We start from the raw sequence: 72,089 nt of genomic DNA on the forward strand, positions 1-72,089 counted from the left end.
CTGGAGGGTGGCTGTCTGAGGTGCTGGCATGGGGATGAGTGAGGAGTGTGCCTTCTGACTCTAGGGAAGAGTAGGGATCCTGAGACAAGAGGCAGGGGGGAATATGTGGGTGAGGAGGGGAAAAAAAAGTGACCATGAGGTCTTCCTGCCCTGCCAGGCTTCCACACCTCCCTGATACATTGCTTTCATCCAGTCAGAGCTCTTCAGGCTTCACTGACCCTTGCTTACTGATCATTCTCTTTCTCCAGGAGGCTGAAATCTCCTCTGGCTCCTCCCAGTCCTGCTCACTCACCTCTGAGGTCACGAGAGATCCCTTTTCATCTACTCAGACCCATCCCTCCTCTCCCCACCTCCCCTGCTCCATCTCCACCACCACCCTACAGTCCTCATGCAGAGCCTCCCCAGTCCCTCCCACAGAACTTTATTGGCAAAGGTAATTACTCCAGTATTTCAGTCTTAAAAAACTTCACTGCTACCCTGCTTTTCCACTGCAGTCTCACAGAAGACATCCATAATAATGACATCCTGTAAAGTTTTTTATAAGACAAGTGTTTTTTCTGTGTCCTGCCTTCAATATTCTTCTATCCAATACCAGGCTTCTAAGTTAAAATGCAATGTTTTACTCAGGGATCAGCATGAATAGGGTTAACTATAATCTTGTAATAGCCAGAAGTTCTTTGAAATTACTCACCCTATTTTGATAAAAGTCGTGATTAACAAAGGGCCCAAAGAAAAGAAATTTGATTTCTAATTCCTAATTTTAGAAATTAATCTATTCAGTTTTTTAATACCTACCTTATTCTTGTAAAAGTTAACTTTCCTTTGATTAATTGTAGTTTTTGAGGCAGTGAAGAGGTTTGGCACATGTTCAGGTGCCATCTGATACCCAAGTCAAGATACAGCATTGCACGTGTAAATGAACTGACACGGAATAAATAACAAGTGAATAAGTCAGTGGGAATTGAAATAAGAGAGAAAAATAGAAAATATACAGAAATAAAGCAGAAAGTAGAACTTTATTGCTGCTTTCCATTGTAGTAGCCTTGCTAGAAATGCATAAATAGATTTCATTTATAAACTCTTAAATCCCCTACTACAGATTAGAAAAAGTAACAATGTAAAATTCATGGTATTTGTGACTGGCCTTTATCAACAGAGCAAACAGCCACAAGTTCTAATAGAGCTTCTGCTGCTGGTTTGACACCTCCATAAGAGGCTCATTCTAGAGATTCAAACTGCACAATAAAAGCGTCACAGAAGCTTAAACATCTCTTAACAAAAAGTGATCATTATATATTCTCATCTTATTGGTCTCCCAGCTATTCACATTCAGGCTTTGAAGTGTCTGCCTTTATTTCAGCCCCACCATTCCTTTCTTACTCTTCTGAAGTTGCATACAAGTTGCTCAGGAGATCAGCACCAGCATCTCTGTGACTGATATGTAAATCAAAAACAAGTGGGAAAATTGTAACAAGCCTTGAGGGAGACAGAGTGCTTCTTTATGGTACTTGCTTGATGCTCAAATTATTTCTGGTCTTCAAGCTATTTCTTAGGCTATCAATTAGGAAGGAATGAATAACTGAGGTTATTAGCATTGAAGTAATTCAGAATGCTATTCCAGCTCTCATTTAAACTGGCGGTTACTGAAACTTGTTAGTGGAAAAACAGAGCTCTCCTCCTCTCAGTCTGTTTCTATTGAATTATCAGACAACACTACTAGGGTGAAATGAGTGTCATGTCAAAGAGGTGTCTTGTAAAAATTAAAGAGCTTGATGTGTAAAGAGCTCTAGATGTCAGCTGAATATCCCCTAAATGTGTCCTCAGACATGCTGAGCTTGGTTTGTGGGTGAGCACAAGCAAGAGCTCTGTTGCAGAGAGTGCCATACACCTTATTTATGCTCACCTACAAAGAGTTCTCCCAGATGCTGAGATTAATTTACTCTGGCTAACAAAGTAGCCAAGGCAAAAGTTTTGTTGGGGAAATAATGAAGTGGAAAAAAAATCAATAATGATTACACTAATGAACAGTTATATAAAATCCATTCATTAAAAAGCAGGAAATGAAAGGGATTATCACTCTGCAAGAATTTTACACATGGGAAAGGTAATACAGTGGATAGTGGATATTAGATCACAAACAATGCTCTAGTTCAGAGGGAAATCAAAGAAATAAAATTTTCCTCCTAAATATGTGCCTACAGCAGAACAAATATTGACTTGGGGCTTAATAAAAGAGGTTTTACTAGTGCCTTTTCTTCCCTAAAAAACTGCCAAAAAAATAAGGGCTGACAGTTTTCCCACCCAGCCCTTAACGTGAAAAAATTCCAGATGTTCTGTACATATTGCCAAAAGTACAAGGGAAGGTCTAAGTGGGAGTCCAAGCCAGTGCTAAGCAGCAATGAGGAAAATAATAAAATATTTTTATTTGAACCATTTAAAGAAGTCAAGCTACAGTCCCAGGTTTATATTTATATATATAAATAAGTTTAATATAAGTTACTTAAAACCAGGAAAATACCTTATTAAAGGAACAAAAAAATGTGGAAGAAAGATAAAAATTGAAAATTCCTTGGTTCACAAGTGTCTGATATTTTTTTATCCCAATTTTTTTTCTTCTTCTGTAGAAAGAACCAAACTAATGGAAACCTAACCCCGAACTGAAAAAAATAAAAAGGTAATTTGAATCTGCCATGAGTTCAGTGTCTGACTGAAATTCAAACAAAAAGAAATTAAAAAGCTTGGTCTATTTAGAAGGACTATTTCCAACCACAGAACCTCTCTGTCAGGTACACATTCACCTCAATAGTAGCCAAGCACCATGTACATAACTTACTAATTTAATGCAACCACAGTACAAAAAATTGGAAGCAGTTAAATGCATAAAGTTGAAATTGAATATTTGTTTTCCCCATATTTTCCTGGGTTTGCAATGTAGTTACCCATTACTGCAGACCAACCTGACTTTCCTGTGGTCGCAGGTTCACCATTACTTCCATGCTTTCAGTCAGTAATTACAGCAAATCCCTATAAACTTTCAAATCATCATTATTACATTCATGAAAAGTATTTGAAAGCAAAAATATGTCAACAGCACCGTTGTGTTGAGATTACTTTTCTAAACCAGCTTTGAAGTTGGTTCCTGTCTGAAGCCCTGTGTCTAATTAAGTTAGATCATTAAAAAGCAAATTATCTTGACATTTTACTGTAATAGCCTAACTTTGCTTTAGCCAAACATGAAACACTGAATTTCCAGGGTATGAACTTCCCCCACCAGTGTATGTTTTGGGAACACTGGGCTGAAAAATGAAAGGGAAAGAAACTGTTGAATCAGTACCAGAGTAATAGCCTCTTACTGAATGAATCAATGCTTTCTTAGATGCAAGGAGGGAAGAAAAATCTTGCCCTAATCAATATTCTGACATTTTTAAGCCTATAAATTATTCATGGATTAATCTGAGTCTCCTTCTTATTCAGACAATAAACTTAACAATCCTGTCTTCAGAATGCTCATGCTTTGTGAACTCAGTTGTGCAAAAGCCTAAGCCATATAAGAGAATACATTTGGTTTGATGGAAGAAAACACTGCACATGCAATTTTACTAAAATACTAGAGCTATTTGCATGCTAACTCCTCATAGCCTGGAAAACATTTATGTGTCTTTTCCTGTGGGTCCAATTAGAAATAACACAGAAGAGAGAGTTGAGGGGAATCCAACGAGTAAGAAATTGTGCTTCAAAGGGAGTTTGAAGGAAGTAACATCTTTTGCCAAATGGAAAAAATGAAGATGGGCATTTGGCCAGGTGACATCTTAAGCATGAGAGATTATCCCAATATGAGTCTGGGAGGCTGTGGGTGCCCCAGGGGAATGAGCAGGGTCTCTCCTTCCCGCTCATCTCATAGGGGCCACAAGATATTTGGCCAGTTGGATACCACCAAGGAAAAGAGGGAATCTTGTGTTCTTAGGGGAGAAAGTGCAGCTTGCCCTTGCACAGCATGCCTGTTTTTGTTTTTAACTTTGCAATCCACAGATTAGGAAGTATTTTAGAAACCCTGTTCATTGGAAGAAGAATTGATGTATCGGGAAGGCTGAGAGAACAGAGAGTGGTTTTATATCAGCACTGTTGGCCGGAGAAGGAAAACAATAAGATTATAGAATAAAGGCTTGTGGTTTGTATTATACATCTGAGACTTGGAGACAAAGTAGAGGCTGTTATCCATACATTTGTGAGACCTCTCTTTCTAGACAGCTAGATCATGCTTTTTTCTCTTGGGCTATTTGAGCTAGGGTTTTGAAACATGCTCCATCTAGGGTTTTTTGTGGGGAGACATAAGAACTATCCCATGTAGTATGATCCATATTAACTTTACAAATAATCAAATACTTTCTGAATTAATTTTAACTAATGAAAGGAAGAATATTTCTAGGGGTTTTCAGCCAGTATACATGTATGAGGAAAGAGGATATCTAAGAGATCAAAATTTTGCAAAAACTCTAGCTTCTCCTGGAAGCATGGGTTTTCACCAAAGCAGCCTGAAAGCTATAAGCAATATGTTCTGTACTTTTAGAACAGATTTTTTTAATTGAAATATAGTATAACAGGAATAAAATAGAAATAAGAGTATATATCAGGAAACAAGTGAAGAATAATATTTACCTATTTGTATACCAACACAGGAAGGTCTAGCGTACCAGATGAAATGTTAAATGTCAATACTATAAAAATATAGACATACATTTAGTACAAGTGCTGAGGCCCCTCAAATCAAGGATATTGTATGAAATCCTGCTATTACAATGCATGGGCAAGTGGAGTCAGGAAATCTTTCTGGGATGTGTTTCCTCAGAGAGGCAGTGAGACAGCACAGTGTTCTGAGACAAGAGGCAACAGGCTCTGTGATTCCAGTGTGCTGCTCTGTGGGAAATGAAAAAACTGTGCTTTAAAATGAAGAAATAAATTAAAGACCAAGGAATTTTATCCCCTTAGCCAAGCTGCCAAAAATATTTATTCATCTAAAAATCTCAAGAGCATAAAACAATTCTTACTACGTTAATGTTTATACTGGGAACTTTCCATTAGTAAATATATGACAGGGAATACACATATCCATCCATCTGCTTAGTGGCTGCCTCAGAAGCTGCTACATGTCAATTATTAATCCTCCTGGGGATAGAAAACCATTTTTCTTCTGGAGGCCTACTTTTGTGTTTATTTTTTTTTTCTTTTTTCCCTGCTATTAAAAATAATCTTTTTTCCTACATATTTCTCACAGATATTGACTGATATATTTTCTTCTCAGTAATGTGTTCCCTTTTCACACATCTTTATCATTTCCTAATAGAATTATCAGGATGAATAAAATAAATCTTTTTCAACTTATTCAAGTTCTTTCAAGACTCTTTGCCTTTGTTGCAAAGATGGCTGTTCCACCAATAATTGTTGAGACATTTAAACAGCTGTGCTGTTTCTATTTTTATTGATGAGGTAGTGATCTTTCTCATTTCTGGCATAGCAACAGACAGGAATGCAAAAAAGCTATTTATAAAATAAAAATCAGAAGTGTCTAATTTAGATTTAAAAAAAGAAGACAAAGCAGTGATAGGTGATCATGGTTGCTGGTACTGTTACTTAAAAGCTAATCAAGCAAGTGATGTTTAACATCAAAGGGAAATTAACTTCAATGAAGAGGGGTTATATATTGATGCTAGCCACATTAGGAAATTGTTGATTTTGGCTGGAATCAAGAAAGGTCACTTTGTTGTTTTGTTGCCTCGTGATACTGCTTTTTACAGGATGGTTTCTGCCGGGATTGTCTTCATTACTAAAGCCACTGTCATGGCATGGGAGAGCAGGTACACAGCATCAAAGTAAATCTTTGCAATAAACACAGGTACTAATTAAACCTACTCATCAGAACCTTCTTTGAGGAAAAGCTAATTTAATAATGCCAATCACTGAATATGACTCATTATGAGCAACTAACCTTTGCAAAAAAGCGCAGAAACAGACGAAAGTATGAGCTTTGGAAAGTACAGTTACAAAACAATTTGCTTAAGTTATTTCAGAAGAAATGAGGAAAATATCAATAATAAGATTACAAATTTTCATTTCAGGTTAGCTGTTGAGTCATTTTCATAGGTTAGATAGATAGCATCATATGAAAGGCAGCCTGGACCAACCTTTGCCTATTCTGTGTGTCAGTGCCTGACTCTTGGCACAATTCCATTATCTACAAGTACTCAGATAGCCAAGTGGAGGAGAATCCTGCCATGCTGGGCAGTGCCAGGCAAAGGCTCCTGCAGCTGGAGGCAGTGTCTGTCTCAGAGGCACCCAGCTCTCAATAGATCCTAGCTTGCTAACAACACAAAACTCAGACCCGAGGGGCCTGGGAGCATCCACAAGGAGTTCCTGTTCCCACCCTGCCCCAGCCTGGGGGGTCCTGGCTGCAGCTGAGTCTCTGTTTTAGAACACAGAGAGGGAACATCCTTGCTGAATCCTAAACACAGAGAAACTAATGAACTGGCAAAGGTTGAAGTGTCTTACTTTATGCTATGGTTTAAAAGTTCTTCATGTGTAACATACCTCATTAAAGAAATGTATAAATGGCAGTCTGTTGCTGCTTTCTTATTTAAAGGCAATCAGCACATTTTATTTAAGTAGACAGAATAGATATATTTTATAGACATATTTCTTTCAGTAGTATGAGGTATTTTTAATTCTATTATAGTGTACTTTTGTCCTTTCCAGATGCTAGATTTCTGCTGAAGAAAAGGAAAACTATGCATATGTCTTGGCTTATCAAAAATCACAATTATTTCAAAGTTATTTGAATATTAACAAATTCTTGTTTTTAGGGAAAATATAAATTTGAAGTACCAGAAAATTCCACAAAATAGAACATGTTATGTAACCATTGTGTTATATCATATTTCCAGTGGTTTAAATATTCTCACAAAACTTATGCAACTTCTGGTCTGTATTTCTTTCAGGTTCAAAACCCAGAGAACCTCTGAATATAATCCAGTTAAAACCACAAGGCTCACCTGCTTCCATGTCAAAAATAAAGAAAGAGAATGCAAGTGCATGTCAGTTTCAAAGCACAATCACAAATCAGTTCCTTTGTTATCAGTTTCCATTGAAAGCTTGGCAAAGGGTTGAGAATCTCTCCAGATACAATCTGCATGTCGAGTCTCAAATGGAAATCAAAGCCTTAGAGATTTTGCCAAGGTTTGCAGTGGCTGCATGCACATTACTTTGGTGGCTGCTTGCATCTGACAGCTTCCTGAATCAAAGGAACCCCTGCCTCTCACCCTCTCCCACTGCTCTCTCTGGAGGTGGGGAAACTGCTGTTTCTGCTTTCGCTCCTGCTTTTCTTTTCAATATTTCATTTCAGTGAGCAGGCACAGCAAAACAGGGATCCTAATGCTGATTAAAATTTTTCCCAAGTTATGAAGTTTTGGATCTGTCTTTGTCCTTCCAAATGCTCTGATACATCAGCTAAGTGTTTGCTTAAAAGTAAATGCATCGGAATACATCATGCTCTGAGTGCTTGTGCTGAAAGCAGCTCACTGCCTCGTGCACAGCGCCTGCAGCTCCTCATCTCTCATGAGGAAAACCAAGATAACAGTGTTTGTGAACCTGTTCAAATACCTTTATGCCTTTACTACAATTTGTGTGTTTATTAAAAGATAATTCCGTTTTATGACTTAGAACTTCAAAGCTGTTTTACAGTTCTCAGTTTGAAAGATCTACCAAGCAGAAAACCTGAGGAAATAACTGGGAAAGTTTTATGCAGCCTGGTGGTTAAGTGCCTGAAAAACTTGGATTTTTTTCACAATGAAAAGCTGTTTTTCTGTCTATAGCTTTTCAAGAGTCTGTCTGTCTACCTGGTGGAGAGCTGTAGAATGGTGCTTTCATTATATAACACTGAAAAAGCCTTCTAGTCTAAAGTAAATTGATTTCCTGCTGTATCTATCTAAAAGTTATTCAGAGAGGTATTTGATAGGCACCTTTTGATGCTGTATGCCTCACATAATTCATCTTTGACTCTAGCATATTTCAATTCCATGTCTAGAAATTAAATAAGCAGAACACTGTCCTGTCCTGCTAGGAGTAGAGCTTTTATTCACCATTGCAAACTCAAAAGAACAAATTTGCAAAATAAAAGCCATTGTGAAAAGTTTTATGTTGCATAACATGTTTTGTCTCCAGCTAGTGAAAGTAAGTTGTTTATAAACAACTTAGGAGGAAGTGGTGTGATGAAGAAAAGCAAGGGCTGTGGATGTGAAGTGGAATTTAAATCCCTACTTACCATTAACATCACAAGGGAAGTGTTCTCATTGTTCATTCCCAGGTCCATCACTTAAGATCTATCATCCCAGATACGATATAAAATTGTGGAATGCCAAATTTGAGACAGAATTAGCTGTTTCCTAAAATATCCCTTGCTATGCTGGCACTTGGATCCTGTATTGTGCTGCAGAATAGATCAAAGTGCTTCAGCATGCAGCAAGGTAAAGCAGGTCAGGAACTGTGGTTGGAGCATACAGGCATATCCAAGCTTCCACTTCTGAAAAGTTAAGGTGTACAGTAACATCTGACTTAGTCACCAACTGAGGAAGCTTTTTTTTTTTCTTTTGCTTTTTTTTTTCTTTATTTTGTGGATTTTTTTAAGCCTGTGGAATAAATTTTGAGTTTATGTTTTGAGCCCTGGAAAATTATGCTTAATCTATATAGTTCTGAAGACACATTGTTTAAATTTACAAACTTTGTCTTCATGTGAGCTAATGTCACTCCAGAAAATAGCATTTTTCTCCTCTGCTGCTTTCTATTATTTATGTCTTTAGACCAGCTTAACCTAGCTGTGGATAAATATTAGTTAATGACAGCAGATTAATTATTATCACCCACTTGTAGGTACAATAGAAGCATGGAATAACCAGAAGAAAAATATCCTTTCTCTGTGACTCCCACCTGAAATCCTGCTTCTTCTACTGTCAACAGTACTCTCTCCTTGAAGCTCCTGGACTACTGCTGCTCAGAGTGAGATATTCCAACAAATCACTTCCATTACTCATTTCTCCAAAGTAATCACCATGTTGTCAGGAACTGAAGCAGTCTAATTATTTATTGTGATAAATCAACAGGATTGCTCAATGTAAGAAAGGCAGGAGAAAGGGCCAGCATTAAATCACCCCCACCTGTGGAAGTGAGGTCCCTGTTTCTGTAGCTTATCTTTTGGAGAATCTCAGAGCAGAAATATCCCTCAACCTGCTTCTACCTTTCAGTAGAAAGACCATTCAGCATGAATTTGTGTCTGCAGATCATGTATAAATTATTTCATATTTACTGTTTAATAGTGATCCTGCCCCAAGCAAATGAATGATGCAGCAATAAGAGAATAATATTTTTTTTAATTCACATCTATTTTTCTAGAAAGTGTGAGGCCAGAAGTGTTCTTCTCCTCATAATATTTCTTCTAAGTCAACTCTTCTCAGAGTGACAGCTCTACAGTTCAGTTTCTGCTGCTGTGAATGCAGTTTATTTTATCTGTGGGAAGCTCTAGGCATTTACATGAGGAGTTACCTGACCTGACTTTCAATCTCCTGCAAGTAACTATTGCACATTAAATCAAGAGCCTGAGACTCCCCCAAAATTCTCAGACCTGGTGAGCTTTAACAGAATTTCTGTTCGCCATCACAGGATGGCCATGCCATCTAAACATAAGTAATGAAAAGCAAAATTTTGTAGGAGGGACAGTCTCAGGAGCCTTACTTGCCTGATATTTTCATGTTGTGACTGCATAAAGCAGTGAGAAGAATAAAAGATCGGGAACCAAGGCAAGACACTTTGACCAGGCACGAAAAAAACTCCTTCTCCAAACTTCTTTCTTCTGAAACTAAGCTCCTAGACCACAGTGTTTCTTCCCCTCTCTGCAGCTGCCCTCAGCATGATGTGCCCTGTCACACTGTGGCTCTTCCCTGCCAGCAGGATTTCAAGGGGCATCACAGCCCAGAGGCCTGGATGTGCAGAGGATGGTGAGTCACATTTTTACAGCACCTGTGAATATTTGGGCTCAACCACCACCTCTGCTTTTAACACAAGGAGTGCTTCACAAAAGCTTCCAGCAGACAAAGCTCTCAGCAGAGAGCAGCCAGCCAGCACTGACACCTGGCCACAGCACTGTGGCTGCCCAGGGCTGGCACCCTGGGAGCAGCCCTGCACGCTGTGCTGGACAGACCTGGCCTGTCCCATTCCACACAGAGCACCCCGCGCCATTCCTTCTAAGAGCAGGTGTTTGTGCATGCTATGGAAAAACATTGCAAGAGAACACCTGAAAAGCTGCTTTTCTGTGCAGTGCTGCTGTCTTTCAGCAGGACATTTTAGTCTTTCAAAACCTCTCCCCTTGAAGTGCAGGGGAGGAAGTTCAAGTACTGTTGTTTGAGGAGAAGAGCATGGGAGAGTGCAGAGCCCCAGTATGACACTCACTCCTGCTTACAGTGGGCACGGTTTCCCTTTCTACATCAGGACTATCAAGTGAAAGGAAAGATGTTCAACTGGTACAAGACAGAAGGGCAGCATCCCATTTCTGTCCATCTGCAACTCTCCTCCAGATTTCCAAACGGCAGAGGACAAGACTAGGCTGAAGAGCTCTCCAGATCCATCTAGTATAGAAATTAGATTGATTTTCCTTTGAGGGCAGAAACTCAGACTGTGTTTGCACATAGCCTCCAGTGAATTATTCTTTATTAATTCTGTCTTGAAAAGTTTGAAGTTCTCTGTAATGGTGCCACTGAAAACTGACCTCTCCCATTTAGCCAATTTCTCTGACAAGCTCATTAAACTGATGCTAAAGCACTAAAGCCTAACATATGATCTTCATGCAACACTGTGGAGAGAGAAGGGCACAGTCTTATTGGACAGGGTGACTACTAGAGAAATTCAAGTAATGAAAGCTATCAAATTAAATGTACTTCTGGCTTGGAAGGAAAAGATTTAGGAGTGAGGGAAAGTCAGGAGAGAGAAACATTACTAAATATAATTAAGCAGAAAAATAAAATATTGATGGCTGTGCCTGTACTGTTTGTTTACCTTACTGACCAAAAACCAAAGAATGCTAACAATGGAAGTAAATATAATAATGACTATAAGTGAGAACTGTCTCAGCTTCAAATATAAGGAGGAAAAAATTATAGCAATTTCAAACTGCTTAAGGGAGATCAGCACAAGTACAATTTCTTTTAAAATGTGTTACTGCTGATGACAACAAGAGAGAAACCTAAATGAGTCCATTCACAAATCAATGCACAGAGCTGCAGGAATTCACTTTTATGGATAGCAGCAAGGGCTGTTTCTTATTTACTGGTGTTTATTCTCAGATTTCCTAGCAGTATTGCCTTCCTGCAGATAACAGAATATTTGGGGACTGGTGTCAGAGTGATGGTGATACCCTGAATTCTGGGATGAGCTGAGCACTGGACCCCTCTGGCTGCCTTCCCAGCTACAATGGCTCCACCAAAAGCATGGCCTGACATGATGGGATGGGATGGGATGGGATGGGATGGGATGGGATGGGATGGGATGGGATGGGATGGGATGGGATGGGATGGTGGTTATCCCTCAGAGGATTCAGATGGCTGTGTGCAGACTGCCATGGAAAGTGACATTAAAGTCTTCTTGTGAGTTGGCAGGGAGATTGGAATAGCTATTAGCTACTGGTCTTAGTGATACTGGTAGGTGCCCTAGAAAACACAGCATAATTTCAGTACCACATGTGTAGGTGAATGAAAATTAGCTGGCAAAACTAAAGCTGCCTCACAGGTGACAAACAAACAAGTGTGGAAGGATCCTATGCAAGATGGTGTCCCACAACCAGAAATGAATGGGATCACAATGTCAGAAGTGTTTTGTCATTGGCAAAAGCTAGTGCCTGCAAATAAAAATTCTTCCCCTTCTTTCTCATGTGTCACCCCACAGTCAGGGTCTACCTGGCAAATGCCAAGATGGGAGAAATGAATCAGGAAGAATGTTGTTTGGCAGTGGATCAAGAAATAAAAGGAAGCCTCTGACACCTGCAAAAATTCTTTGATTGACCGTATCTAATTATACACTCCTAGACAGGGAAGTCCTTTTGAATTAGAAGTAACAATTTTAGATTATATAGTCTTGTGGGGATCATAGAAAACAACTGAAAAGGTTTAAAAAAATCTGTAGGATTTTAGTGCAAGGCATTACAATGCTTCATTATACATTATATTCTGATGGATAAACAAATTAAAAGCTTGGGCACTGCAAGAACCAGAGGCCAAAATAATGTGACTGTACATCTCCAGTACAAAATACAGTGAGGACTGAAATTCTTCCATATGGCACTTCTTCCAAAATATTAGCCCCAGGGAAAATAGGATGGTTTGCACTGATGGATTTTGTGGTGGGACTGTAACAGCTGTGTGCCAAGGAAAGCCACAACATTGATTACTGAAGAAACACCTCTGTCTTCAGCATCATAAACCCTTTCCTGAATTGGAAGGCAAGCAGAGCTTCAGCCTGACTCCTTCAACCTGACTGAGGGATCAGCTGGCATGGAGGATGGTAACCAACATCCCCGGAACTGAACACATGGAATAACAACCTAACAGTAGTGCATGGCTAATTCAAAAGTTTAGTTCACTGGTAAGAAGGGTGGGACACAACTCAGACCATTGTTTGGATGTTTATTCTTTTTTCCACATGCTTCATTAAATGGTCCTTGAGCAAGGCATGGAATGTTGGGAGAAATAGGTTAAATATAGAAGACAGAAAAGAAAGTTTTTAAGTCACTCCAGTGGCCTTGAAGCTGGGAATAACTCTTGATAAGCCTATGTGAACAGCAGGCCAGGGATTCTCCGGCACAGACCAAGTTTAACAGTGCCCGTGTCTCTGCTTTTGTACTTCTGCCCAGGTGTTGCATCAGGGATTCTCTAGTTAGCAAGGTAATTGAAATAAATTTACTCTTTGTGTTTTATCCATGAGTTTGTGCTTGTCCCAGATGCCTGCCTGTCCAATGCACACAAGCCTTGTCTTTTACGTTTTCAAGATGGCATGAAATTGTTTGCTGCGATTTTTCCGTGTCTACTCTCTGTCATCTCTTGGTGCAATCAAACCCACCTAATAACCAAGTTACATCATTTTAAGGTGGAGTAGAAAGCAAGCAATTAATGTTAAACCACTGTCTACAACATGAGATCTTCCACATCTTTAATTTTAGTGGATTTATTTTTTTATTTAAAACATGCACTCTGACAAGTAAAACAATTTGCTCGATATCCTTTATAATGTATAAGATTTCCCAGTAATTTCTTTCCTGCCATGTTCCAACCCCTTGTAACACGAGAAAATAGAAATATATTTGCAGATGCGTGCTCAAAGTGGGCAGTGCACAGTTCAAACAAGGGATTCAGAAGAGGCACTGAAATATATGTGAAGACAGAATAGGTACTTCACTATAAGTTCAACTCAGCATATGTCAACCATCCCCACTGCTGTTCTGCCAGTTGTGCTTTGCTGGAGTGAACACTGAAGTCATTTGCTGTTTGGATCTCCCTGAAGTCAACCTGAATTCCTCCCCTGACTTCGTGAGACTCAGGTTTTTACCTCCTATATATGATGAAGTCACAGGATCATGCAGCATGGTAGGGATTTCACCTGCCATGATTTCACCTACAATTCTACAGATTTGTCCAGCAATAAAAGAAAAGGCCTTCTGACAGTTAATTATGATATGGCATGAGGAAGAGTGACAGAGCACTCAGTATATTCAGATGGAAAGAATGCTAATGGCTCAGAAAAATGAAAGGTCAAAAATCTTTATTCAAATAGGAACTGTCATTCCATTAGTTAGTCTTGAAATTTTATATTTGTTTAGCACATGCTTTTTATCTCATAGCTTTAATAAAGCATAATGTTGTATTAGTGCTCCTGCAGTGGCATATGCATGTGCCACTGTTGAAGTAATCTCAGCAAATAAATGCTCAAAGCAGCTTTCCAATACAGCTTCATGACTTATTCATGATTCATGCTGTTTGCAAATGAGACCACAAATACACACCAAAGGAACTTTCTTCTGAATCACTACCAGTGGTGCCTAATAACTTAGACACAAAGCTGCCTATAAACATATGTTTGACATCATAACTGCTTTTGTACCAAACTATTTCTAGGTGAGTCAGATAATGAGCAGTAGCAAAATACTTGCCCCAAGCTTTACATTTTGCTACTGTGTTTACATTACTTTACATTTTTGCTCCTGGGGATATATTGGCCATGTTTTTGGTCTAAGGATCTGTTTCTTCAGAGTCATACTGTAACTGTGGTGTTTTTATGGGAAAGATATTCTTCAAGTTTACATCCTTCTTCCAAATTCCCATCTAAATTACTTACAGAATAAAGTCTGACCGTGCTTGGGCTTCTTTAATAAATGAAACATATTTTTTTTACATTTATCTGTCAAATACAGAAGTACAAATGTAATGGAAAGCAATGCTAAAGATTTGCTGTCAACTGCTTCTGTATAAACCAAGGCATTTCTATTATGGTGACAACTGAGAATTTCTTCTTACAACAACTTTTTAGAAAGTCATCTTTCTTCAACCATATGTCCATAACTGCAGTCTTTCAGGCAGCATCTGTGTTTCAACTGCATTAAAAGATAAGCTTCATAAAGAAAGCAAAGACTAGATAAGGATTATTCTTTTAAAGAACCTAGTAATTCCTTACATATGAAATGGCAAAACTCCTCCTTTGTATAAATTACTCCTTAGCTTCCAGTTCTAGGTTGCAAATAACAGTGAGTATTGACTTTCCAAACTACCCCAGAAGGCAAGAGGAATGCAAGTTCTTGTTAATAGAGCCTTTGGGGTGGATTAGAGTGAAGTGACACTGAATGATCAGTGTTTATAAATACATATGTGTGTGTGTGTGTGTGTATTTTTATATCTAAATATATATAAATATAAATGGACTTTCTTTAGAACAGTTTTGTTGCAATGGAAAGCAGGTATGTAGCCATTTTGGTTATTATTACCTGTAGTAATACAGCAAAATAAAAGCATACAAATAACGCTTGAGAAAATGTATAAGTAACAGAAGGAAAAAGAAAGAAAGCAGAAGAGTAGAAAGTTCATAACTTGAACTCCTTGGGCTCATTACACCTGGAGACATGGAAGCCATGGAAGTTCAGTTGGGCTTTAGCAACATAAGGAGAGATACGCATCTCGTGAGGATTCTTGGCCATCTTGGCATAGAGAGAGGCATGAAAAGACATGATTAAGAAAATTTGAGACACTAATTAACAAATTTTTCAGAGATGGAAGGCCACACTGCTTAAATTTACCTCAAGATGAGCCATTGGCCCTCCAAGTGCCAAGAGAACATCTTTATACCTTATTCTTTTGGGACAGTTAGAGTAAATGCTTTTCCTGTTATTTTTATTGTGCTTGTTTACTTTGAGCAAATAATTGGAGATTCATTCAGTCAGAGGCTTGAACATAACTCTCTGGTCAACAAACTCAACATTTTCCTTGCACATTTCAAATCTGGCTCAGTGCATATCCAGTCACTAGCAGAAAGTTAACCATCTCCAGCAGAAAAGATTGTCATTATCTCCTCTTAGTACAACAGTTCCCAGTGATTACAGAATTTTGCTCATTTCTAAGGAAACTGCATCTAGCTCCTTATTTTAAATAAAACAAGATGAAGTTATAAACTATGATTTTTCACCTCCTGAGTCATATAACCACTGAGTCATAGTAAAAAACACAGTACCTGCATGAAGGCCTGGCCTCTGATATCTTTTGTGTGAATCTCAGCATAGCCTGAGAACATCTGTCTACCCTGACCACTAGAAGTGAGATAGATCTAAGGTGCTTGAACTAAATAACTCAAATATACAGTTTTGATCTGTCTGCTTTTCAAAGCATACATCCAGTACCTGCTGCTGAAGAGAAACTCTCTGTTCTTGAAAAAAGTTAGTATGGAATGATCTACCCAGCCCTCATCACCCAATAAATGTCATCATCAGGGACAGGCTGGAATAAAGGATAATGATGAAAATGTTGGTTTAAAGTCTATGGGAAAAGAATTTATTATTTGTAGATAATATGGCAGAAACAGATGTGAACCATCATAAACACACAACTTGAATTTTTTACATCTTATACTTGTTATTAAATGAAAACCAGTCTTTTAGGCCAAGGCATGGAAAAAATCTCAGTTTGAACAACTTTAGCATAATCGGGTTATTGTTTTTCAACATTCTCAAGCATTTTCAGTGTTTACTTTCTGCTGTTCCTATTTTACTTGGCTCTCTATGTTCTTGTTCCCTCTCTAGTTGAGAGGTCAGTGCAATTTATTATTATGATTATTTATCCTTCCACCAAAATAAATCCATGCCTTATGTAAAACCTGCCACTCTAGGCTTATATACTGAGTGACTTGGGGTACAGAAGTGATTCATTTTAAAGTACTAGCATGTGATAAAGTCATCCCAAAAAAGGAATACTTATTAATGTTTAGGAACAGGAAAGGAGGACACCTTCCCAGCATCACATGAATTTACTTAGATTGAAGGAACTCACTTCACCTCTGTCTCTGTGAAATATAATTTCCTCTGTCAACACTGTGACTGCTTTGGTGCTGCAGATCAACACTGGATAAGCTTTATCTTGCACAAGAGCCTCCAACAGTAACAGCTCAGCAGCATGAATCCAGTTATACGCAGAAATGTAGTGCAGTTGTAATAGAACATAAAAAAAGCAGTTTCTTGACAGGCATTTCAGTATATGCCAAGTTAGAGATCAAATATACATAAACTGTTTCTTTTGGTAAAGTCAGGGTTTTGCTGTCAGAAACTGTAACTCTGCTGAGTTGCTTGTTACAGTTTATGGGCTGATTTTCTGCACAAATCCCGATGCATCTTTTAACAGAAATTTAATTAATTCAGCATGACAGAAACAAAGGGCAAATTTTTTTTTTTTTTTTTTGCAATTAAATCAACAGGAGAAAATATTCAGAATATAAATATTCATAATATAGATATTTTAAATGACATTTTAAATAACAGCCTTTTGGATTTTGATGTCATTACAGGGTTATCTTTAGAAATAGAGAGCAAGGTGGTGCTGCACAGAGCTGCCCTGGCAACACAGCACATGGCTGATTCCTGTCAGCAGCTGAACACCTTTCAGTGCATAAAGTGGGATTGCTGGTCAGGGAAATGGAGACTAAACAGGAATGTGATTGAAAGAGACACAAAAGATGAGATTTTTTTTCTCATTCTACTCTTTCTAAATGAGTAATAAAAAGTGTACATAGCAAAAATTAGTAACCTAAAGCAGGAAATTGAGAGAGAACAATTACTTATTTTATTCCTAAGATTTTTCTTCCTTGGTAAAGCATTTGTTTCACAATCCCTGCAACACAACCTTCTGGAGTATCAGTTCAATATACTCAAGGAAGAATTATATTATATCTGATGGTATAAAACAGTTCTGCAAGGAAATACATGCATTCCAAATAATCAGCTGGTCCTGTGCAGTGGAGAGGCTCATGTTTTCATGAGTTTGCATAAAATCTGTTTTTCTCCTTATTATTGTGCAAATATCTATGGTTCTGTCAATCTATGACTGGTTCAAATATCAAATAGGGACTTCAGTGGCTCTTAAGGGCATGTCTTGTCTTTCACACCCAAATTAGACTGATGGAACTGCAGTCATTACTTGCAAGATGAATTGTTTTTCTGTCAATCAGAAACATCTCTTAGGTTCATTTCAATAGAAAATTATATTAAAATAGGTCAGTGAAAATAAGACATTTTAAAAACAATTTACAGTCATGGTTGAAAAATAATGAAAATACTGAAACTCATGACAGAAGTTATCTATTGAAGGCTATGCAAGAAAAGTCACACAAATTGGCATCAATCAATCACCCCATTTTTCCTTTTCCTCCACAATTAAAACACATTCAGTTTAAACATTTCCCTCCTTTAGGGTGTATGAAGTAAGATGAGGTAAAGATCAATATCCCAAAACTCTCCACGATGAAAAAATGTTTTTGTAACTCTGGGATTTACATCACCTAAGAAGAAATAGAGGTGTGTCTGCTAATGTTGCATAGAGCTAACCATGATAATGGCCTCCAGCAACTTACAGAGCAAGAGGAAAGACACCAAACTCTAGCCCTAATGCCAGAGTTTGAGTGCATGGTGACTGAAAGGTGCAAGAATCATGTTCATGCTCTCATAAGTAGCTGGTGGTGAGGGGCAGGCTTGGCTCAATACATGGGCTATATTTAAATTTATTCTGATGTACCTGTGTTAGCTTTAGGAGGTAAATGCAATTTTAATTTGAAAGATACTTCACGTAACTTGTAACTTGGCTCTTTCCTGTACACTAAGTCAAAGAAGATCTTTTTAGAAACAGGAAATACATAGTAGATGGTGGCTCCATGAGCAGTTACATTATTATTGAATAATTTTATTAAGGGTCAGGAACATTAGCCCTTGCAAAAAGTAAGGATTGGCCACATCTAATTCATCACCTCAAAAACAATCAAGGAAATTATGTTAGCAATTAAAAATTAAAGCTGTCTACAGATAAAATTAAAAGCTAAAATTAATGAGTGGGGACTGCACCCTCAGGTGATTTTTTTCAATATTCTTTCCCTGCAGTAAGTAAGACTTCACTAATGCTCCTCACCCGAGAATAAAGGCTGTGAAACACACTGTTTTACAGGTCTATTATGTAGATAAGCTATCATTTGCTTTTGTTACCCACATCTAATTTTAATAACCCCAGCTAGGTTGAAAGGCATCACAGCCACTGACAGAGGATAATGCATGTGAATAAGCATACACATTTACTATCTCTCGCATGGCCATTGATTTGCTAGCTGATCATGGGCAGAGGGACCTTATCTTCCTCTGTATGGATTTTTTTCAGCTGTCTTGTGAATAATAAAATAGTTGGGAGCTATGAATGAAATATTACTCTATGCATTTTATTACCTACTATAGGCTGCAGGTCAGTCAAATACTACAGGGCATTTAAATGCAAGAGAAGTTGTTGTTTTGCTGGCTCCTCTAAATGAAGAAGGGATCACGGCAGTAGCTGCATATGGGCTTGGGATTTTCTCCCAAGCCTGCTCCAACAGATGTCCAGAACCACTTCTTCAGCTCCCTGGTGTAGCCCCCTGTGTTCTGGATGCAGGATATTACATCCTCAGTTGTCTGCCAAGCATGGAGTGTTTCCTCTCATAGCTGATTCTTCAGGGGTTTCATAAGACTACTGGGTACCTAGTTTGGAGCACAATGAAATTATTTCCCATCACATACAACTCAGAGTAAAAGAGCATAACTTTCTTTGCGGTGAAATTCAGTGAAACATCTGAGTCAGAGTCACCTCAAACCTCAAGCCAGCATGATTCATTTCAGTGCTTGTGTTTATCTGCTGAAATCCAGGAGTAGTTTAATATATAGGTCCAAATTTCTGTAGCTGCAACCCCACTGTCTCTGCCCTCAAGCTGAGTTTTAAGTTTAGTTTACAGATAGCCAGTTCTGGGGACACATGAGTCAAGCATAGTCACAGCTTGAGACCTCCAGAAATTCAGTTCCAAACACCTTCTTCTATACAAACAACATCAAACAGTGACTGAACAAGGGGTATCTGTAGTATGAGGCACAGAGAACATTGCCAGTCTCAGAGGGAGAGGATGCCAGCTGGAGATGTGGATGTGATGAAGGGAAATATGCAAATGTACTAGAGATTTTAGGTCCATGTGGAAGAAGACTCTCATGGCTAGCTGTATCTCCAGGCTGCAGTGTCACTTGCAGCTGCTCTGGAAAGCATCAGTTCAGCAACCTAATTAGTTTTTCCCTGATGTATGATAAGGGAACAGCAGACAAATTTTGCCTTGCTTTTTTTTTTTTTTTTTCCAGGGCAGAAAGCTGTGCATCCTGCTGCCCCTTGCTTTTAAAAAGAAAAAAAAAGCCAAAAAACCCAAAGAATTGGAGGATGAGGCTGGTTTAATGCACTGAGCTGATGGGGGAAGCTTTCAGATAGCAGTAGGTACATGTGGTAACTGTGTTGGACTGGTGTGCAGGCAAGGAACAAGTATTTATTACTGCAAGTGTTTATGGGGGCAGGAGGGAGTGCTCCTGCTTTAACCAAAGCTCCCATTCTCGAGGAAATTCCAATCCTGCGTGAGACTGGACCAGTTACTTCATTCACTTTGATCAAGAGATTATTTTAAAAAACTATAAGACAGATCAAGCAACATGCTGATCTTAATGCTGGCTTTCTGATGCTGTGAGGGGAGCCCCTGCTGCCTCTTCTCATTATTGAGGAGGACAGAACATCCTGTCTTGGTGGATGATGTCCAGACGCCCACAGCAGACAATTCCCAGCAGACTGGGCTGCCAGGGTGCTGGGACACAGGCGTTGAACAGAGCCTGCTGGGATGCAGATGGAGAAGAAGGCAGATGCAGGAGGCCTGGATGTCGCTTTAGTTGTAGGAGATATACCAAACACAGATATCTGGGAGTGGTGTGCTCCTGAATCCACTGTGAATAGCTCGTGATTAAACGTTCTCAGCAATCTCACAGCATCGTGGTTTTTCCTGTAATTTATGCAGAGCCTGTAAAGAGCTCGAGGCTTAATCAGAGCTGTGCAGTGCCCCTTCTCTCTTGATTGACACTGGAGTCAAAGCAACAACTCTTCTGTCTCCAGCAAAAATGAGCTTTCATTTTTGAGTGAAAAAAAGAGAGAACTCTCATTCTCCTCTCTGAAGTCCATTCCAGGAGTATAGAAGGAATAATATATTCTGTTCATGATTCTGTTAGCTTTCTTTTAGAGCAGACTAAGTGTCACCTCTCAGGTCCCTGGGGGCAGTCAGTAGCACCCAGAACACAGAGGGAACAGAGCCTTGTTCTGGATTTCTGGTGTATCTTCATAGAAACCAGCTTTGCATCCTTAAAATCCTTTTTTCTTTTATTTTCCAATCTTTGCTTTGCCAGAAAAATGGCAGTTAAACCATAACGATGTTCAGATTTTGGAGTTACTGTACAGTGAAATGAAATGTCAATCTGTATAGTTTCAAAACACTACGTGTAAGATTAAAAACAATTACATGAACTCAGATAGATTTGAAAACTAACACAACACTATGAAAAGGAGTGAGAAATTCTGAGGTGTTTAGCATCAAAATCTAGTTGATGGCCAGAAAATGTAATACTTGCAAATATTAAATTAGAAAGGTACTTTTTCCACTACTGTGGGATTTTTCTGATATCAAAGTTAAATGAGTGGCTAAGCTGAAGTATCCAGAGATATTTGAGATTCCCTTGAGTTCCTAAGACATCTGCTAGGAGCTGGCAGGCATGACACAAATATATGGGAGACCTGTGCCCTTCTGCAGTGGCAGCTGTACAGCAGGTGGGATACCCCAGGAATTTAAAGTGGCATTGGATGCCTGCTGGGGAAGCTAGGTCCTTTTCTTTAAATCCTGCATTTTTCCATCAATTCATTTCCCATTAGCTGTGAGTCAGAGGTGTTAGAAAGGAGAGTAATTAGCTGAGAGTTATTGTTTGTCCTTCAGAAGTGGGAGATAACTCAAGCTCAGGTTCATTGTCTGTGGAAGTCTGACAGACACCTAATTTAATTCAGCCTTTGAAAAGTGACACCAAATGTTATCAACAAAGATGAAATGTTACATAGTTGGCTATGCTAAAGCTGTGAAATCTTGTTACTTGGGTGTATGCACTGGGTGTGCATATTACACATAGGATGACCAAGGTAAACTACTTCAGCTTTTTGAGGAGAGAGGGCAAATAAATTCAATTTCTCACTGGACTGGACTGTTTGTGGGCTAGATCTCAAGGCTTATTTGCCACAGGGGATTTTGACAAGACTGAGAGGTTAGGCCATACCAACAGAACTGCTTAAATGAACTTGATGTAAAAGTTATATAAATGGTTATTTAGCCAAGTAAAATGTAGTTGGGGTAACTCACAGTTAACAATATTTGCAAAGTAAACAAAGGGGATGTATGGAACAACATGCTTGAGGGGTTGATTCTTTGGTTTTACTTTCCTTGGACTTGTGTTCTTTAGCAGCTATTCATTAGAAAAGAATAGCCATCGGTTTAATACTTTTTGCTTGTTAGTGTTCCTTTGACTGTATGGATATTAATTTTATGCTTCATTTTTTGCAGAGTTTCTTCTGTCCCACTTTACAAAGTCACAGTAATAGTTTTCAGGTAGGTGTCCAGATATGCAAAATTAATAGCTGCAATTTCCCCTGGTTCAATACCCTTATTATATTTCCTATTTAAAAGAAGCTTCAATTTGGTAGAACAGAACACTAATTTAAAAACTGGTTAATGTACAAATATAGGAGAGGGCTCTTCTAACTAATTTAAGCTTGCAATCTATTTAGTTCACTGATATTTTCTAGTAATGATACAAGCACAGAATCAGAATGGTTTGAGTTGGAAGGAACCTTAGAGGTCATATGGTTGTGATTTGTCTCTTCCTGACATGGGAAGGGATGCCACTCACTACATCAGGTTGCTCAAAGCCCCATCTATCCAGATCTGGAACACTTCCAGAGATGGAGTATCCACAACTTCTCTGGACAACCTGTTCCAGTTCTCAACACTCTGACAGTAAGAAATTTCTTCCCATTTCCTAACCTAAACCTGCCCTCTTTCAGCACAAAGCCATTCCCCCTTGTCCTGTCACTATGTGCCCTTGTAAAATGCCCTCCTACCACTCTCTTATAGGCCCCCTTTAGGTTTTGGAAGGCTTCTATAATTTCTGTGTGCTGCCTTCTCCTCTCCAGGCTGAACAACCCCAGCTTTCTGAGTCTATCTGCATAGAAGACAGCTCTTTGCTCCAGCTCTCTGGCCATATTTGTGACCCTCCTTTGGACTTGATCCAACAGGTCCAAGCTCTTATGCTGGGGGCCCCAGAGCTGGATGCAGTATTCCAGGTGGGGTCTCTTGAGAGAAGAGAGGAAGAATCACCTTTCTTGTCTGCCTGGTCACACTTCTGATACAGGACATGATTGGCTTTCTGGTCTACAAGAACCCATTGCCAGATCTTGTAAAGCTTCTCCTCCACCAACAGCCCAATTCTTACTCCTTAGGGCTATTTTCACTCACTGACCACCTTGGAACTTCCCTTAACCAGGTACAGGACTTTATATCTGGCCTTGTTGCGCTTCACAGGGCTCACATGGGGCCACCTCCCAAGCCTGTCCAGGTCCCTCTGGGTGGTAGGCCTTTCATCCAGTGTGCCAGCTGTGCCACACAGCTGGGTGTTGTCAGCAGGCTTGCTGAGGCTGCACTTGATCCCTCTGTCCGTGTCACCAACAAGGATGCTGAGCTGCCCTGGTGCCAAGCTCTGAGAAATTACACCCCTCACCCATCTCCACTTGGACATTGAGCTGTTGACCACAACTCTTTGAGCATGACCACCCAGCCAATTCCTTATCCACCACGGGGTCCAACCATCAAATCCAATAATATGTCTCATATTATTTATATAACTATTAGATTGTTGAATAAGATTCTGACCCAGAGGCTGTGAAAGTCAGTAAAGTCTCTGACATTGCTTCAGAAGGCAGTAAAACATATTGTGATTTACCCAGCATCTAGCAGGGCTAACACATGTTACCTGATCTATTGGATATGACAGATTTTGGCAGTGATGATGTAGGAATGTATCTGTTCTCCTTTCACTTCTGAGCTGACTCCATCATGTATCAGAGTTTAAAATTGACCACATAAAATGAGCTTCAGCAACTGTTTTTCAAAGGTATAAATACATTCCATAATAATCCTAAAGACCACTTGAATTAAGAAGATTAAAAGATAAATTCCTAGGTATTATCAGTTTTCTTGTAACAGACCTGCAATAATGAAATATAGTGACTCTAGCTAAGAAAAACTTCTCTAGGACTCTTCAATTCTTCCAGGTTTCTCAATCTTTTTTCAAACAGTGCTACAACAATCACCCAATTCTGAATCTGTAGATTTACTAAGTTTTTTATTTTGAAAGAGGGCCAGCTTCATTGCATTACTCTTTTGAGCTGTTTATCAAAATCCAAGCCAGAACAAACCTTCCACTATAGCAATTTCACTTATTCTTGCAAACTCACAATCTCCTGCTACAATTCTAAATGAAGCGTGAGGAGTGCTGGGGTATCATGTCACTTTCACTGAAACAGCTGCTAGCAGAACAGGTTGTAGCTCTTTGAATCATTTTATCTGCAGCACTAATAGCATTAGCTACAGCCAAACAGGTCACAAGTCAGCACCTTCTGTGATTTCTCTAGAGCCACTAGATGGTAATGATAGTCACGACAAGTGAGTTACCAAAGTGAGCTAGTATCTTCAAAGCCATCTCAATGCTATCAGGGATAAAGACAATTTTTTAAGCTTCATAAGTTACAATTCAATTTTTCCAAGTACAAAATGGACTAAGTCTTCCATTACTGAGAGTAGAACCTGACAGGGTGTTTTACAAAACAGCAGATGACTTCCAGCCTAAGCGATAGAAGAATTAAGTTTTAGGGATATTCAGATCTTATATAAAAAGTCTGAGACTCTCCTGGAGTTAGAGATAATAAAATTGCTACTACAGACAATTTTGAAAATAGCCTCATTTAAAGCACTAACTGCATTCTCCATGACAGACACAAGAAACACAAACTAGGCACAATAAGAAAAATAATGGCAGAGGTCATGAGTATTATTGGTCACCATATACATAACTCAAACATTTTCAAAATAGTTCCTTCTCTTATATAATTGATTTTGGACACATGTTTAATAGCCATCATTTTTCAATACATGCCAGTATTTAACATTTTTATTTCCCAAGGATTTTAAATATCTGTGCTGGTATGGTCCCTCAGAGAACATTTTATGAACAAATGGAGGAAAAATAATGCTAAAGAATGGTAACAAATTGTCTGCTGTCTCTGAAGACTAGCTCCTCTGAGTTCATTGTGCATGTTTTCTACAGTGCTCCTCTGGACCCTGACTTTTCATGTAATATTAAGTCAGTTGCCACTTCTTTTATGGGCAGAAATTCAAGCAAGGATACAGGATAGAATAGAAGGGGGGGGTGCGTTGTGGATGTTTGAACGAATACCAGCTAGCTAGTAATTTGTTTCCTTATCTTTCATCAGCCTTTTTTTGAAGGGACCTTCAGTGACACCAAGCTAAGGCTCAGGTCTCTTTCTACCGAAACATTTACCTGTAGCATGGATTAAGCTCAGGTTAATCAGGTTGCTTTTGTTTCATTTAACTCCAAACATGAGTGGGCAAGGCCAGCTTCTCTATAAACCAGTTAGGACCTAAACTTTAAAACTTTAAGCTTTTAATGTTCTTTTTAGCAGTTATTTTGTCTCATTGATATTGGAAGAGGAGGCAATGAATCCTATCTTTTAAATTGTTAATGTGCAGTAATGGAACAAAGTTTCCAGAGTTCATTCATAGCTAATGGCAGAGAAAGCACAAGGAGAGAAAAATTTGTCTATTAAGATGTAATACTGAGAGAATAAATTATCATTATAGATTATGATATTAAAAGAATATATTGTTATCAAACATCCTATCCAAGTTAAGTATCTCATAACTTTACTCCTGCTGAAACTGTATCCATTCTAATCACAGCAGAAGAGCAGTTATCTGCAATTTGTCAGAGTGAAACATTTTCACCAGGAAGCAAGTGTAGGAGGAATTTCAGGGTGAAGAAACCGCTGATGTATGCTACTGCTATATTTTGCCACAGACTACATCTTACATAAAGGATTGGGAATACCATTTCTGGGTTCAGATGCTTGCTTTCAACTCTCCATTGACCCAAAGACCACCATACTGTCCTGTCCTATATTTAGACTAAACAATTCAGCCAAGGAGACAGCTACAGTGAATGCTGAGAGTTTTCCTGTTGTAGAATCCTGGAATAGTTTGAGTTGTATGGTACCTTAACGATCATCTGGTTTCAACCCCCCTGCCATGGGCAGGAATACCTTCCATGAGATCAGAATAACTTCCAGGTTGCTCAGAGCCCCATCCAGCCCAGCCTTAAACATTCCCAGGGATGGGACATTCACAACTTCTCCAAGCAGCCTGTTCCAGAGTCTCACCACTCTGACAGGAAAACATTCCTTCCTAATATCTGATCTTGACCTACCTTCTTTCAGTTTAAAGCCATCCCCTCTTGTCCTATTCCTACATGGCCTTGTAAAACTCCCTCACCAGCTTTTTTGTAGGGTCCCTTCAAGTGCCTCCTTCCTTGAATCACTTTATTCAAACACTTTCAGCTCAAACAAAAAGATTCTGCCAGGACCATATATACAGTTTAAATCCCCATGATAATTATTTATTACCTAACATGAACAAAAGACAATTGAGATATCATGAGCTACTATGCTAAGCATTAGAATGTTCACCACCTCCAAGAGGAGTTCCAGGGGTTTTCTGCTGCTCGGGCAGGTGTCAGTCAGGACAATGGCCAGGTTCCACTTCTTCTGGAATCTAATCCTTGTCAATGCTGAGCTGCCATCTTCAACCACCTCTGTTTTGTCCTCTTCAGCATTTCATGCCTCTCCAACCTACTGTCTTCCTCTCCTGAAATCTTGAGCCACTTAATATAGCCTCCATACCAACCTTACCTGTTTGAAATGTAACCTTTCTTATGGCTCTGCAGAGAGTTTCACAGCTTCCTTCTGTCTGACTAATTTCCTTAGATGTCCAAGCTGAGGTTACACAGCTGGGCTCCACTTGAGTGAAGGCCATAAATCCTTAGATCATTAGGGTGAGTATTGTGAAGGATCTTGCACAGAGTAGGTTACACACTACAGCACAGACACAATCAGACCTTTATCTTAATTTTTAGAAGGGTCAGAATTTCACCTGTGGAACAGAGAATTGCACCACCAGATCTTTGTTCTCTCTCCTGACCAAGGGACCTTAACAGCAATAATAATTATTGGTAATGAAAGACAAAACACTTAAACATGCTTGCCTCTGAAAGAACAGAGTGTATATTTCTAATCCTGAATGGTGATACATTCTGAGAAATTTTGACTGCAAGTAATTTTTTTTTAATTTTCAATTTTAATATCCAATATCTTCAGAATGCTTTGTTCAGTTGCACATTTAAATTACCTCTGTTTCTTTCATATATTCATATATTCTGCTGTAGCTAGTGAAAACTGTTTTCTGAAAAGATTAGAAAAACAGTTATTGCAATCTCTATGCCTCAGTTCATGGAACAAAAGAGAGAACATGCAAATTTTGGATGAGGGATGGACCTAAAAGAAATTATGACATTAGACTTTTCTGTGGTATTTAGCAGTAATGCACTATTCATCAGTTCTCAGGCTAGATCTGTTTCTGCACTTTTAAAATATGGAGTAATTTACTGAATAGATTATGTATGAAGACATCTGGAAAACTGACATCTTTCTGATGATTTAGGGAAAATGCAGCCTCTGTCTCCATAGGTTCTTCTCCAGAAAACTTAATCAGAAATGCAAGTCACTGCATTTCCTGGAAAAATACATGGCATGTTTCTATACATCTAAACACAGAGTGAAAGCAACATGCTGGTGATCTAGCACAGGTTAGGTCTACTGTGCAGGCAGAGCTAATTCATTTATCAAGCAGAAATTCATTTATCTGCAAGATTCTTCCCCCTGATACCTAATAGACTGTTCCTCTGTGTTCCCTTCCCTGCCCACCTACAGCTCTGAATTTGTGAGAGTTATCCAAGCACACAAGCCAAGCCACTACAAGATTTACAATTTTTATTACTATCTTTCAATTCTTGTGTTTATATGCAAGTACATTTTGTGACAGAATGTGAACCTGCAACATACTTGGCTGTAGAAGGGAGGAATAGGGGCTCTCTCTCATTTTTGTTAACCTTTCAAAACATTAAAATATCAGAACTTATATCAGAACTTTCTTGTAACATAAAGTATGAGAGAGAAACATCTTATGCTGTACAGCATGCAATTCAAACATTTCATCAGTAATGTCCTTCTCTTTCAGTGTTAGGTCATGAAACATATTTCAACATGAATTTCTTATTCGCAAGCTTTTGTTGATCTACTTTCTGCAACCCATGCAACAAGGGCCAAGGTAGGGGGAAAGTTTTTTCCTCTTTCTTTTCTAAACTGCAAAGAATGTTACTGGTTCTGTAAAAATCTGTTGGAGACACTACATTGTTCTGTGTTCCTTAAACTAGATTACTTTTTTTCACAAACCCATTCTCAAGGAAATACTCCCTTCCAGTGTTCAATAAAAACATGAAATTATTATTTTCTTCTTTCCTTGTGAATTTTTTTACCTAACCTACTTTCTGCCTGGAATCCTGCCTACCCTACTCTATCATCCTGAAAACACAACACAATGACACATATCCCCTCAAACAAAGATCTGAGGATGAACCTTGCCATCTGTATTTGTCAGGAATATTAAAGCTCCCAGAAAGTTCTCTCTAATTCTGTGTAACAGCAACAAAGCTACTTTCATTAGCCTCACCAAGAACTGGGTTATTGTCTTTTCCAGAACTAAAAAACGAAACACTTCCTAAGTTTTTTATCACAAATGATCACTTTCAGCATCCCAAATAGATGAAGTAATAGCTGAGGTAAGAGCAAGTGAAGCCTTGAGAAGAAATGAAGGTAACTACCCCCATAAACTCCCTCACATATGTTTGAGAATACTTCAGATTTGATAATGTTTCTGTCTCCTGTCAAGTGCTGAAGTCTTTGTACTCTAAGGGGAAAAAAAGAAGCATTTTACTTAATGGCTGTGATATGATGCTGAGCATCACTGAGCTAAGTAATCTAAGATGCATGAGTTAATAAGGACATGTCATTGTGTTTCTGTACCTTCTGGGGAGTCTTCACAATTATTTTCAATGGAAAAGAGGTATGTCCATGCCAGAAACAACTGTTAGTTTCTTTCCATCCAGAAAAAAAAAAGGACAGAGCTGTACAGGGAACTACAGAGCCCTCAATTTGTAAAGAGATCACCTGGAGTTTGTATCTAGTGGTGGATAAAAGAAAATTGTTCACAAATTAGAGAGTGACCAGAGAGTAGGGTTGAGGATTCTTTTCATTTGGAAACAATGGAGAAAGTGGAGCAGTGTCCCTAGTTGCTTGGGGCAGCATAACAAAGAAAATTGATGTAAACTCTCCTGAAAATGGATTCTAATATGAGCACATGACAGAATGACTGACAGTGCCCATAAGCTGCAATTTGGGAGGAGGAGATTGGATGTTAGGAGCATTTCTTTGGAGGACTGGAGGAACAGGCTGTCAATGTGGTTTTAAAAATCTGTTCCTAGACATCATCAGACAAGGCTAGGAGAAACCACACCTGACCTTACCTAGACTGGGACCAGTCCTGATTGACATTGGAGGCTGGACTCAATGACTTGATGCCAGCAGTCCCTTTCAACAACATTTCTATGAGAACAAATATATATAAGAAAAGGAATATGTGCCTGATATGCTCCCAAGTTTTGTAAATAGTATTTGACATAATTCATGATGTCTTTCACAACAAGTCTTTGTAGAAATTCTGCTTCAGGCACAGGATGGTGTCCACTCCGGTCAAGGTGAGGAAGCACACCAAGATCAGAAGACTGGAATACTTTCAGCTTTTTTTCTAGGGATCCTGCTTTAAAAGACCATTCCATTTAAACAGATATTCATCCCAGATGGTATTATATATTATAACTAAACAGCTTGGCTTTTTAGTGAAGAAAAGAAGAGAGCTTTGAAAGGTTTCTGCTCTGTGAGTGTGAGGAGTGACCTCTAAGGAGCAGATCTCAGTATAACTAGGTCTTTCTCTTTCTGGTTGATGGTTTTTCTACAGTAAGAGAAATATACAGTCGTTAGCAAGACTGTCATCACTGCTTGCAAAGATCATTGCTCTGTTCACTGAACTCTGCTTTTTTAATTCACCAAGGTTACTTTCATTATAAGGAAGAAATTGGCAACTAATGAGTTATTTGTAACATTACTCTTTCCAAGTGCTAAGAGGTTGTGAGATGTGTTTTAAATCAGGTTCCCTGAGCTGTAAATTATTTTCTGTCACACTGAAAGTCCCACCTTCAACACAGTCAAAACCTAAGCAGAAAGTGTCAAAGAACATGATTATGATTTATTTCCAGCATATCAAGGCTTGACAAGTACTAAAAACTTACTAAAATTAGATGACTGTGGTAAGAACCACCTAACAATACCACATGATCCATTTACAAGTAGAATCTTAAGAGCAGAGGAAAAAAGGAGAAAATTGCAAATGAAAATATTGGACAGATGGATGTATATGAAAATCTCATTTCAGACATTCTTAGTCATAACAAAACCATGAAATGCAGTGCTTGAGTAGAAAAGGGTTGTCAGAGAAAGTATTTTCCCATTTAGAGCAAAATTATTTTTGAGGAGAGAAGCAATTTATTCATAGCACTGACAGCCCTATAAAATAAAATAAGACTCTAAAATATATTTTCATAATGACGTAGATAACTTCAGAAGTTTACCCAAAAAGCAGAAGACCATGACAATTTCCGACAAATGAATTTTCCTCCTCTGCCCAGATAGTAATGTCATCTGGTTTTGTCATCTTCAGTTCACTCTTCCAGCTTGGTCACAGATTAAAAAACATGTTTTCTCTCACTTCTTATCCCTAGTGACACACTCTACCTCCTGACTGATTTTGTTGGTTTTGGCACCATCCACCTTCTTTTATTTAGCAATTATCACTCTATATGTAGCATACCAGAGCTTCTCCTCTTAAGAAGTCCTGGACCACCTCTTCTTTTCAAGCACCTTTGCTACCTTTTTCTACTTGCTGCCTCAGTAGCTGTGGTGTTTTCTCACTCCAGAGCTCATGACCTTTCCAGCTGCCTTCCCCTCTGCTGAATCTGATCTGGCACTCACTCTGGCACCTCCTACAGCTCCTGGCCAAACTTCACAGCCGATTATCTTCCCCTACTCTCTTTCTCACTCTCAGTGCCTCTGACATCTCAGCTGCTCTGTCCACTCCTTATTGCCCCTTGCTGCTCTTTTAGTGTGTATGGTTCTTTTCCATCAACCAACAGGAATTTTTGTTGCAGCCACTGGGCTTTGCATGTTCTTTGAAGCAATGACTTTTATTAAACTCCTACTTTTCTTTTTTTTTTTGTCATAATTTTTATTTGTTTTTAATTGGGTAATCTAGATTTGAAAAGCTAGTCACAGTAAAAACAGGAGTAATTCTGCAACAGAAACATTTTGCATCAGCCACCAATTTTATCTCTTGTAATTTACCTTCTGCCTCAGAAAAATGCTCAGCCCACTTTCATCCCACTTTCATTGTTTGCTCTTTAATATTGTCTGCATCATGAGTAGCATCTCTCAGGTTATTCATTTCTCTATCTGCATCCTGGCCATAATCAGAAGCTATGTTCTTATCTGAACTTGATGCAGATAAGGACAGAAAGTCATTCTTCTTCTCAGGAACTCCTTTGTTTTCTGTTCTCCGGGATATAGATGGGTGCAGCAGCATGTACAGACATCCCCACCCATACAGCGGGAGACTAGTGACAAGGAAATGCTGCTGCAGGTGTAATTTGCAGAGTCACAAATCCTTCTGTCAACAAGCTGATGTTTCTTGGAAGGTACAGTTGCTGTAAATCAGGTATCTGCCTAGTGTCCCTCAGTGAGTGATTCAGGACTGTATGGTCCAGCTGGCAGCCACCAGGCTGAATCCTGGGTGCAGGCTAGTTCTGGCTGCAGCAACAATATAGAAGGGAGGGCAAGTGTGCTGTATCAGGGATACCCTTGATGGCAGTAGCAAAGAGTCATTTTTGGGTCTGCAGCCATATGGACAGTTCTTTGTGAAAACCTTGCTGCTCCAGCTGAAGCAGAATGTTAAAGGAATAACCTTCTGCAGCTGTGAACCAGGATATAGAAAAACTTTATGTGGCTTTTGAAGCCAGGACCAGATTTAAACTGGCTCAGATCCTGATAAGGATTGAAGTAGTCTCCAGGATGGTCCAGGTAATTCAGCCCTTGTTCTTCATCTTGCCACTTCCATGGAGAATGAGATAGGGAGAGAATTTTTTTTTTTTTTTTGCCCTAGAGACAGAAGGGGTTATCTTGCCTGCAACATGGAATTTGCAGCTTCAGTTCAAGGCATGTGGTTCACTCTGTACCACATCCACTCATTGTCCCAGCTGGTGTCTTCAGGAAGTGATGCAAAGCGCTTGCCATGGCAGACAGGAGGAGGCTCCCCAGGCTGCCATTGAAATAAAAGTTCAATGAAGAGTAATGAAGACAAATATTATTCCATTTTGTTCTGAATTTTTTGTGGGTTTTTTATGGTGTGCTTGCTGTTTAGTGGTTTTATGAGCAGTCCTCAAAGATTTGTAATACTCTTTTTTCCAGTGTGGGTGGATCTATTTCCACATTGTTTTGAATGTTGCTTTTTAGTCACATGCTGTTCAGCTGTGCATGGAGTTTAAGCTCTGTGCAAATTCTTCAGATATACCAGAACAACTTGTTTGTTTAAAGTGAAATCCCTGAGAATGCTGCAAGGCGGAAATCTCTCTGGAATGAGGTATTTGTTTTGGATTTCTTGTAGTGCTGGGGAAAACACCCCCAGCTCTTGTTAGCAAACAGAAAATATAGAATGAACAGCCTGAGACTTTTATCTTTCAAACTCTAGCATCTCATTGTAATGACACCTTGGACTCCAGACAAAGGGTAGAGTTGAGAAACAAAGGTGAATGGAAGACAGAAGAGGAAAATCAACACTTGTTGGCACTCCCTGTCATTCAACGTCAACTTTGTATTTCTGCCAAGCAGATAGTATCCTAGGGGTACACAGAAGCTTCCAGCACCTTTTACCTGGGCTGGTTCCAAACTAGCCTTGGTCTTGTGGGCCAGTTTGAGGGCAAATTCAGGTAATGTGACTGGGAAATAGCAGTTTCCGAACCAGGAGATGCTAGGCACAGAGACCACATATATGAAATCTTCAGTCATTAGTACTGGGCTTCTTGAAATAAAAAAGAAAAGGTACTGAGATAAAATTTAATGCAGAAGAAGGTTTTTTGTGGCCTTTAGTACAGTCAGGATTTCATTTCATCTGAAATGGTCATCTGTGCATTAGAGGAATGGTACTAAAAAAACCTACACACAGACACTGAGCTTGCTGCTTGTTGTTAGGATGCTGGTATAGACCTTAAAGAATAGAAGGGATACAAATCCATCCACAACAAAAATACCTCCTGTAGTTGCTCTTCTCCATCAATTCATCCCTTGTAATGTAACACTCATTGACATGCCTATGAAGGAAATCCTAAGTGGGTAGTGCTGACTACAAAGGATTAGAGCAGGCTGGAACAAGGAGAGGGAGGAGTGACGCAAGGTACATCATACCAGAGCAACTGTGATGATGATTGCCAGGTTGTCTGTCAATAACCAACTGCACCTTTCTCTTGGTGGGCATCCTGAAGTATCCAGGACCTGGCACACATCTCCCAGGTTTCTCATGGTGAGCTTGTGACTATTTGGCTTTTCCTTTACAGTGCCTCCAAAGGTAAGAATACGTGTTTAAAACAAATAAAAATTCAGCTTTATAACACTTTCTATAGGAATATTCCAAATAACTTTCTCTTCCCTGACAATTTCTTGTCTGTCAGGCTGCTTTTTAGCTCTTTTAACGCCAGAGATTTAAAACTCTGCATAGTATGTTTAATCAATATAATATCCTTGAATCTTACCGGTTTTTTTCTGTGTGAACATCCATGTGGCTTTCATGTGTTTCTTGAAGAATACATTATTTTATTTTTCCAAGTAGTCAAAAGTACTGTAGCCTTAAGTATTCTCATTCCAAAGTCACAGAAGTAGAGGAACTGATCTATAAAGCAATGCCTGCCTTTTTCCCTCTTGGCTCTTGCTATTTGCTGTTACTGGCAGGTTTTCCAAATCAATTTTGAAAAGAAGATAAGACAGGATCTATTAAAAGATAATATTAAATATCCCTCACTTCAGTTTCCATAGTCTTTCAGGGAGAAGACAAAAAGGATAGCTAGAGTCCTCTGCAGCCAGTCATGTTTTCCTTTTCCTGGGATTTCTGAAGAAGAGCCAATAAAGCCTTAATTTTGCACCTCTCTTAATAGACCTGAAATTTTACAGTGGCATTGACTGCAAAGAGAGAAAGTGAGAAAGCAAATTGTTGTACTTCAGCAACTGTCTCATTTCTGGATCTTCTCCTTGAGGAACTTAGGCCGTGTTGGTAAGAGGTTATGAGGTCTTAATATTGGTACCTCAAAAATAACATGAGCTATAAAAGGTTAAATTAGACAGGATCAAATTATCTAGGATCATATCAAAAGACCAATAGATCAATAGAGTAGATTAAATTTTGTAAACAAGGAGACATTACTTTGGGAGTACTGGAATGGGCTAGATACCTCTGAGAGCTACATCTGAGTGATTTGAGGGATATCCAACAGTTCTTAAAAAGTTAACAAAAGGAAATACATCCCTCTGAGTTGCTAATGTGGGTAAACCATGACAAAGACTAACGAAATTCTGGAATATGCAAGAGAATATGTGTTCAGTAAGGAGAGGCTATTAATGAAATTGCAGAAAACTCTAATGAAACCTCATTGAATATACAGGTATAAGTAATTTAAAAACGTAATTTGGTCTGGAAAAACTTCAAAGAAAAATAAGTATGGAGAGGTGGGAAATTCTAAGTCTTGTTTATTAGATGATAGAATTGCCTTTTGGTCACCACAGTAGGGGAAATAAATATAAAACTACAGAATAATGCATAAGGATCTTTTAAGAAAATATATATATATACAACAGCAATACAGAGATTGTATTTGGTCACCTGGGAGACACCTGGAGCCTAAGATTCTCAATAAACTTGATTAAACAAAAAAAACCTCAACCAACCAACCAAAACAACAGACTTATTTTTCCATAGTCTCATAGTTTTAAATCACCATATGCTGAAATACAATGAAAAGCTGCTGGAGGAGGGAATCAGTACTTGACCCAGGTTTAACAGAAGTTAATCAACACCTTGCATAGTTAGACACATTATCATGATCTAGCATGGGTCATAGCTAGGTTATTTTCTTACACTTAGTCTGAATTTCTTAGGTTTATCTGGCAGACATTTTCATCAGTCATACTCTTAAACAAAATAATGTCATTTTTAAAATCATTGTACTATATCTGAACTTCTCCCTGCACTTAGTTTCCTTGGTTCAGTGATTTTAATGAATTTTTCTAATGAAGAAAAATTATAGAACAAAGCTGGCAGAAATAAGGTCAATAAATACATTACACCAGCCATGAGTGCCTGCATTTTTGTACCAAACTTGTTAGGAACAAGGGTTAACACACTAAGCTCAGTACAGCATGAGTTCACTGAAATCTAAATTAATCTTTGGAAGCTGACACTTCCATGGCTACTAATGTTGGCAATAATGTACTTTACATTAGTTTGCTACTGCTAGAGATCTTCATTCACATAAAGAGAAACAAAATGACCCTTCCTTCCTTCCTTCCTTCCTTCCTTCCTTCCTTCCTTCCTTCCTTCCTTCCTTCCTTCCTTCCTTCCTTCCTTCCTTCCTTCCTTCCTTCCTTCCTTCCTTCCTTCCTTCCTTCCTTCCTTCCTTCCTTCCTTCCTTCCTTCCTTCCTTCCTTCCTTCCCTCTTTTCCTATAAGCCCACTTACTTGATAGTGTAAAACTGTGGACCAGTAGAAAAAATGTTGGCTGGGAAATAGGAGCCATATGGAGCATTGCACAGAAAATTGGACAATCAATTTTTAATCCACTAGTAACACAGAAGCCAGAATGAACTGTATGTATACACAGAGGACTGAGAGACCATGCAGACAGTATTTAGAGTCTCTGGGGTGACAGTGAAATGGTTGAATTATCAGCATCTGAATACTGGATCTCAACAAAGCACTGAAGCTTTAATCCTTTTCTTAAAATAATTTAGGCACCTAAATAGAAAGCCAGGACTACAGTTAGGGTGTTGTATTGAATCTGGGACATGGTGTCCTTTCCTTTATCCTCAGTATTGCTGAGGGTGACAAGGTACAAGGCTCTCACTGAGATCTTTTCCAGTTCCATCAAATGCTGGAAGAAACATTGAAAGCTACTGTAGAAACATTTCCCATTAGTCTCTGTTTGAGGATAAAACTGGGGAAGGACAGACAGGGAAGGATGAAAGACAAAAATAACAATCACAGGGCTGGTGCTTTTGCAAGCTGAATATGAGGGATGTATGAAAGGATGCTTGCAATGCCTGTAATCAGACTAAATACAAAATGTCACAGGAAAAGCCATCTCCTATTCTACAGATAAAACGAGTTTCTTCTTTTATTCAGGTGTGTGTAATGGCAGTAATAATAATAATAATAATAATAATTTGACACACATTATGGCAAGGACCTCTTCCATACTGTGTCCCCATTATTTTCACACCATATCTGCTGCCAAAGAAAGAATTTAGAATCCTTATCCTATAGTTCCGTCTCCTGCTGACACCAGACAGAAGACAGGAAATCTGTGCTTCCCTTGCTTCCCCCTTCCTGGCTGGGGTTCCTTCACCTTGCTGTGATCACCCCCTTGTCAACCCTTGTGATGGAGACAGAGAGGAACTGCACTTCTGGGATCCAGGGCCAAGATTCATTTCTTGTCTCTTTGGAAGGCACAACTCCTCCATGAAACCTTCAATATTTTTTTTTCTTTTAAATTTGCAGGGACCCAGTCCCAAGTTTGTAACTTTTTCTTTCAGGATCTCACAGTTTGCAGAGATTATAACCTCTGTTCTGGCAATTATATGGATATTTGTCATACTGATGTGGCAGACAAGTGTGTGTTCTTTATGCCCCAATCAGGTAAAGTTTTATCTTAGATTTATGAAAAAGTCACAGAGTAAAAATACATCCTAAATCTATTCCTCAGCTTTATCTTGGCTCACCATATGGCAGCATACTTTTAGACTGGTTAATCAGAATTCCTCAGGCATTCTAACCTGTCTAATACCAAAATCATTAATCTTGTGTCTGTAAGATATTCTGCAGATCTGTTATCACCAGGCACACATTAGCTATATGACTGCCTGAACTTAGTAAGCCACAACAGTGCATGAATTTTGTTTCCAAGATTTTTTTCCAGACATATATTCATCTCATCTGATCTATGTTTCTTGCTGAGATTTCCCAATGCTAGGTATTTTGTTGAAAATAACTGTAATATATCTACTTTTTTGGTAGGAAAATTACAATTATTAATATTAAAATGTGAAACTATGCTGAAGACTGAGATCAGCTATACACTTTGAAAAGCAAACTGAGGTTTTATCATTCTGCCAAGAAAACACATGTATTTACAACCTACTTAATTGGAAATAAATTACTAGACTCTTAAATTATGGATTAATTTGCATATATCTTCCCTGTGACAAATGGGTATATGCATAGCTACATACATTTTCATATTTCTATACAAAGCATGCATGCACATGAGGGTGCTGGTGTGTAAGGGTGGTAGACTCTGCACACATTATCTAACATTTTAAGCTGAACACAAGCAACCTTCTACCTTAAAATGTCTTAAAATTTGCATTCTGTAAGCATTGCATCCATCTATCAGCCAGTCCGCAAATACTTCACTTTCCCACAGAGCCTTGAACAGCCTCCGAGTGTCAGGTTTGGAAGTGGCATTTGTGTCTCTCTGCTGAGCTGTGAAGGGTGCACTTCTCCTGGCACAGGGCAGCCTGGGCACGGAGAGCTGCTCCGGTGACAGGAGGGGTAACAGCTCACACGGGCTCACTGCTGCTCATGTTAAGGGCCTCTTTCCCTCTATTGATTCAGGCTGACTCCTAAGCCAAGGAGCTGAAAGGAGTCATTTTGTAACCCTGCCGTAGCTAAAATCCACCCCGACACAGGATAAAAAATCAAAAATTTCTGAGATCAGTCTAATAAGCTGTGCAATTTATCTTCCTGCTGGCACAAAGCCTATTACAATGCTGATGGGCAGGCCCAGGTCATCATGTCATCATCCCTCACACACCAGGCAGAGGTGAGGCTGAGGAATTGTGTTTCCTGTGCAGAGGCTGGCAGGACACTTGATTGAATACCATTCCCAAGTAAAAGAGTAAGGTGGCCTTCACACCTCCCCTGACCCAAGACACGCTGTAAGTGCACATCTCCAGACACTTTGTAAAATATTTTGCCCCTTTGTCACAAATAGCTTATAAATACACTTCTAGGGAAATTCAGTCATCCTGAATTCTCTAGAAGTCAATAGAGTCAGTTCCTCTGGCAGTCTTCAGTTTTAAATAGTATTATGCAAAAAGGGAAGGTTGGAAAACAAATATAATTTTGTATAATTGAGCACACAAAACCACATTTACACATTCAAGTATATTCCTTTATAGATTTAAACATTCTCAATGCATTTCCTTTAGGACTGTCATTTGTTCTGCAGCCAGCTTGCTAAATTAAACCCAGGTTACAAAGAGAAAGGCAATTATCTCTATCAAAGGGAATTAAATTTAAAAAGGACTGAATCAGACGCTAGGATTAATATGGAAATGCAAAAAGTGTTTCTAATCTTTGTTCAAAAAAGGACAAAATAAAAAGAGCAGTATTGCTATCAATCCTTCAAAATATATCTGTAAAAATTGAAAAGTGAATCTTTTGGATTGATGTGTTCTAAAACAGTTTGTATCACATAGTTGCCATCTACCAGTTGCCAAGCACTTTTGCAATTTAACCATCATATATTGATCCTGATGAAATAGTTACCTGGAAAAAGGATGTCCTTTCACAAAAATTCTGCAATAAACTTCAGTGAAATGATTGAATAGTGCTTCGCTGACATGAATATTGCAAAAACCAATTCAAGCATTCATTTTTTTAAATGCCAAGCAATTACAATAGCTCCATTCAAAAGGAACTATAGAAAAGTTTTGCTAAATGCAATTTCTTGCATTTTACATTACATTAAAAAATTAGGAGGTAAACCATCATGGTGAATCAACCATGCATATAAAATGCAATACATATGTCAGTGTATTATTAATTACATGCCAATATAATATAACAAATGTATAGTTAATTGCATTGCTTACTGCAACACTTACATTCCTAAAATAAATTTAAGATTCTAATTATTTTAATAATTAAATCATTTTCAGAAACCCTGACACAAGAGACAAATTTTTATTTTGATTATATTGCAATCAACCTAATGGTACTTCTTTTACACATCATTAAGCAATAATTTATGGTACAGTGCAAACTAACCAGATTAATCCTAGGAATATCAAAACCATTTACCTATTTTGAACATATTGCATATTCCTTTGACCTGAAGGCAGTGAAGTGAATTTCTAGCTGATGTCTTAAACATAATATTTAATCTGATTTTGGTTTTTATCTCCCTATTTATTCCCCGTACACATCCTGTTCAATGCAGAAGGGCAGAATGGTTGGAAATTGGAAGGGACCTCCAGAGATCATCTGGTCCCACTTTCCTTTTTTTTCTGAGCCCTTTTAGCAGCCACCATACAGTTTTAATCATATCTGTAGCACACTTCTAGCATCTATCAATAATTTAGCTATTTCTTATAAACTATTTAGAGGTCAAGTCCTAGTACAAAGTGTAGCCAAAAGTACAGCCTTTTCCTGCCTGAAAACACAGAACATGGGCCCAGAGGTAGGTACAGGGCAGCTGGGTCTTGGGCTCATGCCAAGGACAGGTGAAAGACCTTTCAAATATCCCAACATGCAGAAACACTCGGCATCTGGATTTCCAAAGGATGAGAGCCTGGCAATGGAGCACAATCACGGTATGATCTAACCAGCCTGCAGTGCAACATTAATATTTTACCGGGGAATTTAACTGAATATTATGCTTAATTGACTTTATGGAAACACACTAGAGTGGTGCTTCATGTGCACAGCTGAAATAAAGGTACTTCCTAGATTCCTAGACTGCCTAGTTTGTGCATCTGATGCATTAGTTTGGCTAAAATGTTGGCTGATTTTTCCAGAATGAGCTGTAGAAATACCAGAAATGTATTATCTCATTTAATTTCATTTTTCTTCACTAAAGAGTCCATCTGTTTCACAAGCTAATTTTAAATCTCCTGCACCTGGTAAGGGAGCAAAGCTATTTGATGGTGGATGTCTCTGGGTTACACATTTCGTGCTTTCTGTGTCCCATGGCATCCCCCAGGGACAGTGCAATGGAACACTGCTTCCCTAAAGGAAGCTCTGCAGCTGGATATTAAAACCTTATTCTGATGGAATAATAGTTCCTATTTGTTCAAAATATAATTTTTGTTTGTTATGATTATTATGGAAGTGTACTTCAGTGCTTTACTCACCATTTTAATAGGCAAGAATTTAACTTTTTAGCAAGAAAGGAAGTCTGGAATTTGCTCAAAATTGAGCATACATTGGTACATACAATAAAATTAAGCTCCACCATCCTCCACTTCTATTCCTGTTTAATCATTCTTTCACAGAGGGAATGCTGGAGTAGGATTAACTTCCAATAATTATCAGCCAGTGAGAAAATTCACAGATAGGCTGTGGCTCAGAGCATAGACTCAGCATGTAAATGCATCCCACGTGAATATTACTGGGTGAAGCGATGGAGAAAGCTAAGGGTTGGAAGAAACCTAATACATTTCTTCAATATACCAAAAAAATGTAAAACCTCCCTTCCTTTCAAAACCATAACTGCTTTTAGCACAGGAACTCTTCACAAAGAGCTGAAGGATTTGAGAAACATGGAATAACTCTGACATTTTTTTCTTAGCTGCATGTCAGTGTTGAGGTTGTGATTTTTTATATTTAGTTGAGCAAGAGTCTTGCATGGAACACAGTAACAGAAGAGGCAATTTTAGTCATAGCGTTGAAAGAAACAGCTGCTATTTGAAATTATCACTTTTTGCTTTTCTTCATGTTTTAAATGTTAAGTAAAATAATCTGTCCATTGCAGCCACAGCAAAGGGATTATTTAGATATTTATTAATGCCAGCAATCAGTTGTTAATTCCCATTGCACCTTCAGTTCCTCTTGCTTTAATTTCACTCACTACTGCTTGGGGGGAAGTACTGGTTTCCTAATAAACTATCTGTGAATCTTTTCTACATCTACTAACAAAATACTACTGAAGCTGCTCTGCTTTGCAGAAAATATTTAAATATTCTCAAAATAAGAATTTAGACCCAAGCCTTAATATGTTAATCATTGGACCAAACCGTCATTCTAATGCTCTCCTGACAAACAAAGATTCATAAACTTAAAAGAATTGGTACATCTTTGGCAAAAAAAAGTGAAGCCCACCTTTGAGCACCCATAGTTCAATGGTTAGGCACTGACCTGAGAGCCAAGAAACTGCACCAGATGTAATCCTTGCTCCAGATGCAGACGGTTCTGGGCCCAGTAATCAGGCACATAATTGGCGCAGCTCTACAAACCTGTGGCACAGCTCTCCAAGGTCAAAATGTTAGATGACACTGATTTAGCAAACAGGGTGTTTAATTTTTTACTTAAAACATTAATAGCATTAGTGACACCTCTTAGAAATGTGAGCCTTTTTGTGTCTTTTTATGCATGATATATTTTTCAATGTATTTTCTGTTTAAAACAGAGGTCACTTGCATTTGATTTCTGGGTCTGTTACTGGTCTCCTTTTTGACCTTGAGTTAGTACTTCAGTTTTTCCAGCCAGCAGAAAAGATATGATACTATTTTTCACATTCATCCATTTCTGAAAGCTAAGGTACACCTGGACCCTGAAGATGTTGTTCATCTTTGTAAATTTACAAACCCTTAGGGTTTTCATGAACACTGTAGTTTCCAAAAGATATTTTGAGTAAATGAAGTACAACATCAGCTTCAATAAACACAGAATTGATACCAAAAAAATCTTCAGAGAGAAAATTTTATATATCCATTCTCTAATCGGCATGATTTTAATCACAAAAAAATAGAATAGACCACCACCATGCCATACAAATTTGTCTTGAACAAAATAGAAAAAAACACTTGGGGGGAAATGTTCATTTATATTGTTTCCATTGTACCTGCTTCCTCAGGTACCTCCTACATAATCCAACTTGCTATTTTTGCAATTAAGTCAAGTTCTTTAACACAGTAGCTTTCTTTCTTCTCTCCTCCTGTCAGTCAAATCATATTAAAAAATCTTCCACCCTAAGCCAGATAGCTTGCTGTAAAGTGCTCACTTTTCTCTTGAAAAATAGATGTGATGTGAAACCCACTGCTTGGTACACTCTGTCATCCAGTCACCTGTGTGGCATAATCCCCACCCTGCTATGCGAGAAAGGCATCGTGTATTCAGCTGTCTGTCACTTCTTTATGGTCGTTAAACCTTTGATGGAGTCACTGAGCCAAAATAGAATGTAAAAAATAGATGATCCTTTCAAAGCTTTATGAAAGGGTACCAATACATGCATTTAATGAAAAGTATAGTGTTTAAGTATGAAAGGAAGAATAGGTATCACAGAAGGGGCATGCTGGTTTTGCTTTCCATAAGAATAACAGCCTGCATTTTTGGTTATATGTTAATGAGGATAAGTTCTCTGCAGCTTAACAGCAAATTTCTTGTAAATTTTATGTGAATAAGTGAACTTGAAACAACTAAACATTGTCTTTCTACTAATTAATTTAAGCATTATAGTGTAAGACAGACAACTTTTCCCTTCTTAACAGGAGGAGGAAGAGAGCAAAATTCTATCTTGGCTTTCTTTGTTAAACTATGCACATTGTCTGTCGATGCTATAGACACTATTGAGACATGTTCCACTACTATCTATTGATTACATACATAATTTTATACATCTGTACAATTGAGGCCCTTAGATCTATGTCTAAAGTTATTGCATACATTAAAAAATAGAAAAATACAAACCCAGTGTCATAACAAAAAATGTCTTTCACTGTATAAGAAGCACAGCATGATCTTTTCGTGAAAGCTGTTATTAATGGGACTTAGAGAACTTTGATTTCCCAAGTGCTGAAGAAAAATCCCCAGAACATGTAATTTCTTAAACACTCAGTCAACTTTTGCATTCATTAAGAAAACAGATATTGTTTGCTCCTGAGTTTGAGTTTCCAGTTGCATGTTTTGCATTCATTCAGCCATCTTTCCCTGCAGCCTCGAGGACTAGAACATTTCTTTCCTTTTAATGAAATTTGAAACTCATTTCTATGCCTGCAGAGTTTGTCACAAATGTAGATGGATTGTGAGGTTGCCAACAAAATCTTGAGAACTGGCCATAGTGGCACAGCCCAGTGTACTCAGAGTAGACCAATGGGCCAGCTCTGGGCCTCCTACACCTCCACAGGCAGACCCAGCAAAACCTTCTCTCCAGCTGATTATCTCACTTGGGTTTTATTTTGGTATCACCCCTCCAGTCAACTCATTAATTGATGCCTATGGTACAAGCTCTCATTAATCGGTGCTTGCTAACTAGAGAGTGAGTTTGCAGTAGGAAGTGGGACATTGAGACATGCAGCAGCAAGAACTGTAAGAATGCTTGGCATGGATGTGTCTATGGATTCTTGAAATAAGAAGTGAGTAGGTCATGTTCTCCTGGTACTCGCCAAAGGTCAGTATTTTCAGAAGCTGCAACTGTAAGACACTAGAAAATGGAGACATTGCACTTCGACTATCTGCAATTATCTTCAGGATTCAGAGAAGATGATATCATGAAATGAAGCTTCCTTTATCCTTCCTCCATAAAAAGCTATCCTAAGGAGATATCCTATCCATGTTTTTAACTTAAATATCTTTTTACCACAAAAAAGATTACACATTAATGAGTGTCCACCAAAGTACAAATGCCACTTGTGAGACAAGTATAGAGATTTTAAAGATAACAGCTACTTTCAACTTGATAGTGGAGTTTAAGTTGACATGGAGAACCCATGAACATGAGCATGGTTAAACCTAGGAATGACCTTTGACTAAGTGTCTTGAAAATTGAGACCAAATTTCTGCAATTTAAAGCAATAAATAGGGATGATTGGAGATCTGCTTCAAAAACACACTTGTGATCTAACCCTAAAGAGCTGGAGAAACTCTGTTTCTCTCCTTTTCATAAGGTGCTCAGCAGTTTTTATCCATAATGATTAGAGGTGTGCACAGTCTTAGAGAAGGAAATCAAGAGGATGCATTTATTTCTTGCCCTACTGTCTACATTCAAGCAAGTAATAAACAACAAAAGAAAAAAGTTTTGAAGGTGGATGACAGATTCTCTAATATATATTTTCATGCAGTCAGCATCATTACAGCATATGTTTCATTTCCTCATTTTTTGACATAAAGGTTTTATTAGGAGATGTGAGAAATTTTCATCCAAAAAGGTGTGAAGACATGCATGAGCAAATTCATAATACAACTGGAGTGTCCTTTCACACTACTATATTATGTTTATTTGGTCATGCATGTAATGACTTTGTTGGAAACTGTGTACAATTTGGTGGTTAGACAGACACATCTAAAGAAGGAAGAAAAAAAGGAAATAAAGGTATTGAGCTAGAAGAGAAAGACCCCAGAGTTATATTTTGGAGATGAGAGGAAGCAGACCGTGTAACATGGGAAAATGAGAATGTGGAGGGTGGGGCTGTTTGGCGATTTCATTCATGACATCTACACTAGGTAGACAGCAGTCCCTGTTCAACAAGTCGATTTGCTTGCCATTAGAAGTATAAACAAGTAGATCTGCTGCCATTAAAAGTATATAACAGAAGCATTTTGTGTTACCTTCTTTTTTCCATTTCTCCAAACACAGTACAGTAAATATCATGTGGAAACATAGGCAGCTAACACTTTCTCAAAAATTTATCTCTTTAGTGGCAATTAGTTAATTTCTTTAATTGTAGGAATCATCCTTGATTTACCTAAAGCTAAATGAAATATTCAGCCATTAAGAGCACTTCCTTCCTCCAGCAATGGCTTTCTTCTCATGGAGAACTCTTTGTCACTGAGTTTCTCCCACATTAGTCAGGGATTGTTGCTCAGCAGAAATCCTACTCTGTGTACACTACAGCAACCAAAATATCTGATTATGTTATCTGTAATATCGTTTTTAATATACAGAAAAAAAACCCCAAAAGTACTTCTTTTCGTATTGCTAATTATATACATATAGGCAGACAGAAACAGGCAGTCGAGTACAAGGAACACACAGGAAATCAAAACAAAGGAATGGGTCTCAGATATCCTGCCCCTTTGTTATGAGTTTGGTATGAAAGCAAGAATTACAAGGTCTGATATGCTCTTTGTGAAAGCCATCACTATTGCACAATTCATAGAAATACAATTATTGCTTTAAGCTGCCACTAGTTTTAACTCTGCACTTCTACCATCTCATACAATTAGAGATGGTTGCAGACTCACAGATATAGAAGGTCCACCCACTGCCTCAAAGCCAGGATCTACTGTCCTTCGGCCATTCATGGCACATTTGTCTGCTGAGTACTTCTCATGGTGGGGATTCCTTCACCTTCCCAAGCTACATTTTTGCTTGCACAAAGGCTTAATGTGTAAGCCAAATCATCTCCATTGCAATTAAAGACCAACATGTCTTCTCCTACCCTTAGCAGAGACAGGACTAAAACTTGTTTGTAAAACCTAGTTATTTGCTTAATTACTGCAACCCTTTATATACTTAAAGATGGTTTTCACATCCTTTCCTCTCTTTTCCCTTCCATTCAGTCATTCCTGACAAAAATACGCCCTCTAAGATACTGACCCTCATCCCTCAGAGACCTTCCTTCAGCTTTGTACAAATCGTGTTTCTTACATTTGGACTTTCAGTAATGAGCACCCTTTTTCACCAAAAGCCCAGCATGTGCTGAATAGAGTAGGATTCTTCCACATCTCCATAAATTATACCCTCAGCTATCCATTACCTTGTGGTGCTTGCCTTGCTCACTGCAACATGACATTGGTGACCCATAGTTGATGTGAGAGTCAGAGTAAGTTTCAGATCTTTTCTCTAGAAAAAAGCCATTTCATTAAAGCAGTGAATGAAACTGCCCCTTCACAGCAAAATCTGAAGTAATGACAAACTTAAAAATGACCTCTTCTTAGACCTAAAATTTTGCACATGGAATTTTGCATGCAAAACCAGAAGAGTAGAAACCCCTGCATGTTTTTATTGATTTTTGAATGGGAGTGTTTCTGAAAAACACTTATGCTTGAAGTTTTGCTTTTGCAGGACTAGAATCTATGTTAGGGCAAAAAGCCTTAACATTTGAAAGCCCAAATTTCAACACTGAAAATCTTGCCTAGCAAGTACCAGTCACAAACTTTGGCATTTCAAAACTGATCCACAAGGAATTAAGCTGACACATGAGGAATGTATGAAGGCAGAGAGAAAAAGGCAGGGAGTTAGAAATTATTAAATGGGTTTCAGTTTGAATGAAGTTCTTACTAAAAGAAAACAAAAAATAAATATGCTGAAGGCTCAGAAAAGGATCGTGTGCAACTCTTCAGCTCATCTCTCTTGTGTCAGCAGTTTTCACTTTTGGAGAGGTCTGCTCATCCTGCTGCCAGAAGGTGCCTTGTAGATACTGCCAAGATGTGCAAATCACATCAAGCCACTTGAGTCAAAGCATTCTGACAGCCCCACTGCTTCAGCGAGGGAGCTGAGCAGGGTGAAGAATGAGGGGCTCTGCTCTCAATTACAAACACACTTTGCTTATAAGCTACGTGTTGTTTACTGATCTGGGCCCAGACAAATTCCCCATTGGCTCTCTGGTGGAAATTGTAACCAACTTGCAAAATTTTACGCTGATTTTCACTTGTTTGTCTTTATTACTTTAGTAATAAAGTAATAAACACAGGGGGTTTATTCCTAGGGTCATCTCAGCAAAAAGTGTGTAGGTCTGTTCCTAGAATCTACACCTATTTTTTCATTCACTTCAGGTACCTCTAGGAATAAAAAGCTGAAAACAGACTTCAAAAAAATTAAATAAGAAACTTAGTAGTAGTTTCTGGAAGAACTTCATTGGCTGATAGAAACAATTCCTGAGCAATCAATTAATTAATCATATTTCAGAAAGAGAGTGTGATTTTTTATTTTTTGATGCTTGCAGAAATGATAAATAAATAATCCAAGGACTAAAGTCAAAAGATGAAGAGTTGTTTATCTGAGCAGTGACAGCAGCAATGGGAATACAGTAAATAATTCTAATAAGACCCCTGACTGCAGAACTGCTGTCATAGTGTTCCATAAATATACCATAACTGTAAAAATTCTGAATTTATACTCTGTAAAAATTCCTTATGAATAGTCTCTTCTACTAAAAGTTTTCCCCAGCATTAGAATTGCACTTTTTTGTGGGCCTTACCAAGAGGCATAAAGCCCTCTAATTCAGTTCTAACATTATCAAAAATCTGGCACACAAAAGTTTGAAAACTGTGTCCAATAGTCACATTTTCAGGGCTGAGCTATGCAGAGTCTGAGACAGTGAAATCCCTGATAGCTTTAGGAAATACAGGAGAATAGAATCTGAATTTCCAGAAGAGATCCAGCTCAGGACAGGCTTTCTGAACTCATTGGGGCAGTCAGATTGCAGGAGCAAGCTGGCAGTCTGTCTTCTGTAAGCCTTGGCTGCCAGGCATCCATCCGCCCCAGCTCTGCTCTGTGCCAGCTCTGCTCCCTATGTCTGCTTGTGCCAGTGGGTGGGTGTTGCAGGCTACAGCCCACAGACAGGCCCAGACACCCAAAGGCACATGGCCATGTGTGCAAAAACACGTAGTTGTGATTAAATCTGTCTGTAGTTACAATAAAGGCGAAGGCCAGACCACCAAGGATAAGGGAGTCTCCGTGGGTCTCACCAAATTCAGTGCAGCAGAACACAGGGTGAAGCTTTAAGGTCACAATTGCCGAGACTTGATGGTAAGGAGAAGATAAATTAGTAGATTAATAGGTCTGCCTTCTTCCCAGTTATATCAGTAAGTGTCTTTAATGCTCTTTAATAACCAAGGCTTCCACTCTAGGAAATCACAGAGGGTGCATTTGAGGAACAATTTCAATCTAAACTGCTCTGAAAATTGAGGACAGATTCTAAAGCTTGAAGGAGTCTTCTTAATCCACTAAAGAAAGAAGAAAAACTCCCAGGTGCTTTCTAGACAAGGAAGAAATATTAAATTACTAAAGGTCTGTGTTACAAGGTTTTATATATCATGTTGTAGCAGCTCTGGGCATATAAGACCATATCATGGACAGTATTGGCATTTAAATATACATTTTCTTTCTTGTGTCCATCTGATTCTACTTCTAGATCCATAATAATAGTAGTAGGAATGTTGATAATAATAGTAATAATAATTCTTACACCATTATTAGAAAGAGGATGAGCAGCCTATCCATTTGGGATCAGGACATGAATAGTGATGGGAGAGTTTATAAAACATTTCCTGGTGTTATTACACCCACTCAAGCTCCAAGGAAAATTATCTCCAATATTTTGTACTGAACAATTATCAGTTGCTCAGAGGAAATTGCTGTTTAATTTTTTAACTATGAAATTCCAAATAATTGAAGATCAAAAGAATTATATTAGCATGTAAATTTTTCCTTACTGATAAAATTAATAATAGCAAAGATAATTGATCTGCTTATGAAAGATAGTTGCCTCTGAAGATGAACAGCTAATGCTATATTTATTATATAGGGAGATTAAGCACACATAAGGATTTGTAGTTTAATAAGCCATATATGAACTGGTATTGTGAGAAAGTCATATAAACATGCTGTGTTCATTTGTAAGGTTTCATTTTTAAGATTTCTAGATTTCTGTAATTGAAAAAAATTAAATGTATATTTTTATAATAGTTTGAGCATATTTTATTGGATCTTTCATGTTTGTACAATACTTTTATTTATTAATAATAATCTTATTTTTTTTTTAATCGGAGTTATGTCTTCATCAAGGAAGTTCAATTATCTTCCACTTGATCTTGCTGAAAGGAAGGAAAACTAGTTCTTTTGAAAAAAAGGAAAAGAACTTAGTAGGTCAGGAAATCCATCCCATAGCCTAAAAACACAGCAAGAAAAAAAAAACAACCTCTAGTGTGCACCTTGAAAAGAAAGCCTATTATTGTAATGAAAAGGAAGAAAAAATTAGCAAGTGTCTGTTCTTCCAAAGCTCATTTCCAGCCTTGCCAAGCTCGCCATCCCTGCTGTAACCCTCTGACCGCACGCAGCAGGCAGAGCTGCTAGGGACAGCGGCAGTGTAGAATGAGGATAAATGACTTACATGCAGCCATTTGTGCAGTGCTGGAAAGCATTTCCTGCCAGCAGCCATTTACAAAGGACAGGGCTGGAAATGGGCAGAAGGCATGTGCCTTTGGGAGAAGAGTTCTGTAAGGCGCTGCCATGCATCTGAGGGCAAGGAGAGCACCTGGTGCTGGGCCCAACAGGGAGTTCATAGGACAGCCACCATCTTGCACACGGCATGACATGACTGTGCAGCTGAAACCCTCACGTTTCCAGGGCTGAAGATGGAGCTGTGTCTGTGGGGACCTCAGCACTGTGCCTGGCTGTAAGTCCCAGTGAGGGGAAGATGTGTCTCAGCCCTTCCCTCCAGCACTCGGGCCTCCTCTCACAGCACACTCTCAGCTGGCTTCTGTCGGCCTTTCCTCACAGACAAAAGTGCCAGCCTTCCTTATGAGGGCAGCGGGCACAGCCGCTGGCATGCAGCTGTCTGTCTGTCCAGGTGTGCAGCTGGGCACAGTCAGGGGATCTGACAGCAGGGAGCACAGCCCCTGTTGGAGGAGCCAAAGAGGCTCCTGAAGGAGGGCTCCACCTGTAGTGAAGCTCATGCACGGCTCCTTGCACATGAAGCTGGAGACGTCTGCCTCACCAGTTTGTTTAGTGGTCTAAAATGAGCTCTCCAGACATGGTAAGGTGCGGCCAAGGGAAAGGAACTGCTAAGCACACTGCTTTTCCTGGATTCCGTAAGTCTTGTGACTGTCACCCTTTCAGTCCAATATAGCACAGCTCACCAGGAGAGGAAAGGACAAGACCTTCTGTGCAGTTTACTGGTGTCTCATCCCAGCCCGTGCAAGTATCTTCCTTAAAATACAATCTCTTTTATCCTCACAAAACCTTTCTGATCTTGTCCCCATCCAACCTCACACTCCTCATTTGGAGCTGGGCTGCTGGCTGCTACCTCTGAGCAGCCTCTGGCATGATCCCATTTCCAACATCTCCTGTCACACTTCTATCAAAGCATTTTCACGCCTTTCCCCGTGCTGCTTTTCACTTCTGGAAGGCCACAGACCCATCTATGCTGTTCTTCCCCTTTAACTCCCTATTTAAAATTTTTCTTTGTCTAGAAGCTAACGAAGCAATTAGCCACAGTTCTGGTACAAGGATGCTGGTGGCTGTCAGCATGGCTGATCTGATAACATTTTTACTTATATAATTTCCCTCTTTTTTCCATTCTCTATCTCCCTCAAGCACATCATGCATTGTCAGCTGTTGTAGATTTCAAGCATAAGTCACTTTTTAAAGTCCTGTTGTCTTTAGGTTTTGTTCTGTGCCTAGCACAGTCAGGCCTCTAGTGGTAGCCCACTCTCCTTTACTACTAAAATACAAATTATTCTATTTGGAGAAATGTTAAAAAACACCTAATATTGAAATAATTCAATACTACAGTAGCAATGTAATTAGCAGATCTCCTTCTCCTTTCAGATTATTTCTATTATTTCTCAGGAGCCTGATAAGAGATGTTGATGAGGTACAAGAGAAGGTAAACCCATCAATACTTAACCCACACAACGACACTGTAAGAGAGACTTGTCAGAGTACCAAATATTTCTGTGTTGTGGGAATTCAATTATGCCTTGCCTGCTTCATGGGAACAGTAACCTAGATACAGAGCACAACTGATAAACACAACTCAATATTTGGCATGTTCTGAACAACTGTATTTCAGAGGAAATTATTTGAATTCTTTTTTATAGATCATAAGCTTGAAACTAAATTATAGCCACAGATTTTGGCTCAGCAGGGTTCTCTGAACTGTAGCAAAGTCTGAGATAGGGTCTGAGGTTTTTAGCCTTCCAGAAAATAGAATGAAACTTCCTTTTCTTATTATAACATCAACACAACCACTGTATGTTTCACCCGATAGCAACATTTTTAATGATAAATGTTATTTTTCCATAAATTTGGACTAAGTGAAAAAGTGCTCCAGGTTTAAACGAATTTCTACAGGTTGGGAACAAATGATAAACAGTTTTATTCAGTTATTTTATTTTTCTACAGGAAAAAGAAGAGATTCAGACTGATTTAATGGGAATATGTCCACTGCATAAAGATTAAATGTGACTGCTTCCCACTTTGTTTCCAACCACTCGAGATTTTCTGATGAACATTAAACTCCAATTTTCATGAGCAAATACAACTGGTAACTCTAATTGTAAAAGCATACCTTCCTTCTTTTTTCATCATCCTTTCAAGGAAAGTATCTTCAAGCCTCTATGGTTGATAAATGAATAATGAATTTAGCTCACTGTGACTCAGCAAAGGAAAATACATAATGTGAAAGTCTCAAAAGTAGTACTAAATTGTCAAATCAAACATAACCAAGACAGTTTCCCACCTACAGATGCTGTAGATTAGCACTTGGGCCATGTACTTATCTTGAGTATTTACAACTTCACAAGCAAAATAGTAAAAAAGCAATCTAGATTTGAAACTGTTTTATCAATCATTTCTTATGCAGAATTACAGCACCACAGGAAAAAGGGACTACACCACAGAGACACAAACTAGTGCAGAAAATCTGTGCTGCATTGCTTAAAGTTTTGATAGTCTGGCACAGTCTTATTTTTATTTCTAAAGGCTTGTGGACTTCTGTGTACCACTGTACCAATAAAACCCACTTTATTCTTGAATGATAATTAAATTATTTTAAAATTTAACACACTTCCTCTATCAAATTTCTAAATTCAGCTGTGCTGCACTCAACACTGGGCTTGCAAGGAATCCGAAGAGAAAAAATATTTTTGTTGTCTTCACCTTCGCTGTGCCTCTGACAGTTGCAAAATTGTCTTTCAGAGCCCACTCATTTCAAGGTGATTCAGATTTCAGCTGTAACATCTTTGTTTATCCCCAGTAATTATACACTTATCAGGCTGACTAAAAAAATTCAAAGAAAAACTTTGTTCCACTCTATTAATGAGTTTTCAGCATATCTGATACGAGTTATGTAGTGATAAAAGCCATATAATCATGCAATTAATTATTTTCTTTTCTTCCATAAATGATGCATAAAGTTTTATTACCAAGAGAAAGTCGTAGTACTGTAGTCACTGAGACATTAAAACTATTAGGCATTTAGGCGAGAAAATGTGCACTTAATTAGGATTACCACTTGAACTTACAAAATACAAGATATTCAAATAGTTAGTATCCACTATAACTCACCTGCAATTTTTTTTCTTGTCTGATCAAGCCCAAAATAATGCTATTATTAACTTTTCATTTCTGGCGTTTATTGCTTTTTATATGCAAAGGTAGTATGCTTTGTTTAGCTTTAGAATGAAACTTCACATAGTCTCTTGTCATCTTTCTCCACATTTTGCTTTTTTTCAGATGACAGGTCTTAAGACTGCCAGGCTTACACTTGGGAGAAGGAGGTGAGTGAAAGCTGAAATTTCTTAGGGGTGGTTACCCCGTGCCACCCAGCCTGGAAAGGCATAGTAGTGCTGGCTGCAAGGTAGAAAGCTGTGCAATCACTCATTTATTGAATGAAAGACTGCAAAGTTGTAGTGTAGGCTAGAAATCAATTCTTGTGCTGATATCTACTCACAAAAACTCACTCTCTCTTAAAGAATCCTCCATTTTAGTGTTTTACTACTTTGACACCACATTTGGTAAGTTTTTATGTATCCTTGTCCCTGTGTCTTGCCTGAGTCTAAAAAAAAACATCTGGAAAGAAAAGTAACTTCCCAGAGTCCTTCGATGAGCACAGAAATACACTTTGTTTTCTACTTCACAAGACACTGCATTGCTTTTGCTGCAGCAGAATCTCATTATTTTGTACCTCATTATTTATATACTGGGTAAGCCACACAAAAGCCATGAGAAAGTTAAGTTCTTCCCACATCCAGTAAAATAGCTCAAAAGCAGATGCTGAAGGGATGCTTTAATTGTTGCTTTTGCAGAAAGTAAATCATTACTTTTGCTGAAAGAAAAGTCAAGGCTTTCACTTATCTGCTAATAATTAAAATTAAAACTGAATTGCCACTGTTCATTAAAACTAAGCCACAGATTACACTTTATTTCAAGATAACTGTACAGTTACATTCCTCAGGACTGCACTTTCTTTTCAGAGAATCAAGAGCTAGAATGATGCCAAATAAATTTCTTCACCTTCCATGGAGAAGTATGTAAACAGTGAAATGGAAAATGTTATATAAAAAGAAATGAATCAGCAGGAATTTTTTTTTTAATTCGCCAGCATGAAATTATACTAATTTGGAATCTAATCAAGTCTGTGCTACAAGTAGAATTAAGGGTCAACACAGTATCTCCTTCAAGTTGGATACATTTTGAGTGTTTTCTGTTTAAATAATTAATTCCATTCATAGGGTCCAAGGTCCGCATAAAACAACTTTTCTGAGTAATAACTAAGCAGAAATAAATCATATATTGCAGAAACAACCTTTAATCAAAGATATAAACATTTATCCAGATATGTAAGTCAGGTTCTGAAGAACTGTTTTGTGTTGGCTTTTGTTAATTCATTTGAAATTCAGAGCAGCCTTAGCCTAGACTAAAAATGCCAAATTGAAAATTAAACTAACATTATAGAAACTAACAGATGGGAAAAGGAGAGGTTTAAACACAAAGCTAAATGCCACTGCTGGAAATCAAGCTGCACCAGAAAGAACAAAAAGCAATTTATTCAAAGGATAAAGTCCAGCAACGGAATGGCAAGAAACGCATAAATCCTTCAGTACAACATTAAAAATTAAAACATCTGCTTTACTACAATTATTACAAACATTCAGGTTTAGTGCCAGTCATTCTTTTTATGTAGAAGGCCATCTCTCTAATCAACACAGAAGCAGCTCTGCAGATGTGGTATCCACTCCAAAGGTTTTGTGCAGTTTGAAACCTTGCAGAATTTTCACATACTTGAGTTTAGTTGTTAATGAATATTGGGGCTGTTGCTTTTCATCCAACTTCTCTCTGTGGCCATGCTCACATATAGGAGGTTCAGTGTCAAATTAAGGTCAAATTTTTAGTCTTGTAACAAAGCTGAAGACAGAGGCAGGAGGAAGATACAAGATAACATATTTAGGAAATTGTTTTTGTTTTTGTTTTTGTTTGTTGCTTGTTTTGAGTTTTTTAAGCAAATGGCTGAGCTGTCATCACTCAGGATTAAAACAGGTCTTCCTGGAGGGAGAAACTCCCTGCTGCATGGTGTGCACCATCCCACCCACCCTGGGAAAGGGAACAGAAGGCTTCAGCTCATTGACCTGTTCCAGTGGCCCTTGCCTGTCCTAGCAAAGAGCAGAAACAAACACCCAGCACAGCTGGTAACTCCAAGCACTGTTCTCTGCCCCAGGGTAGAGCAGATCCTCCCGCACTGCAAGAATCAAGTTTGGGAAAGCGTGGCAGTATTAAAGAGGACTCACACAGAAGCCATCAGTCCTGTGTCACTTCTCTGTGCTTTACACTTTTCCGTCCTTACTTTGATATATATTGGATGAACATTTTGACTTGCACTAATCAATTACAACATCATAAATAAAAATTAAAAATAAAGTGCAAAACATAAATTATAATCTTGCCTACAACTGGCTAAATAGGGGAACATGATCTGGAAAAGCTGCATGAAGAAAATAAAAGGAAAACTGGTGATTCAGAGTGAACCTAATTTATCACAGGCATGTGTGCATTGTCTACAGTTCTAGCATTTAATTAGGACTCTTGTCCTCAGGAAAATAAAATGAAAAATATTCTTAAGCCTTTCCTTTAGTAGACAGGAACAAAAATGTAAAAATACCTTTGAATTTTTTAACATTCAACTTTAATGTATAATTTAGTAGGGCAAATAAGGCAATTTACATTGAAATTTTGTTACACATCATAATTTAAGAAAAAATAATTATGGTATTAACATTGTTGCTATTTAACATTGTCAATAAATTTATTATGTAGTTAGCTACTACCAGCCAGTTTTCTATCTGACTGGGATTTCTTTGAACATATCAAAATTAAAATATATAACACAACTAGGATGATAAACTTTCAAAGGCTTTCCTTAGTCTGGAATATATCTGGAAAAGTACCAGGAGAGTTTCTCATCACCAAAAGTCATTCAATACCTTTTAATCCAACCAAAGGACGATGAGACTATTCTGAAGAAAAAACAGCTTTTTGAGTGTTTTATTTCAAAGAAGGATTTTAAATTGTCCTTGTTTAAACCTATTTGCTTAAACCAAACTAAATATATTTTCAGCTGTCTTAAAAATCTCAAGCCCCTCTCCAAACCTTTTCACTGTCTTTCTTTCATCCCCTGCATTAGATTTTATCTCTGTGGATGAATTCCTATTCCATACACACACACATGCAAGTGCTCTCTTCGGTGTCAAGAATTCAGCTTTAACTTAGTCTGGGTGGTTTAATCCTTTCCAAAGAACATTTACTACCAACATATAAATCCTGCTTATGTTCTTCTCTTAGCTTTTATCTGCTGGCCATACCCATCCCTCTCTTTCCAGTTTATTATTTCTTTTCAAAATGCTTTCCTTCTCTCCGAAGAAATAAAACAATAAGGTCTATAACAAAACAATGAAGGTCTATAACAATCACTTTTATTAGTACCACCATTGTTTATATGGTTACACCTACTCTTTACAGCTCTTTAGTCCACAAAACCCCTAAAAGCCACTACTCAGACAGGAGCCATTGGTTGCATTTCTGGGCTATGAGACAGCCTTGGGTACTGCTGATCCAGTCACCCACCAAAGGCCCCAGTTCCTGTTGGCATCAGCCACAACTTCTTGACTTTGCACAGCGGATTTACATCAAAGGATCATCTCTAAAACAATGCTTCATCTATGGCAGAAACTTGGTGAACATTTTGACATGGAAAACAGATGCTGGACCTCACTGAAAACAGTAATTGCATTTAGGAACAGTGCATTCATACATTCCCACACTCCAGATAATTGGTAGGTCTGTCAGAAGTCTTCAGACTCAGTGTGACAGGCACATGCTACTTTGTCAATGTACATGAATTTCCCTTACTACTGTGCTCCAACTCACTCGTGTGGTATGCAAGGTGCATGAACACTGGCTGCTCTGTACTTACTACAACATTAATAAGGCTCTTTCCAGACTTGGATCCAAAGATTGGAGGCTGAGCAGTGATTCCATTGCAATGAACCAGTTTTTGTCCTTGGGTCTGCCACCACTGTTCCAGGTACAGACATTTGCATGAGGGAAAATGTGCTCATGTCTTGCCTGATGCCAAAACTGGTTCCTGGAGGCAAAGGACTGCATCAATTATCTATTTATTTTAGCAGATCGATAGTGTTCTAGTCTGTCTTAGTATTAAAAGCAGTTTTACATTGCCTGCTTCACAGTTAACTTAGAAAATATGTGCTGGTGGGTGATTTATTCTTGCATGTGACTGAATAACCTAATCCTTCATTTGGAAGAGGTTTTAGGCCATTAATAGGGAATATATTTTCTATATAGTCAGAAATAACACCTTTTTTCTCTTTCATACTTGGGCTTCAGCTTACAGCACATTGTGTTTCTTGATTGCATCTTTTGTATGTCGGTCTTTGTGAGACTTCACAAATGAAACCTCTTGCTGTGAGGTGAGTCGCTGTTCAATTACCAAAAAACAGTTTTAGTTTTGCTAAATAATATAAGCCTTTCCTATTGTTTAGCTTTTTTAATTCAATAGTTAAATTCTACATCAAAACATCACAATCCTCTGTGATGTGTTATATTTGTTCCTCTCGAATTCAGCGCACATTCTTAACCCTTTCACTGATAAATATTTTCCACAGACTCCTTGTTCACACTGGCTGAGGTTCTGCTGACTTTCCTTGTGAGAGCACTGTAGGCAGTGTAGCAGCATGCAGTGTGTAGCCCCTGCTCAGCTTTCTAGAGGACCTTTGCTCTTTCAAGAGGGTGCAGGTTTTCTTCCAAGGCTACATCTCATACCCAATATCCCTTGGGAAGCTGCTGCAGGGACTGCCAGAAGTTTTCCCTTAGGTGGACTCCTTGCTGTCCATTTTGCTTCATGGTGTGATTTCTAAAAGGTATTCATTGCACTATCCATGACATTGAATGTGGGTCAGTTTAAAAAAAAAATTTTGGAGCAACCAAATTGGATTGTGGTCAGCACTTAAAGGAAGGGGAAAAAACCCCAAACTCATTGTCCTTCATTACTTCACACCCCTGCACCCGTCAAAACCAAAAGCAAAAACTCCAAATCACCAAAACCCAAAAAACAACAACAACAACAAACATGTAGGAAGATGTGGAGATACATGGCTTATCTATGCCAGGGGTGGTGGCAGGTGAAGATGGTGGGGAAATGAAAAGTGGTAGATGGCTTGGATGAGGGAGTTCCATTTTCATTTATTGAATGAAAGTTCCTGCAGCTGAACAAGGTCTGTCCTTGAAAGTATTTCTGTGTCCAGTAAAATATGAGAAAAATCTGTCTGTGCTATTCCAGTTCCCACATTGACCTTCTAAAATGAGATATTCAAAATATCACACTTCTAAATGAGAATAAGATGTAGCAGCATAAAAAGGCTTTCTCTGAGACAGAGGGAGAAATGTAATGCATAAGAATTTATGAGTGTAAATTGGCAGTTTAAAATAAAATATAGCACAGATATTTGAATTTCTAGCACAGGAAAGATTAAAACCCAAAATACCACCAACTTTTTCTAATAAATAGTTTTTATTTGCTACTCAGAGTGCCTTTTAGGAATCTTCAGAACTGTCAGAGATAAGCAGTTATTTCCATTGGCAAGTACCTTGCAAACATATATTCACTACAAACTGTGAAAATAACTAATCCAAGTGACATCTACTTCCCATTTTTGTCAAGTACCCAGATTGGCAATTTTCATAAAGATGAAGGAGCCAGACAATGTTTAAGATTGTTGTTGCTGTGTGTGCACATATTTTCCTCTTTGGTCCAACAGATTTCCTACAAATCTCAACCTTAATTCTGTTAATGAACCATAGGGTGAAACTCCCCTACCAATCCTACAGCTATGAAGCAACAAACCCAGACTGGCACAGTGGTGTTTAGTTACTTAGGGTAACTAAAAAGAGAGATGTAAAAGTCAGAATCACATTTATAGACATTTTCTTCTCCTGCTTCTCCAACTGCACCAAGTGGGAAAGGATTTAAGGTCAAATCCTCAGCAGGCAAAGCAGTTTGTGTTAGTGCAGCATGAAACCACCATCCTTATTTTCACAGAACCCACTGACAGTGAAAAAATGAAAAGTTTCAGTAAGCACAGCTTTATCAGAAAAAACCAACTAATTCTAAGAACATTCACGGCTGAGTGGTGCTGCTCTAAAGATGACAACAATGCCTCCACAGAAGCAATGACTCCTTGGATCAGTTCATTGTCTCCCTTATCTGTTACTTTGAATATATTGTTATTTACTGTCAAATATTACCATTTCTTTTCAGCCAACTAAAAATTAACCGAAGAGTAGTTCTTGTAACCAGTAAGTACACTTACAAATGAAAAGTTTAGCAATAAAACTCTCAAAAATGTGGAAGTCATCATTATTCTGGGGGTATACAAAGGAAACTTATTTTTACTGTACTCTTAGCCATAATGGATTCACTGGCTTTTTTTTTTTCTTTTGTGAACTCTTTGCTCTCAATTCTTCTGTGCTTTGTGGGATCTGTGTGGATGTGAAGAGCATGCACAGCCCTGGCTGAGTGCTTACCTACACTAAGTAGTACACATGAAGGAAGCAATGAACTATGCCCATCAGCTTCCCCAGACTCTGTTGCAGAAGTCATATTATTTTTTATGTCAGCAGAAAATGATGTTTTGAGCAGAATAATAAATTCTTCAACTTTGTGACTTAGGACCGAAACATGCTTTATGAAGAACTTGGTCTATGTTTGAGATTTATACTCAATTTTTTTCCACTCTAATTTTCTGAAGCTTTAGTGTTTGAGAACAAAATTCAGATCTCCAGATCTGATATTAATTATTCATAACTGGTTGGAGTGCTCTAGAAGGAGCCTGGGCATTGTTGCACCTCTGTCTCTGCCAAGAGCTGAGGAGAGGGGTTCTGGCTCTGACATTTCCTGGCAAAAGGTGACAAATATCTGCCAGCTCCACCACCGGTTTGAAATGTGCTGGAATATGTTGTCTGTATCCTTCCCCAAGCTGTTGTCTGGCCACCTCACACACATCAGCATTGGCATATCTAGCTGCTGTGTCAGCTGGGGCACCCAAGGGGGCTGACACACACCCCCAAGCTTAGGGCCTTCACTCACACTCTCCAAGAACCATGCACTGTTGTCAGACCTGTGGATTAACATCTCTGACTTGTACAAGGAAATAAAGGAAGGCTGAAGCTCAGACACTGCAAACTCAAGATAGACCGTGGAGGTTCCAGGATGTTTCAAAGGATTTGCTGCTTCAAATCCTCTCCTTTCTTGCTATGATCCACACCTTACGGTAAGAATGAGCAGCAGTAACATCCTCAGTTCAATCACTGCTCATTCAGGGGAATGGCCTTGTTAAAAATTCATTTTTGCAACAATATGTAGAATTATTGTAAATTACATTCAATAAAGAAACAGTGTAATTGAAACAAAAAGAGTGGTGTGATGCTTTCATAATTTAATAAGGCCACATCATTTGGAGATAATCCATTCACCCTAGAACACCTTTTCAAAGCTAATAACCGAATTTCCACATTCAGAAGTTTATTATTCTTTATATGATCAGTGGATTCTGGTGGTTTTATTTGATTGTTAGCTTTATAAGTGAGAATTCAGGATATTTAAATAAAACATGACATTTTATCTATGGGAAAAATGATGTTACTTTAAAGATTAACTGAAATGCTTTCCTACTCTTTCATTTTCATGAAGGGGTCAGAGAGTCAGGCTCATTTGAAAAATAATCCTGGACAAAAGAGGAATCCTAGAAGTTTGATTCAGTCTTTCCTCAACTTCACTGGTGCCAAGCCCTGTCCTAGATGAGCCGTGGAAGCAGATCCTCCTTCCATTCTTGTGCCTCCAACAAAAGCCTTAATACAAGAGATCAGCATCAGAGTGTCACAGCATTGACTTGAGCACAGAGAAATCCTGGATGCAGCTGGAGATATCTATAGGCACAAAAGATATAATAAAGTTAGGGACTGCTGTGCAATGCACCGACAGGGTCTTGTCTTTCCTTTAATGCTGTTTATGTGGTTCATGCAGTAATATTCATTAAATGTTCTGAAGCCTATGAAAGGGTCAAAATTTTCCCTGTTGTTTTATCTTGCTTTCACATGATTAATTACTGCCTACTTGTTAAAGTGTTGGAGTGGCAGCAGCTCCCGAGGGAAGCCAGCCTTGGCTGGTTGAATAAGCACTTTCCAAGACTCTAGCAAAGTGGAAGCAAATTGCCTCTACAGCAAAAGTGCCTTCTGACATACCAGCCACCTTCAGACTGAAGAATTTTGCCTGCTTCCTCCTCCTGTGAAGCATCAGGCTGCCCCTTCAAAAAATGTAGGTAATAATTAGGGCAAAACCTAAGCAGAGATGGTCCTGTTCTGAGTCACTACCACTCCACTCCGAATCCTTGTAGCCATCCCTGCACCTCATCTCAAAGGATTCTCACAAGGCTGACATGAGAGGCTGACCAGACTCTGATTTCTCCTTATGGGCTCAGCTCCTTGATCTAACATGGGAGAGGAATGCAGCAAGGGCAGTAAAATAACTTATGCTGACACATGGTAGCATTGCCAATAATATCTGAACATGTGTGTATGGTTTTCAAGAGAAAAAAAAAAAGAGAGCCTTTGGAGGCTAGAAATACTTCACAGGTACTGCTAATTTCCTTTAGAATTACACAGTAATCACAGCACCCTTTTTATTGCTTTGAAGATATTTATCTTAATACTACTAATTCTTACATAATGATTTTTTTATTGGAAAAGTGTTTGTCTAAGTTAGAATCAACACCATGTATTAGTAAACACTAATGTTACTCAACTTTTAATTACAATACTGCATTGAATAAATTAACTCATTGATTTTTTTTCTCAGTGTTTATATCTAGGATCTCGGCCCTCTTTGTTGTTACATTTTTAAACAGTTACTATACCCCATATGTGTATATGTGTGCATGTATTTTTACGTGTAACAATTAATTTATTAGCACTGCTGCAATTAACAGCCTACAGTGATGGCCCACACAAAGGAGACAAACATCACTTCCACGTATCATAAAAGTAGTCATTTAAAATAACAGTAAGTGAAGGACAGGTCAACTGCTGACCAAATTAAACACCTCAGAATGACCAATGCAGACAAATCAGTGACATAAGCTATCCCTAATGCAGTCTTGGAAGAAGTCAGACAAGCCAGAGCAAAAGCCACTCCTTTGAAACATTTCATAAATATCAACACTCCCCCAAGAAAAAGAAACAAACAAGAAGACAGCAACAACTGGCTGAACACTGTGTTTTCTAGAGGCAACTTAATTATATAAACTTTGGAATAATGTCAGGAATAACAACACTGACAGTATCAATCATTGCTAGAGCTTCTTTTGTGCATTTTACATCAAGATTAGGCTTTCTAACATTAACCTCAGTGAGAGCTTGCTGCTGAAATCCATGTTCCCAGTTAAAAAATATGTCAGGTGTGAGAAGAGGAGAATAAAATTCTTGCAATACCCTCATGTCTCTCCTGGTGGAGAAACACATTACAGACCCCAGTGGCAGACGATTTCTACCTGAGGATTTTTGCTGACAGCCAGTGCATTTATTGATTACCACCACATGACGCTCAACAAAAGATCTAATAACAGACTAGTCAACACGTAGCCTGGGGATCTATCTGGATGCTTAAAAATCTAGTACAGGCATTTGGAAAGGATTTATCAGGGCTCTCGGCTGCTTCTGGTGCTGTAGGTCCAAGTTCTGCCCTGGTGGCAATGCCTGGCCCTGCCTGCCCTGGCTTGACCTTGTTGCTGCCCTCACCTCCCAGCTTGCCTTCCCCTGGGGAGGAGCCCAGATTTGCTGCATCCCTACAGAGTTGAGTAGGAGACGATTTTAGAACATCTCTTTTAAATGTCAAACCACTTTCCCCAGCTGAACATGTTACATGGTAATGGGTTATTTCTTGGCCCTTGGTTCAAGGCCAGACCGTACATTTTATGCTCAGTGTGGGAAAAGGAGTGAAATTTTTTTCCTGCCTTTTTTCTGTTCTGTTTTGCTCTATAAGCCGAGCAATTATGGTCATACACCAAAAAAGGCTTTCCAGCTGTGGAAAGTCCCACAGGAGAAATTTTGAGGAAAAAATTCCCTCTGGAGTATTTTGCTAGAGGGTTGATCTTTGCTTAGTGCACTGTCAATGCAGATAAGTGACCTTCTGCAGAAAGCACTACCAGACAGAACTCCAGATGTGACAATATGACACCATTGGTGACAGTCACATGCCATCAAACACCTGACCCTCAGGAATATCACCTGTCCCTGAATCTCCAATGGAAACATGATACCAGGCCTGGCCACTCCCCAAGGTAGATTGCAAGGAGGTCCAAACATAAGAAAAAATACATGGTGCTAAAATGGTAAAAATGTCCTAAAGATATTTCCAAGAAATCCATTAAATGCACAAGATGTATCAGGCTTCTGACAGCAGCTAGCCCCATCCAGATGAAATAGGACTGCAGCTGCTAGAGTACAAGGACTGTGTGATTTACAAAATGATTTCTGGGATGTTCTAGCCTTGGGCTCAATATTGATTCACTTTCTATGTCCTGGACAAAGAGCAGTGCTCAGAGCAACACGTGATGCACTTTTCTGAAGGCTTCTTATCATGGGACCAGACCAACTCTTATTTAGGATGTTTCCAGTAGGATTTGCTCAAAGCCTCTGTCAAAATATCTCAGCACTGCTCCCAGTAATGATTAGAAATATTGAGAGGTTTTTCATGAATATATAGATACATGAACAAACACAGATACATCATCCAAATTTCTGGCACTTTTATCTTTATATAGACTGCAACACTCTGTGATAGTATTAGATAGGAGTAATTTGATACTCAACACTTCACCCTATACCTGCACCCATGTCCTTAATCCATGGGACCAGCCATGGACAGCACTGCGATTCTCAAACCACTGAAAAAATTCTAGCAGCTCCCATCCCCTCCAAAAACCACAATTTAGCAGAATTACATTTTCTTCTTCCTCTCCAGATGTTCAATTCACACACGCTCCTGGACTTCCCTTCCCTCAAAACGTCCTGATATGAAGATTGGATTCAGCCCAGAAGCAACAGGACAAAGAAGAGTTACTGACCAAAGTGCAATTTTATTCCAAGTTTCCTACATCCCTTAAGTCCACACTGAAACTCCCTGTCCTCTTATTCAGCAAAGGGCAGTGCTGGAGGCAGTGGGATACCAGCAAGAGGAGAGGAAAGGCAGGGGTGGGCAATGATGTAACCAGGGCTGATGCAATTAAATGTCCTAGCTCCCACCTTTCCTTTCTGGCTCCAGACACAGCTTCAAAACATCTGAGGCTGCAGGAAAAATTCAATCCAGCAGTAATTTGCAAGGGAAATACAATTAGCGCATTAAGATTATTTCACTAAATGATTTCTTTTGCTCCATCACAATAGTGCCTTCCCTGACTACTGCTAAAAAGGTCTGTAAACTCCACAGGGGACAGGCTGAAAAACACCACCAAGAGTTACTTGATGGCTGGCTTTTTACACAGAGGCTCTGCTGGAGTCCTGTGTCTTTGACTAAAGTGTGTGCACTGTTGCCACATGTTAAACCTTTCAGAAAGGCTGTGGAGAAAGAGGGGCTGCCACTAGGATGTTGGATATGAAAGCACTTTCTGCATCCCAGGGATATGGAGGACATTTTTCATTGGTTTTTTCTCCTTTTTGTTTTTTTCCAAATCAAATTGCATATTATTTTAAAATCTTTTATTTTGAACTAGCAACATGAGCACTTTTTAGTTTATCTAACTCTGACATCTAGTGCCTAAGTCCACATCTCATATTAACAGCAACAAAAGCCTAAAGCAGCCCTAGAGACCAAAACCCAAAGCATTCCATGAGTCCATGACAATGGTTTTCTTTGCACTACAGGTATCAAAACCATTATTCCTTTTGTGCTAATAATTCATTTTCACAGAAATGTTGGAAGAATCATGGAAGAAACTGTTTGAAGAAGTTCATTTGCAGATACTGTCATTATAAATACCATTTCAGCTGTCCTTTATAGGATGCTACACACCAGCATTTCCTGGGACTGGCATCTGAATCTGAGTTTTCTTCAGCAGCACTCCAAGTTTTTGACAAGGCTTTTTATGTGATCAGTTTATCTTAACTTTCAAAGTAACATATACTAACTCAGCTACTCAGACTTATTACAGCTACCTACCACCTCTTCTTCTGATGAAACACCAAAACAGATGCACTTTAAAGGAGAAAGGAATTCCAGCAGAATGAACATGAAAGCAGAAGATAAGCTGTCCCAGATACAGCCATCTGTGATAGGCACAAAGCCTTAGTATTTAATAGATTTAATACAGTTGTATTTTTACTTAGATTATATTTCTATTTCTATTTATTGTTATTGTTATTCTAATTATTGTTATATTTCCATAGACACTAGTGATTTTAAACCATATCTTTATTTAATCATTATTTAGTCTAAGACAAAAAACCTTAGTATTTCTGAGCTGCAATGAAAACTATGCCCCTTTGTTGCATATTTCCCATTACAACTAAAGTAAAACATGAGTTAACATGCAGTCCCTTCCTGCAATCCAGTGCCAAAGAATCTGTCCATCCGTCCACAGCTCCCTGCAAGAGTGAGTTAGCCTTTTCACTGATCTCATGTCACAAATCCACTGATGGGAAGGGCTCAGATAAACTGAATTACAGGATATAACCTGGAGGGCAAAGAACTCCCCACACAACGGTTTATGACCAGCAACAGTGACTGTAGGAATTCAACCATTCTTACCCTATGAAGTCTGAAATTCAGAAGAGGGAGAGGAAAAGAGTGAGGAGCAGGTTGCACGCCTTGCACACACCATTGTGTCAAGAGGATACTCAAGCAGTTACCAGGGAACCACTGCAGCCCCATGTTTTAGCTTGGATTATGATTAGTGCTCACATAAGACCTGTTGCTAAAACAAAGAATATTATTTGCAGTTCTGGGAGGCAAGCAAAGGGGCATGGGCTCTGCCTATACCTTGGACTAAGATGCCAAAGCCCTTTGCTTACTTACAGAGTACCATATCAAAAGGGCTGATAAGACAAGACAAGAAATTTGTAGGAGTTAATTTCTGTAGAATTAAAAATGCTAGAAATAAAATCATTTTACCAAAGATGGAGACCACTTTTCAACACAACTCCTGATTGATTACCTGTTTTGATCAAATATTTAAGCCATTCTTGTCTAAACTGCATAAAGATAGAAAAAGACTTATTAAAAGAGCTCTCTGTGTTTCTTGGCAACAGATTGTTTGGTTTGTCTGAGTGAGATGCATTTTCATAGGACCTCTGATGGAGCTTAGTAGGAAGGTAACACACACAAAAGTAATTTGACTTGGCAGTCTGAACTAAATGGTTGCAGAGTGATGAATGACCATTTTCATATTTATATAGTATTTGCATTATTTGTATAGTACTTTTTAAAAATAGTAGCACTTCTAGATTTTCTGTAACAGAACTCAAAGAACTTACAGTATCCCTGGAAAGGCAATTCTGTGTTCTGCCAAAATGGTCAACAGGGACTTAGGCCCGAAAGGAGTCAACCTTCCCACAGGCTGCAAGATATTCTTGGCCTTTCAATTATGCGAAAATCTGGGAGACTACAGGAAACAGATGTGTGCTTCCTCTGTATTTCCTCCTCCCAGTTCTTGAATGAATAAATTGGGACCAATCTTCCAAATGCTACAAACAGAAGACTTCACTGTCCTTCCCATGCTAATGATGCAGTGAGTGAGTGCATGGTGTAGTATGGCACAGAACACCGGCTGTGATCATGGCTATAAACACAGTGGGAGCCCAGACACAACTCTACACATGGCCACAGCAGCACATCCTCGAAAATGAATCATTCCTTATATAATATATACTCCAAATAAGTCACTTCCAGATATTTGTGAATATTTGTGGTGTTACAAGGCTTTATGATCTCCCACATTTATCAGTAGCTCATTCCAAGAGCACAGGACTTTGAAAGAAATCAAACCTTTCATTACAAAGAGGAACTCAGCTTAGATGGTCCTTAGGTCCTCCCCAACAATGGACCTTAACAAACAGACATCACACCTTAAGCAGACAGACAACAGACAAAACTCTATATAACATCAGTCTTTCAGATTTTCTAAATTGCGGTTGAAGATGTTCACCAATAGCAACCTCTGTTAAAGGCCTCATCTCATCTGACTTTAGGCCCTTGCTTGTTAGCTCAGCTAAGCAGCTCTAGCAATAAAAAGCCAAAATCCACAAGCAACTTCTCTTGCTTTTAGGCAAACTGAAAGCAGAAAAAAATGCATTTAGGGTCAATCCTTCACCAATATTTTGATGTATTTTTTCCTCTTCTTAAACGCCTTATCTCAGAGGTGCTACCACCACCACTGATGAGCTTGGCCTTGGCCAGAAGTGGGTCTGTTTTCGAATTGGCTGCTCCACTGGACATAGGGGAGCAGAAAGCTTTTCAGAAAGCTTTTCCTGCACCTCCTCACAGAAGTCACCTCTTTAGCCCCACCTCCACTCCTCCAGCTGTTAAAACCCAGTCAAACAAAAACAACAGAGATAAAGAAACTTTACATCTGAAATCTTTTTACCAAACTTTAAAAACTAGTCTAACTAGTATATTAATGCTGATTTTCCATAAACACATTTAAAATTTAAATGTTTGAAGTTTAGGGTTTTTCCACTACATCAGAGAAGATGGTGACGCTTTCTTCCCCAGAGAACCCAAAATACAGCTTGTATATTATTTAAATTAATTAAAAATTACATAACTAGTAGAAGTAATTTTATGGTACAGTCTGGGAAGGAAGCTGGAAATACTGATACCTTAGGGGAAATGCAAATAGCAAAATGTAATTAGTCATATTAATTTCTGGCCAAAATAATAGGTTTTGTATCTAAACACTTATTAAAACTTTTACTAAGTGACAACAACTGGAAAAGACTTTCTAATTGTAACCAAGAGACAGCAATAATGATGCTTGGCTGTTGCACATCTTATCAGGCAGTGCATTTTCTGAAATGTTGAGGAGGATTCATGATGGGTCTCAAGTCAGGTCTCAGGAGACAAAACATCTTTTGAAAATCCAGGATTCATTCTTGAACCACTTGAACCACCAGCATTAGTTTGACTGACTTGTGATATTTAATTTGATTGTGTGATCAACTCACAGCAAGGGAACAGAAGCTCTGTCATTAAAACAAAGGGAGTATTGTACAAAACTCGCTTTTTTCAGCGAAGATTCACAGCACTCTACCACTGACTTCTGTTTATACTCAGTGCCACTCATGGCTTCTCCAAAAAATTGATTTAATCTGAATGTAAGAAGCCGCTGCAGAAGTAAACCTTGCTGGCCTCTCACAGATAGTTTCAGATATCTCCCACTAGTGATGGTACCAAAGAGCAGCTTGGCTCTGCCTCAGAGCTCATCTGCTGAAGCAGAGGTTTCAGCCCTCCTGCACCCTGTTTGGCACCTCTGCAGACTGCAGAAACCAACATGTGCCCTTGGTCTGGCTGCATGGAGCACCTGGGGCTTTCTTCTCCTGCTGGAAGAGCTTTCAGACACGGTGCAGAGCTACTGAAACCCCTGCAGCCACCAGCAGAGGTGTGACAGTCCTGGACACATCTTGGAGCTGTTTCTCACTCCAGGGGAAGAGCTGGGAGTGTTCGTGGCAGAGCTGGCAAACAGCTTGGACTAACAGAGCACTTTCAGAGTTAATTTTTTCTGAATTTTGCACATTTATCAATTTTCATGCATTTTCACATAGATTAAGACACAGTCTTAAGCAACTGCTTTCCTCTGTAACAGATGTTGTGAAGATAAACTCCTTGTATCAACACATGGTAGACATCATCTGCACAGCAAAAAATCTTTAGTTTTTCCTCATTGAAAGAATCCAGGTCCTCTTATCTGCTGAGTCTTCATCAGACCTGGATGGTACCATGTTGATACAGATTACCAGCTTCATTTTTCTTCCTATACCTCTTTCACATTTTTTTCCAAACTGAAGCAATAGCACTGAATTCAAAGGCAACCTGAGTAATTGTAAATACTATTTTTAGTTGTATGATGAAGAAATAGACCCTTTCAGTGTTGTCATCAGTATTAAAAGCATACATATGAATTTATTTTGGAAAAAATCAAATATGAATATACTGATGGTGTACTTCAGGGCTAAACATCAAAATGGGTAAGACTGATTCAGGCATTCCAAAACTGATGCATTATTTAATCTTTATTTTTCAGAAATACAACCCAAAACCCAGCCTTAATAAATGCAAAATAATGAGTGACCCTCCAGAATTTCTTGAAAAGTTCTCATCCAGAATAATCAGACTGAATTAATCTCTTAGAATAAAGTAAAATTCCCCCATGTGAGCAGAAGCTGGGGGCGGGGGGGTGTGTTTTAGTCAGTATTACAGAATTTCCAAACAATCTCCAAGACAGTTATCCTTACTAAGTAACTCTCCAGTTTTTCCATGAACTTGGACCAAAATCCACAGTTAATAGTCACTCTTCCCCAGCCCATAACTCTGGGCAGAAGTACTATAATATACTAATTTGAGCTAACTCTGCTACAGGATTTCAAGAAGAAAGGTTATTTTTTCCCCTTCCTTTGGCAGCTTATTTTAAGGTGTCAATTTGAATTTTTGGCACTACATCAAATCTTTCTGCAGAAAAGCTGTTTCTATTCTCCACAGGACTCTTAAATGTAGAAGCAATATACTTCATTCTCCACAAATTGTAATTTTTTCCATTATCCCATTACTATAATTTTACACAATGGTCTTAACAGTCTTCTTGGCTCTGCCTTACCAGAAGAAAGAGGTTCATTAATTTGTTGTGTCTTGATAACATTTTTACCATGAAGAAGATGCCAGTCTTTGGTACACACAGTTTGCTTTGCAGCAGAAAAGAGAAGAGCAGTAGTTGTGGTTGCACTGTGAAAACACATCTATTTCACAGCTCTGTATTTCATGGGAAAAATAAATCTAATAACTGCAGCAATTATAATCATGGCAATGATGTGTGCAGTGACATTTTGCAACGCAGGAAAAATTTCAGACCAACCTTGACTGCAAGTATCCCTGTGTGACAAAAAATGCCCCTGAATGGTCCCTGTCTGAAATGTCCAGTGCAGATGAATAAGGGCCCATATTTTTTCTCACAAAGGCTGCCATCTTACTGCTATAAATCCCTCTACCAGCATGTCTCTCTGGACTACAATGTGCTGCTAAACGGCAGCCACACTTCATAAGCTCAGAAAATGGAGAGTATTAAGTAATGTAGCAATATAAAGCAATTCACTGGGAAAATGCACAATTCAACAAATCTGTTCTCCCAATTTTAGATGCTTCATTGCTCCATAGTGCCTTATCCCAAGGTCTGAACTGCAGTGGTACTTCAAGTAATCCCAGTTGGAGCAAGGCACTCAGGGAAAGTGAAGACTTCTGACTTGAGCTGCACAGGATTCAGGCTGTGTCCAGCAGTATTTCCTCTGCAGTGTAAATTATTCTTATTGTGTCAGCTCGGGACACTGGGAAAGCAAAACATTTAGAAATGGGATATCACATCCAACTTACCATCATAACTGTTTGGGAGGAGAGACACAACTGCTGTGCTTTTTCTGCTCAGCCAGGAATGAACCTGACATTTTGGATTTTAAAACCAATTAATCATGGCTTCAATCAGTTTTGATCAGTAAGCAAATGTTTCATTCTATTCCTTGTATAACTTTATTGAAAGCAGGAGTCAGATTTTTAAGAATTTTTTGGTTGTATGTTTGGTTTTGAGAGCTATTGCCTTCCAGAAACAGCTGCTTAAGAGGTCAACCTGTGCTGGCAAAGGGGAGCACAGCAAAACTCCCAGGCAGTGAACTGCAACATCTGCCCTGGGGAGATGGCAGCTCCCCTCATGGAACACAAAATCATGCTACCATTGTTCCCTTCAGCTTTCCAGTCTCAGAGAAAGCTTCAAACTGCTGTCCTAAAAGAGGGCACCCCTTGCCAGAAAGCACTGAGAGAGACTACAGGAGAGACTGGACTCTCAGCTTGAAGGACATTTGCTGAACTTCCTACAATCAGGAGCTCACAGCTAGTCTTGTGCAAGGAGAAGGTTTCAGTGTGTTTTCTTGCCCCTGCACAGGATTCAGAGCAGCTGGTAGGATTAAACACTTACCATGCCTTTTCTGCTGCACCAACAGTTTTGCCATCTGTATGTTAACAGCCTTAGCTTTATAACATTCAGTGATATAATTGTCTGAGCTGAAAGATGACTGAAATACAAGCTTTTATAAAATGAGCATTTTCCAAATCACTGTGCCATGAAACAGTCACTTAAGCTAACTAGAGGAAAAAGATACCAGTTCAGAAGTTCAGGTGAACTTGAAAACAAAAGAGAAAAGCAGATCATACATCATGAGATCAAACATCTCATTCTGTTCTGTTGAATCAGTACTCCAGTGCGACAAATGGCTCAAACCGTCCTAGAATGCCCCAGCAAAAAAACCCAAATCTATTCCAGACTCAGTTTGTACCCATACTAATGCTGACAAGAGCTTGCCTGATCAATTAGTGCAGGTCCTTACCAAGCAGGGAACTGCCCTGGCTGCCCTGCAGGTCCTGCAAGAGTGAAAGCCTGTTAGCCCACGTTGAACATCAGGTGTCAGCAGAAACAGCTGCATGGAGAGGCCAACAGCTCCACAGACTTGCAGGGTGAATGGAAATACTCAATTTCACTTGCATTTGCAGCACAGCACTGCTGAATTTAAGTCAGTCCCCAGTTCTTAAGGCCTTGAAATAACTGTGCAAAATTGTAGGGTTGTTATTAACACTGCTGGGGAAAGTAATGCTGTAAGAACCTCTCAACAGGTTCGTCTGTTCTTTTCTTCATCTTCTTCCTGCTTTAAAAAGGCTGATAGAGGCAAACAGAGGATGATACTCTTTTGCCTACTGAGATCCTGTGTATTGAAGCTTCAGCTCAATCATCTGTGAAGCTTTTCAGAAATCTTCAGCACTGCAGCAAAATTTAGCACGGATTAGCTTCCAGCTGGGAAAATAATAGGTAGAAGTTTTGTGCCTTTATTCATGGGAGAACAAACACATGGATATCTCTATATGATTTCTTTTATGTGTATAAATAATTGACAATAAGTTGATGGTGGGGAAGGTGGCAGTGATTTTGAAATTCAGCCCTGTACCTGCATCATAGTATGCTTAAATCTTTTGGTCTCATACCTACATATAGCCTTACTCCTTCAACCAAGAGATGCAAAGAAATTACTACAGTGAGCATTTTTAATCTGGAAATTTATTTCTAGGTTGCTGCAGCATTTGCAGCACCTAAAGTTAGATAGAAAGAGAAACAAAAGCATTGGATTTAAATTCCATGTCCTGTTACAATCTATTTAAATTACTGCAGCTTAAAACCCTATGTAGCCACTGGGAATTACACTGGAAA

Source organism: Zonotrichia leucophrys, chromosome 4, assembly GCF_028769735.1.
Source record: "Zonotrichia leucophrys gambelii isolate GWCS_2022_RI chromosome 4, RI_Zleu_2.0, whole genome shotgun sequence".
NCBI lineage: Eukaryota > Metazoa > Chordata > Aves > Passeriformes > Passerellidae > Zonotrichia > Zonotrichia leucophrys.